Genomic DNA, 60,948 nt, shown 5'->3' with positions numbered 1-60,948 from the left:
GTCTGCTCCATGTTTTCAAAGGGCATAAGGGAAATTAACAAATCATATGCATTAATCACACAGGTGTGTTGTATGCATTAACTTTCGTGTATTAACTTTACACTAATACCAGTAACACCTGACCAAAGTATACCTGCTATGGCACTCATAAAAAAAATAGTGATTAAGATGTTGGCCTGTGTATTGATTTGCCGACTGATGGTGGCGGAGGAACTCTCCCCATACGTTTCCCCCATGAATCACTCAACCGTAGAACGCAGCACTGGGTGGGGTGATGTCCATTTGCCCCCGAGAAAAAAAGTAATCCCTGCTGCGATCAGAAGCGCAGTCACTTTCCTCTTGGATTAGCACGTAGTTCGACTGGAGGTAGTGGTTGAGAGAGTTAGTATGCGAGAACTATTTTAATAAATGGAGTCTTTTAAAAGGAAGTTATATCAGCGCTTGCTGTTTTTTGCGTTTTTTCTTCCAATCTCAGGTAAGAAAGTTAATATTTTGTTTGAGTTTATTTCAAATTGAAATGATAGCGACTGGTTTAGTGGTGGGAAAATGCCGAACTAGACATTGGAAGTGTGTCCGTACTCATAACGTTACTACTAGTATAATAGGGGTTGCTATTTACACTGATAAAGAAGAAGTTCGTTGAAGTGTTCTGTATTAACAAATATTCGACATTGAAGAGTTTAGCCTTAGTTGCGAGTTCTATAGATGAATGGACGCACAGCCACTGGCCGGAGTTTAGGGGGCAATGAAATGGCCACGCTGACCACTGACTGCTTCGAGTATTGCCCGATGTAGGCTATACATTTAGATAAACACAGAACCTATACACGTTTATGCTTGGTTTTTGCTTGTATCTCGAGTTACATGATAACCCGGGTTTCTGCATGAAATTGTGTACGTGCAGCACAACACAACATAACATTCAGATACACGTGGATTGTACAACATCGTCAGCCTTGGTTTGAGATATTGATCAAAGCAAAAAAACATATAGGTTTGCCATGTTATGTTCATTCAGTACATACAAATTAATTATTATATCAATAGAAAAACTGTCTACTGATTTTATTTCCATAAATAATCCACTTTGACGTTTGATGCAGACAATTAACATAGGCAATTAACAATGAATATAATGTGGTGTAAATTAGGACATTAGACGTGTGAAGCCATCACATTTGATTTGGAAAATTTTAAAGGCTTTTGCTTCCTGTCTGGATTGTTACTTGTATACAGCTGGCGGTCTTATCATTGAAAGGGGAGCTACTTATGAATTTCATGCTGGGGAGTGCAGTAAAACATTTGTGACTGAATGGAGCCATGAAATCAGTGACTTCACAGCTTTATGAGACAAGAGTAATAGGATTCAATTGGAGCAGAAAGAAATGAAATAGGAGTAACCTGCTGTTGGATGGGCTCCAAGCCCCTGCCTGTAGGCACTATGATGTTAACATGCTTTCAAGTGTAGATCCTACCAAAGCAATATGCCTGTGGACAAAGTAGAATAGTTGTAGGTCCTGGCCTAGAATTGTCGCTAATTTCATCACACGGAGTCTTCTCCCACTCAAGCCAGGCACTGACTGTTCTCTTCTCTTCCCCACAGGTGTTTTGTGTTTTAGTGAGTTATTTTTTATCAAAGAGCCCCACGATGTTACTGTCATGCGGAAGGATCCCATTATATTGGACTGTCAGGCGCACGGAGAGTCGCCTATTGCCATCAGGTGGCTTAAAAATGGAGTAAAAGTTGTAGAGAACGACCGCGTCTACATTCTCTCCAACGGCTCCCTTTCTATTCCGGAGGTGGAGAGCAGGAGAGGAGACAAATCAGATGAAGGGTTTTACCAGTGCCTCGCTCAGAACAAGTATGGAGCCATCCTGAGCCAGAAAGTCTGTCTTACAATTGCAAGTAAGTATCATACTGGAGTTGTGTATAAGCATCACATGGAATAATGGAGAGGTTATGCAGGACCTCCAACCTTTGGGCCACAGAAGATGTACGTCATTGGTCATGGGAAACTTCATAAACACAGTAGAAAAATAGACAACAGTTTACATTGGATGTACATTGTACACTTACTTCCATAAGATAAGTAACATAAACTGTCCACATTCTCTTTCGAATCTATTAGTTACTGTGTAGTTACTTATAATTACAATTTCATGTAACTGCATGGGATCTGTGTGACTTATTTTAATGTGTCTAAGACTGAAGAGCAACAATCTCTGTGATGATTAAACAGAGTGAGAGATCTTGCTTGTAGTTATCTGCTAAAATGTTTAAAGCTGACATAGTCATTTGGGAGTAGATGGAGACTTTACACTCTTAACAGGCATAAAATAGGCTTTTCCCATTCCCAGGAAAAAGGGGTCTTTCTCTCATCACCAGCAGTGCGCTATAATTTTCTATGTAGTCTGGTGCGTCTAATCTCTCTTCTTTCTTCGCCAGTGTAATGCCCAATGTTGGGCATTCCGGTTATCTAATCCACCTAATAGCTGAGGAAGGGAAGGCATTGGAGGCTTCAGTGGTGGCATTGGGGGGAAGGGGGGTACAGACTTCAAAGTTCGAGGCCTGCAGCCAAAAAGATACTCAGAGTGGAGGATAATATGTCCATTGGTGTGCAAATGAGGGAGCTGCAGGTTTGAAAGGTTAGGAGCTGTCCAGGATGCTGGTTACACCAGTGTTAAAGAGCAGATGACCCCTATTCACTGGACTGGGCTTTCATGTCGTTGCTCCATGATCACTGGGAATTGTTCTTTTGGAATGCTTTTTTTCTCCCAATAGCATGTATGTGAGCCTGCTGCCTATTCTTTTAAAGGGCTAGTGGAGCAGCTTTATCCAGAGCTGCTCTTTAGGGACCCTGTTCCCTGGTGTCACCACCCCCCAGGCCATGTTCCTTGCTGTGCTTCTTTTGCACAAAGGAATTTACTTTTCCCCCCCTCCCTTGCATTCGCTTTCACAGGGAAACCTGAGCTTTTATGTGGCACTTATGACATGCACTCGTCCAAGAATATTGTGATGGTTACTAATTCTAATTGTACATGGAAAAGTTAGGTCCTGATCCATGTAAATTTGGGCAGGATTGTTGTGAAATTATTTAGTTGTGAAATTGTTACAATTATTTACCACTGTGAGGTCATGATTCCTGAAGAGCCCACTGGTTGGAATACTATTCTTTAGGAGCACATCTCCTATCTGATATGATCCTGACAATCCACTGACAAGTAGATGTCGAGAGACAAGAATGTGTCAGTCCTGGTTCAGTTCCCTAAGCTGAATTCTATTGAAGACCTCTAAAACAAACAGACACCATTGATAAAATGTTTGCTTTCCAGATAGGCCTAGATTTATATGTAAAAGAGAAAAGTTACTATTTTTGGGCCTTTACAAGCACTTTTGAAATTACTCACAGGATAATCTCTCTTGGACAGATCTACGTAAACATAAGCGGTACCATAGCATCCGTTGAGAAGGAAGCTCCTCGTTCTGGTTCCGCTCCTCATTCTAGCATCTCTTGATCCCTTCACTTAATATGTATAGACCCAAAACTTAATTGAGCACCTGACCAATTACGTACTACTTTTGTTCTGGGTTAACCGAGATTACTATCATGACAATTGAGTGCAGTACAACCTCAATCTTTTTTTGTTTTGGAAGATGCCACACAGACTTGTAGATGCTATACCAATAAAATACAGAGTTAATGAGCCTTGATTTGCATGAGGTCCATGAAAACAGTGACTGCCTTAAAGCCAGTAAAAAACTACTCTGACCCTCTCACATGCTATACAGCAAGTTTCAGTCCGGTATTACTGTGGCCTGAGTCCTTGCTGTGATTTTTACAGGACGCTGTGTGTTTGTAGTTTTATTAATTGAGAGGGTTTGCTGTTTTATATTATGAACTTAAGAGGTGATAAAGGCTGCCAGCGGAGTTTATAGGCTTGTTTTAAAGGGACACTTAGACCTGCTTGACGGTCTATCTGGAAGCTCATAAAATTTGCACGTACCTGAGAAATGCTCAGTGGTAGAAAACAAAGGTGGCAGTGGGGGTTGTCGAGAATCGCACACACACATACAGTACACACACACACAATTTTGAATTTGCCGTTCCCTCATACCACAGCCTTTCCTTGAGTGTCTAAATGGCCAAACTTTATTGCATGGCCAGCCAGTGAGACAGAGGCTAGTGGTCTCCTCACTATGGTTTTCGGCTCTGCTACTCTGAAGAATTAATGAAAAGCTTTTCACTCTGGCCTTCTTTGTCCAACTTGCCCCCAACTGCCCCCTAACTAAAATTAGTTATTTGGGGGGCATTTGTTTGTCCAGAGATCAATGGTTAGGACAGCTGGGCCTATTCACTTCTGGAAGGGTAATTATGAGAATGGCACTGCAGAGTTTTATTAAACTTTTTAAATTTTGTTTTTGGAAATCTAATATCAAATGTGATTATCCGAACTTCAATTATGCTTTTTCAATAAATTATTTTTAAGCTGATAGTGACTTTTTGTAAATGATATGACTTTCCGACATAACCTATTTGTTTTTTATCCTTAGGTCTTAAGATGCTTTTTATTGATGTTACTGTGCCCTAGGTGGCGTTTATGATGCCCCTGTTTGCATTGAAAAAACACTCCTCATTGAATGCTGTGAAAAGATTTCAGAGTGAGCGTTACTGTGGCTCTGAGCTTTTCATGTGTTGCATCCTTCACCAGGAAGATTGATAGTACAACATGTGGGGACCTTTTGTATCTTATGCCCAGAGGCTCTTCTCACCTCTGGCCTTAATAGATATCCCTCACTATCAGTCTTGCTGCCAAGTCCTTTCTTACTCTGGCCTTTAGAAAGACTGTTGCATTATTTAACAAAAAATAACACAAAATTCGGTTAATTGTTTTATGTTATAAATGTGGGAAGACCATCCCTAACACCATCTTAGGCTAGTTCTCTTTTCAGATCTGGTTTCTACTCTTTCAAAATCCCTTTGTCCTCGGAGCAGATGCGCCCACTTTGAAGCCGGGACTTCCTTTTTTTACCTGGTATTTTTCTGAACAAGTAAATGTTAGTGTCAGAGTCAGAGATAATGATTTAAGCCGACCATTACAGGCAGGAAATGGAGGGTTTGAGAAACGTTAAATGCCAGTTGCCCTGAGGGAAACTATGAGACGGGATTGTGTCTTGATGAACGGCCATGTGACTTGGTAGCTAACCACGTGAGTGCTGTCAATAGGCCTCCTCAGATTGATGGGGTTCTCCGTAGAGACAGTCTCATGTGTATGATCCCTCCAGGCATCCTAAACCATGTTTCCAGAGGTTCACAGGGCATTACGCAATACACAGACATTGTAAAACCATATCCATGCCCTTGCCCATATCCTTATCCATTGGTTCCGATGCAAGGTCTTACTGTGAGTTTGCTGGGATGTTTTTAATTGATTCGAAAATTAGCTCCCAGTTGTGTTTTTTCAAGGTTACAAAACCAGTGTAGAGAATATATCTCGCTCATTGGTGTCATAAGAGAGAATAGATAGGAGGCATAAAATATATTACAAATCACACACATCCCTGATGGAAAAAAACAGCATAGACCAGCATAGGTTGTTTCAGCACAGGTGCTGGTTTTGCTGTGTTTTTGTGGTGACCAGCTTTACCTGTATTTTTGCAGGTGGCCAGCCTTCACTGTGTTTTTGCTGGTGACCTGCATAAGTTGGTCACCAGCAGAACCAGCATCAAGTCACATCATGTTGGCTTGCAAAGTGATGTTTCATTCCTAATAGAATCCAGCCAGAGAGCGGATAGCCAACAATTGGAACGTTTCTTCACCCACAATATGCATTCAGAATAACTGCCAAGGTTAGCAAGAAGAAGAAATTAAACTACCCAAATAATAAACTGGGACAACCATTTCAGTAATGGGTGCAATAAATCCAACTAACAGATTGGATTAATTTGGAAAAATGTATGTTATTTATCTTTGTGTAACATAAGATTAATTAATCAATCAATGTACATGCAAAAAAACACAACAAATAATTCTAAAAATCACCTGCAATAGAGCATGCTGGGAAATGTGATAATGATGGGCGTGGTCAGACCAGCTTGACCAGCTAAAACCAGCTTGGTCACCAATATACTAGCAACACCAACATAAGCTGCTATGTGTCCAAAACACAGTGAAGGCTGGTCACCAGTGTCTAAAATACAGTGAAGGCTGATTACCAGCAAAACCAGCTAGACCATGCTGGACAACCAGCATAACCAGCTAGAACATGCTGGTCAAACCAGCTTGACCAACATCTGACCAGCATGGACCAGCAAATACCAGCATGGACAGGCTTGAAATGTATGCTGGTCTATGCCATATTTTTCAGCAGGGATTTGGGACCAGTTTTGACTCCCCCGATAAATGCAAGCATGTAGTGCAAAGATACTTGGCCTCTGGAGTAAGCATACAGAATACAGGTTTTAAAAAACGGAGTACATTGTTGTAAGGATTCCTAATGCTGAACAGTTTACTAACCTCATATTGTGGGGTCCACAATAAAGCACCCAAATCACTATTCCACAGCAGACTTTGTGACTCCAACAAAATGGTTGTTTGACCCCACCAGCTCTCTCCGTGTGTGACCACAGCCCCAGTGTTTATTTTGGTTGCTAAGGAATGTATAAGACCTGCAAAGGCTTGGCAGCATTAGGACCACAATAAAGGAAAAGCAAACCTAAAGGCACAGTAATGGATTGAAGTGAATGTTTGAAATAATTATTTTAAGAGAAATAAGACTCGGAGCCTGGCTTCGTTTTACCCTCATCAGCATCTGTGGGACAGGAATGGTTTCCATGGTTTCCTTGGACCGAAGTTCTAGAGGTCCAAAGTTTCTTTTGATTGCCCAATAGATGTTAGGTACTGAGAGTACTCACATTTACATCATTACATTTAAGTCATTTAGCAGACGCTCTTATCCAGAGCGACTTACAAATTGGTGAACAATTTAAATCCTCCCTACAATAATGCTAGACATTCCTTCTCATTTATCAATTACTTCAACAGTCCCCTATCAGTGTTGACCCAAACTACAGGTATGTCTACCCAAAAAAATGTGTTATGCTTTCAAGATTTACTCCATTGGCATCATCTCCTATTGGATTTTGAGCACAAAGCCTTATTTTGTGGTGACTTGTTTTCATTTTAGAGAAACAAAGCATGACACTATAATTGATTCAGAGGGGTTGGGTTAAATGCGGAAGACACATTTCAGTTGAATGCATTCAGTTGTACAACTGACTAGGTATCCCCCTTTCCCTTAATTAAGTAGAAGACTGTACTGATTTGAAATTGACTGTTTAAAACCAGCACTCTGATGAAGAGATTAGACACAATGAAAACACTGTCTCTGGTGGGTGAAGGGCTGATGTTGAATGATTGGAGAACTTTGACACCAGATAAGAGATGGGAGGAGGGGGCAAGTGTCCATGTCCTAACCCCACTCCCCCACTAACCAGGGGACTGAGAGGTCACAGTGCTCATGGGATATGTGCTTTGTTTGGCCTGGGCCAATGACCATTGGGCTGTTCTGCAGGCTCTATGGAGCTTCCTCCAGTCGCCTGCTTCTTGGCCCAGCCCAGCTCGCCCGGCCAATGATTGATTTGTGGGGCTTTTCAGCATTGCATTCTTCCTCTCAGTTGCCAGGCTGAGCATTCTTTTTCAGGAACCCTTATTATTTATTAAAGGGGGAAAAGACAAACGTGGTGTGGGGTCATTGCACATTATGAAGGAACTCATCACTCAAGAGTTTCTTGGGTTCTGTTCCATTGGAGGCATTTAATTTGAAACTCATTAAATAGCCTCCTTTAAAGCAACATAAAGCAAAGGATTGAGCTCCTTTTGTTTCCATACTGAACCCTTCACTTCCCAGCTCTGTCCCTCATTTGAATGAATTGCACAAATCAATATCACCATGTCAAACATTTGTCATAGTAATTATCACTGAATTTAATGTTTTTTGTGTGTTTTTTTGTTGTTGAATTTTACCCCTTTTTCTCCCCAATTTCGTGGTATCCAATTGTTTAGTAGCTACTATCTTGTCTCATCGCTACAACTCCCGTACAGGCTCGGAGACGAAGGTTGAAAGAAGTTGAAAGTCATGCGTCTTCTGATACACAACTCCGAAACACAACCCAACCAAGCCGCACTGCTTCTTAACACAGCGCGCATCCAACCCGGAAGCCAGCCGCACCAATGTGTCGGAGGAAACACCGTGGTTAGCGCGCACTGCACCCGGCCGGCCACAGGAGTCGCTGGTGCGCGATGAGACAAGTATATCCCTACCGGCCAAACCCTCCCTAAACCAGACGACGCCAGGCGTCTACCTCGCGGCCAATTACGCGTCTACCTCGCGGCCAATTACGACAGAGTCTGGCCGCGAACCCAGAGTCTCTGGTGGCACAGCTGGCGCTGCAGTACAGCACCCTTAACCACTGCGCCACCCGGTAGGCCCTTGAATTGAATGTTTCTAGAAATTGGTTGAAATGAAAACCAAATGCTTAACAGCTTTAGTTGTGTTATGGCTCTTGATGAGCCCTCTGACAGGTCTGATGATGTTGAATGCTAAAGTGGTTAAATGTTCTATTGGGTTGAGTACAGAACTGTTCAGAACTGTCCGTATTTGGACCTTAAGGTCGAGGCCAAGGAGTTTTGTTGAAGTCATAAATAGCTGTTCGCTTCTTCCTCTCCCTTGCAATGCTATCCAAAAAAAATCATCCTTCAGTCCTACTGTTTAACACTTACAGTAATGCTATTTGTTCTGTCACTTATGACTCATAAGGGTGGGGGGAATTAATACTCCTTTATACTTTCATTGATTATGAGTAGGGCCCAGAGGGTTTCCTGACCACATGACCTGACCAGGACCAACTCCAGTCCCTACCTAGTCATGCGTAGTGAAGCTGCAAGCCTCGCCCAGGTCATCTGCCGGATTAGGGCCAGTGTTTCCACTCAATTGCTCTGCAGATCGCTTTAGACAAAGCTGCCAGAGCAGATCCCCCGACCAGCCACTCTGGATCTGGCCTCAGTGCTCATCCACCTTGTTCCAATCAGGAGCGAGGAGAAGTCACACATGTAGCCAGGGCCTTGAAGTAGATAGAAAGCTCCAGTTCTGTCCCCTGCTTGACCACTTACTGTGTTTGTCTACTGCTAGGAACCGAGAGGCCTGGAGGAAATTAGTGCTGCAGAGCAGAGCTCAGAGCAGAGCTCAGCAGCAGCCATTGACCTGTCGACAGACGCCCTGCCTAAACTCTGAGCTCCTCTGCCCCTCCAAAAAAAAAAAAAAAAAACGTAGGAATGTTTCTGAGTTACAGCTCAGAGAACAACAAAGTGAACCCCTGACCACAGAGTGCACACATATACTGACTCTGCGCACTATAAACATTTGCTTTATGGTTTGCTTTACTGTGAAGATATTCTTAGCTTTTTATTATTAGTGGATTATTCATGCTCATTGGGCACACTCAGTGGCTGTGTTGAACATGTCCATAACAAAACCTCTCCATACAGCACGTATAGAACACATTCTTCTCACCTCATTATGAGCATTTTTTTAACCTACATAGTAGTGAGGTAGAATTTGTGCCTGCAGTGTGATCCTTCAAGCTATAGTAATTAGGAGCGCATATAACTGCTCTGAATATTGGATTCCCATTTGTTAAAGAAGATATCCTCGGGTGGGGTGGGATGGGGAGATTTGGGTTGATAGAGCACCCCTGTACTGTGGAGGAACCAGGGGGAAGGGGGACAGAGCTGGCCCTGAAGTTTCTAAGGGAACCTTTGTCCGGGCTTGACCTGTCCACTGACATGCGGTTTACTGAGCTTCTGGCTTCAGCAGGCCTCTGGAAAACAAAGAGATTGGCCAGCTGGGAGGCAGGGCACGGAATAATTCTATAGTTTAGTTCGGACATTGGTGAAGGTGTTTTCAGTGGTCACTCACTGATTTTTTTTGTTGCTGTCAAACTTGTTTCTGTTTCTTAGAATAAGGGTGCAAAGTCTGCATTCTGAAAAACCTTAGAGGAGGTTTAAATGGTTGTTACCAATAATGGAACACCCATCATTATGTTTTGTGTTAGAGATTTGATTTATTGTGAATCCCCACTTTGTTCATGATCAATAGTAACAGATATTTTTGCTACTCGGCACCAGCATCCACCAACATCTCTCATCTGCACAGTGACTAAATGAAGAAAAGCATTATGCAAAGCGTTGTTCTACTGTGCCAGTATGGGATGGCAGTGGACAGGGTTTAAGAGAAAGAGCATGTTAGCGGGGGCATTTCATATCTGTAGGAAGGCAGAGTACCCTCCCAGTTTTAGGAGGCTCTGAGTGATTGATTGGCAGTTTGCAGAGAGCCAGCAGGGGAGCGTTAGCGTTGCAACAGTGCTGGGGTGGCCTTGCAGGGCTCTGCCTTGATGGGCGGTGTGCTGGACAAGATTTGTAGAGGTTGGAGGTCAGAGGTGGGGTCACTGCAAGGGGCAGATGGCCAGATCCTCTTTTTTGTGCCGCCTGGCACAGGCATTCACCCCATCATTAGAAACATCTGGGCAAAACATCCGGGTAAACAATAAATTATTTTACATTTAAGCTAGGTGGGTTTGGTAGTTATATATTCTCCAGGTGGTTGAATGAAATCATTAAGTAACAGAAACACATTGTGAAAGGTGGAGAATAGTCAAGTCACCTTTTCATTTATGGAGGCCTTGCTCAATAACTGGATACCCAAGGCTCCAGGGGAGAGGTGCATATGATGAGCATTTGTGTGTTTAATGTGTTTCAAAAGTAATCTGGAAGGTGACTGGAAGAAGTAAATGGTAAATGGGCACACAGAGATAATTGAAGGGATAATATAGTCATTGTAGTGTGAGCCTCATCTGCTTTAATATTTCATCCTAAGAGCATTAGGTGCTGCCTCTGGCGACCATCATCACTCAAAGGAGATGGTCAATCGCATATTTTGAGCAGCCATGGCGGTGACCACAGCTCGACAAGCCCTAGCAGAATAGATTTTAGACTGAGGCTTGGTACGCAATCCATAATCAATAAGGATCTCTCTGTTTGTCAATCCAGCATTTTTTGACTGTTCAGAGAGACAGAGTATCTGGGAAGCTCATTGTCTCAAGCCCCCAGGCCCCGGGCTACTGGGATGGATGCCTCCATGTTGCTTTGCTGCTGTTGTACAACACTTAGGAATGAGTTTGATGTTGATTAGAGGTTCCACATTCTGTTCCTCCGTGTTAGTGTGTTGCTGAGGGATGGACCCCTGTATCCGTTCTATGATGTTCCCAATCCAATGCCTGCCTGCACTTCTCTCCACAGCAAATATTCCTCTGCAGAGGGCTGCACTGGGCCTAATGCACAAGAGACCTTACAGCTCAGAACTAATTAAATTAAAAATGCCCAAAGCAAAGTGGCCAGGGGCTCAGTGAAAGGATCAGTCCCCTTTTCTTCAAAATAACTTCACAACAAAGAAATGGGCATCTACAGCAACTTGTGGCACACAACTCATTAGAGAAGTTAGCATTTCATTTGAAAGTCTGCAATCTAATACTAGAAGTAAAGTGTTCTGCAAATAAAAGTTCAAGGCAAAGTGGCGCAGCTCTCTAAAACTGGTCAGGGTAGACAATGTAGGTTATGGATCCTAAATGAATTGGGTTCATTCTGGCTTTGCTCATGAACGGTGCATGCTCTGCTCGTGGCCAGTGGAACAAACGAGGATGTCTTTACCTTGAAATGTCTGAGGGTAAGCTGCGTTTAGGAGGGACAATATTCCCCTTGCCTACTTCCTGAAGACGACACGGAGTAGTTGTCAGAGTGCAGTGTGCTGATCAGGATTCACAGAGAGCCCAGTCTGGCAGTTAGGGCTTTCCCGCTGTTCAGCACCACGACACATGGAAACCCAGGTTACGTCCAGCTATCCATATCGGCTGTTATAGAGGCCAGGACACAATCCAGTGTGTTTATGACGGGGTGGAGTTTACCTTTAGGCAAGGTTTCTCGAGAGCAGTGCTTGAGATTTACATTGCTTTTAAGTAGTTAAGGATACAGTTAGAAGTGTACCACCTGTGCTGTGTGCTGATTGTCAGTGAAATTTGATGAGTGGTAATAGTTCAATTATTCAGACTTAAGGTGCAAGAAGATGTCGATTGGGGTCCTCTCTGAAGTCAGTGGCAACAGCTGTTCAATCAGAAACGATAAACCTTGCACCTATCTTTGCACGGCTCCTCGTATGTTTTCTTCATCTGTTGCCCACCCCACCCCTGGATTTTCTCCCCTGGCAAGCCTGCTGTGTTTGATGTGCGTTCAAGGTTTTTTGTGTGCAGAATGTAGAGAAGAGAGGTAATTTCTGTGATAAAGTTAGTGGGGGAGCCTCCGAAGGTAAACACTGGGGAGAGTATATCATTGTTTCACTGGGCTAGCGAGATAACTGAGCCTGGGGGGGGGGTTGGATAGAGAGAGAACCCAGAACAGGTACTCTGATGCCCCTCTCCCTCCCCTCAGACTGCCTCTTCATCTGTGAGTGCTGATGGCTCCTCGCCCCTGCAGCATAAACAGCATCGGATGTGTGCAGAGGTCAAAGAGCACTGCAGTCTGTTTGTTAATCCATTACTTAAGTGGTGCACATTGCATTCTGAACATGCAGCTGTTTTGAATCTGAAGACACATGTCACGTGTATCTTTGAATTATCTGATTCCTTTTTCTAGTAGTAGTAAAGTAGTAGTAAATGGGTGAAGAGGATTTTGTTTTATGGTACTTGTTTTGGGTATTTCTAGTCCTTCACTGATGTAGCCGTTGGTTGCACTGGGTCCCAGTTGTGCCAGGAGTGGTTTGATTTGTTTATGATAATTAAGTTGATGTTATCCAGACCTGGGGCTTTTTGGTAAAGATTTTATTTATCTCAATCCTTCCAAAAATGTGATTTAAATTGAGGTCTGTATCAAGAGCAGCAGTACCATCATTTATTTTAATAAAGTAACTGTCCAGTGTTTCCAGATTTATATGAAATAAGACGTATTATTAATTACAAAATGAGTGAAATAGTTTTCTTTCCAAAAATTGTAATTACGTGGGTTACAATACAGATTTTTTGTGTTGGAATGGTGTGGGCGTGGGACACACTCTTTTCACGCCACTTTGATACAAAGTGATTTTCATAGCAGGCTTGGAGAGCATTTTCACGAACCCTAACCTTAACCCTTTCCTAACCTTAACCTCAGTCTCCTAATTGGCTATGTTAATTATCCTAATCTGCTGCGTAAATGCTCCTAACCTGCTATGAAAAAGTCACTTCGGTATCAAAGTGGCATGAAAAGAGTGTTTCCAGTGTGGGCGTACCCCAATAACAGAGTAGACTGCTGATTGGCCATCTCATCCTCCTCAGGAGGATGACATCATACTCTGTTTGAGATACAAATTTGATGTGGGTTTTTTAAGTGTTTTTTCTCCATTTATGCTTTGGCCACAAATATGAGTATAGGATTGTGAGTCAACACCATTATTTGGGTATAACTTAACATATTATTAACTTTTAAAAGTAATATTTTCACTGGACAGTAACTTTAACAAACTATTGACCCGAGGCGTCTTTAGTTGAGAAGGGGAATGGGAGTGGATAGCAGTGGATTACCTTAATGGATTTTTTAAAATTGTATTTCTTAGTGACTGAAAGGGGGGGAGGCATAATGTTCTAGCTTATTTTGTATTACTTTTTTGAAACGATGAACAATCTATTCTAGACATTGAACTACTTGCAACATCATTCTTAACAGTGGATAAAGTTTAGGTGAAATCAGTAATGGGACACACGCTGTGTACATGAAGTTTGTCATGGAGTTTAGTTTCCATACAGTTCAGGTGGTGTCTGACAATCAATCAGTTTCAGGGAAACCCAATCCAAGCAGGATGTTGCCGGATCTCTCCACCAATCATCACCGTCCGGCTGCACTCAGCAGGGCAACACTTTTAGATATATCTGTCATCAGCGGTTCTCTTTATCTCAGGAGGATAAAAGTATAAAATCAGGGGCAAATAATATATAGGTAACACTTGACTTAAAGGAAACAGTTATAATGATGTATTAATTACTATAAGCATATGAGACGTACTACCTAGAGGTAGGCCTAATTAGGAATTATATGCTGTGAAGAGGTAGCACTTTTCCCAAAAGGACTGTGTGTCTGTGAGGGTTGGTTACATGTGATGTTGTCCTTTAATGCTGCTGTTAGCATAGAGCAGTCCTTTTAGGTTCCCACTGGCTGGCCATTCATTGGGCCTGTCAAAGACCTCACTTTCAGTATCATCTTTCACTGACTGATCTTCCCAAACTCTGCTGCTCCATGAGCCGTAAAGCAATCAATGATCTCAAAAAATTAGGATCAAGCTTCCCCTCCTCCTCCACACGACCTCATAACCAGCTGTGGGGTTAATGACTCTGTGTTCAAATATAAAGATTTTTACAGCAAGCGTATGAGGAATTTTATTTCAGTTGAATTATTAGCAGTAGTCATTAGGTGGGTCGCTAAAATTTTGTGTGCATGGCACACATTTGACTGATTGACCTCTGCTCATGTGTGTAGATGTGCATAGTAGAGAAGCTAATTAATAAGATGGACCTAGCAGAGATTTCCTCTGCTCTCTGATCTCCTCAGGGTTTAATGTGCTCCAGCCAGGATGAGCTGACAGGTACATGTAACATGCTGGTTTGTTTAGGTTAGTTAGGGCCTCGGGAACCCCGTCTGATATGTGATGTCTGGTGCTTGTATAACACCTAATTTGAGGGAGAACTGGAGCTTATGCATTTTCAAAGAGAAGGTGAGAGACAGGGCAATGTTTTGTAAGGAGAAAAAAACAACAGCTGATTTCAATAGTGGACTAACCAACATCTCAGGGCAAAGGGTCTTCCTGTGACTGTCTTGATTAGACGGCAATGCATCAACACATGAACTCTGTCTAGGCTGTAAGGAGAGGAGGTCAGGGAGAGAATTTGTCTTAGAAGGGTAAGCTTGGATGGATTGTGGGGCTCTTCGGATCTTGCTGTCAACAGCCCTTATGATTATTCTTGGCAAATGTTCAATCTCAGTGCTGATGTACAGCATTTAGGTTGATTTTAATAGGATATAGCTTTCTTGTTGGGACATGGCAGCTCCTTGGCAAGTAGTTTCATGGACAATTATATGAATAAAGGGGATGGCAGTTGGGGTAGTGATCATTTCGGTATAATTGTGCGCATAGATTTTCCTATTTTCACTGAAAATTCTAAGAATGAGGTTCAGCTTCACAGCACTACAGTCTCACTATCAGGCAGATACTGAAGTGGGTTGGGCTTTGCTGGGTATGGCTTTAGTGAGATAGTAACCTGAAAGTGAAGTAATGTATATTTATAAGATATGCCTGGCAGATCAATATATTCCCTTATTTCCATAAATGTCATTGATTTCCATTTTAACTGAACAGTGCCCTTAAGTCCTAAGATACAGAGGCTTAGTTTGATAGAAAGACATGTAACTTTATCCACCAAGATGAGCTGCTGAGCAAGAGAGGATATTGGGCCATGAACATACATTTTTGTGATGATTGGTCTTATAGATCCGAATGGGGGAAAATAAAATACTAGAAAAACATAATTTCACAGTTCTTGCTTTCTAATGGCTGCATTGCTAGTAATCATATCTGTGCAAACATGTATTGTACATTAGAGAATGTGTCTACTGTTGGAGTACACAGTGTCTCACCATTTCTTGTTTTGTTCTGTAGGTATCTCCCCCTTTACAAATCAGCCAACTTCCATTGTGGTGACAGAAGGATCAGTCACCCGTTTCACCTGCAAAGTCACTGCAAGCCCTCCACCCATCATCACCTGGGAGTTCAATCGGGTCACGTTACCGCTGGCAACTAATAGGTATGCATTCTCATTATTTCATTATCATGCCATGTCATTAGCTTTATCTTTAGATGAGGTTTGAGATTATTGGAGAAGTCTATTACGACTTTAAACTGTACATGTCAGAGGGATAGAAATATCAGAGCTGTGTTCTCATCCACTAATATCTATGATGTACTGATTGTCTTTGTGTTCTTGACTCTCCCAGAATCACAGTCCTGCCCAGCGGCGTTTTGCAGATCCATGGGGTGGAAAAAGGGGATGCTGGGAACTATCGTTGTGTGGCGACCAACATCGCCAATCGTCGCCGGAGTACAGAGGCAACCCTCACTGTCACTCCAGGTGGGAGATAGTGGAGAAATAGCACTCTTTTCAGATTAAAACATAATATATTCACAAGCATTGCATCAAACGTTATAAGCCCAATAAAAGCCAAGTTATATTTATGTTGAATAGTGAAGTGGGCACCCTGGTCAAATCCTGTCTCCCCTCCACAGCTCCAAGCCCCAAATTGCCTCAGAGGCCTCGTATCATTGCTGGGCCCCAGAATGCCACTGTGTCCCTGCACCAAAGTGCCATCCTGGAATGCATGGCTACAGGGAACCCCCGACCCCTCATCTCCTGGAGCCGAGCCGACAGCAAGTCCATCGACGTGTTCAACACCAAGGTGCTGGGCAATGGCAACCTCATCATCTCTGACATCAAACCCCAACACGGAGGAGTGTACATGTGCAGAGCCACTACCCCTGGCACACGCAACTATACCATCGCCACAGCCAACATCACTGTGCTAGGTAAACACACTTTAGTTGTCTGTGTAGAGGTCCTATAAGTGTCAGTTGTTATTACAGACATGATTGTTGGTGTTTGTTACATCTATGATGTTTCCCTTATCCAGCGCCTCCATCCTTGGTGGAGTGGCCGGAGAGCCTGACCCGTCCGCGTGCGGGCACGGCCCGCTTTGTGTGCCAGGCTGAGGGGGTTCCCCTGCCCCACATCACTTGGCTGAAGAATGGAGAGAAGGTCCATTCCAACGGACGCATCAAGATGTACAACAGGTCTGAGCTCTAACACCAAATCGACTGTAGCTAATAACTCTCTGCTGCTGTTTGTCTCCCTCTCAATTCTTTATTTATATGATCATCCCATTGTTTTATAAATCCTTGCCTCCTAAACACCAACCATATTGTATGTTCTGCTGTATGTTAATTGAAACAGAATCCCTAATTCCTTTACCCCACAGGTAGGTGTCTTTGTTGATAGTTGCCCTTTCCCACAGAAGAAAGGAAGCTGAATAATTTACAAACGTGCAAATGGCATTTTAGTGGATTTCCCACTAATTTGCTTCCTCTGCTAGTGCCACTGCCTTGGCTTGTTAACGGTTTCTGATTTGAAAGAGAATTATAGAGCTGGTAAGCAACGGGTTTAGTATTGGTGGAGCTGGAGGAGGGACAGAAGTCTAATATGGCCATGTGTGTTTTGTCCCACAGTAAATTGGTGATCAACCAGATCATCCCTGAGGATGATGCCATCTACCAGTGCCAGGTAGAGAATGAGCAGGGCTCTGTGCTGTCCATGGCCCGGCTCATAGTGGTGATGTCAGAGGACCGGCCCAGTGCGCCCAGGAACATCCGGGCTGACACTGTATCCAGCTCCGCCATCTTGCTGGCCTGGGAGAGACCACTGTACAACTCAGACAAAGTGATTGCCTACTCTGTGCACTACATGAAGGCTGAAGGTGAGACATGATGGCCAATTCAGGGGGAGCCTCTTCTATGTCTTGTACCTTTTCAAACAGAAACTATTTTTGATGTTGGCAGGATAAAGTGTCGTATGTATTAGGGAATTACATATTAATGGCCTTGGTAGCCCCAGGAGTTAACAGTTCACACTGTTTAGAGTCCTGAATGCTCCGCTTCCTCCTTGCCCCCAGAACAGAATGTGGAGGATTGACCATCTGTTGTTAATAGTTGGTTGCTGGGCAGAGGTCAAGGAAAACGATGATTACTGCACCGAAGAAAGAACAGCAGCTTACTCTGTACAAACAGGACTGGCCTTCCATAGGCGATCTCAAGCCCTGTGCATTGGTTTTAAATGTGCAGGAACTCCCTACACTAGATGAGATGGTGGATAGACAGGAACCGATCACGAGAATACAAGGGCTGTACTGTAGTCACTAAACCTCAGTCATTGACTGCTGGACCTTTAGCTTTCCTGGGAACCTGTATTGTTGATGAAGAGGCACGAAGAGTCACATTCAAACAATGAAACAGTTCAGCACAAATGTTATCCAGTTCATTCAGGCACTGTTGTTCATCGCCGGCTATGGAATACCATTGTATAGGCCAAATGTACGAATTCCATGCAGCAAAAGAAACACCTGCTAGGCTATGTAAGGATAAGGACTTTAACGGAAGTGAGTTAGAAAATCTGCCCCTTTCTCCTTAAATAACTGGCGTCTGTAAAGGATTTGGTGCACTTGATTAAGATTACGTGAAACATTCTGTCCGGTCTCAGAGAATGGCTGGCTGTTGAGATTGACAGTAGTAGTAGCACCAATGCATTCTGCACCTGAGGTCTCAGACACAGAGCCTTGGCACTAAATGGAGGTTCTAATGAAAGGAGGAACTAATTAGTCTGTGTGTTGGAGTGTGCTAATCCAACAGAGGAGATTCTGTCAAGGCACTGGGACAGTGTGAGCTGGACTGGGAGGGAGGCTTTGTGTGTCTTTTCAGGGAGGTTTCCTGGGCCTTTCAGGCCCCCAGACAAGGCCTTTTCTGTTTACTCTCAAGGATCTTGTTTACCAGGTCAGAAATCAGGCTGGACGATTCAATATGTCCTGGCTACAAGTGAGTCTTTTGCGGGACCTTCCTAATCTGTGCTAATTAAACTGCTATTAGGCTCAGCCAGCAATGTGGGAAAATTGAATGCTGGAATTTGGCCCCAGCAATGTTGATGAAACTGTCTATAAAAGGGGAAGGAACTAGTTTGATTGAGTTGACACTTTTTGTATATTGTCCATACTGAATGGACCAGAAGCCCACCATTAGAGGCAGATGTACATCGTAACTTTGTAAGAATCAGGCGCCTCAGACAAGGAGGTTCCTGAAGCCAAAGTGATTATGTTCTAATTGCTCTGTATACTGAGAGAAATCATTGAATGATGATTATGGAAAGTTATCAAAAGTTGTCTTTGTACTGAGAATGTATGCAAATCTTCATAGACCCTTTTATGATTAGGTCCCCCTTTAGTGCCCTAAAGAGTTTGCATTGAAGGATCAGATCCCCTCTGAACTCCTTGCCTGTACATGCAGCTTACAGCTCTGTGGGTGGTAATTGATTAATTGATTAAATGTGTGCCCTTTTCTTCCCTGAAACCAGGCTTGAACAATGAGGAATATCAGGTTGTCATTGGCAACGACACAACTCGGTACATTATTGATGACCTGGAGTCAGCGCGGAACTACACCTTCTACATCGTGGCCTACATGCCCATGGGAGCCAGCCGCATGTCAGACCATGTGTTCCAGCACACCCTGGAGGATGGTGAGGCCTCGTCGTTTACATACACAAACATACAGTCCACCCTGGCCTTTATCAGGCTGTAACCCAGGGAAACAGAGGTAATGTGCAGCCATAACTGTCACCCCAGATGAATAGTAAAGAGAATGCTTCATATTGATCCTGTAGTCATTGTGTAAGGTCTTCTATCACTCTAATGGAGGACTCAGAGGATGTTTTCCAGTGTGTTTAAACTGTAATTAATAGGCTGTAGAGAGTGGGCAGTACTGTAGGTCCTGTAATGAATCTAGTGGGGCTGACCCCTGGCTGTCTAATTGGGGTCGTCTCTAAGAGGTGCGTCAGAGGAATAGAGGAGTCTAATAAGGAAGGATTAGATGGAGGACCACTCGGCTGGTTAAACATTAGTCAGGCTGATCTTTAGAGATCAGGAATGGCCCTCTCTACTATAATCTAACTCCCCACAAGGGCCCTTCACAGTTCACACCACCCCATTAAATGTTTCTGCACTGTGCAACTGTGACTACCACTTATGATCAAGGAAAATTACATTTCTTACATGTTCCATAGAAAATAACTGGTCTATTGTCCTTGGCTAAGGGAACATCTGTCACATGATTGCATACCAGTCTAAATCAGATCACATCTATTTATTGTGTACACTTGCAGACTTACTGAATTGATTATCCAGTATGACTGAGTGTGACGCACAGTGAGCTGATTTGTATCTCTGGGTTTGTTCATTATAGTCTCAGTAGCTAGCTGTTACTTTAGAAATCACAACTCTTCCTTTGGTCCCCACCAAAACACGATACAAAACAACCATAAATATAGACAGAAACCAGAGGCAGTAACACAGTAATGAACAAGTTGGTGACTGTATAAGCCTCTACATGACCACTCTGTCTCCCTCTCCACAGTGCCCCTGCGTGCCCCAGAGCTCAGCCTCACCAGCCGCAGCCCCACAGACATCCAGGTGTCCTGGCAGCCCCTTGCAGCCAAGCTAAGCAGAGGCCGGGTGTCGGCCTACCGCTTGTCCTATCGTACCAGCGCTGACCAGGCCGTCACCCAGCTGGAGCTTCCTGGGGAGAAGACCCAGTATCTACTGGAGGGCCTGCAGCCCGACACCATCTACCTCCTTCGAATCGCTGCAGCCACTAGTGTGGGCTGGGGGGAACAGTCAGCCTGGACCTCCCACCACACCCCTAAGACATCCAGCGCCAAAGGTACTTACACATGCTCCTCAGTAGTAGTGATGAGTTATTGGCTGCTCCTTGATGGTCCAATGCTAGGTTTCTGCATGCACATATGATGTTTGTACAGATAGGATTACAACTGTATGACTTCTAATCAATCAAAGACAAAAGACATAAGTAAGCCATAACATCTTTGATGAACCGGAATTTCAACCTTAGATTTGTGAAGCTACCAGCCTGCCACATCATATAAATAAACATGTAAGGCCTTACTTTCTGCACTGACTTATCATGCACAGTAAAACCATCATGCCTTGCAGGCGCCCAGTGAGCACACACTTCCCTCTACACATAGTCAATATAGGAGCAAAGAGGCTGGATTATCTCTGAACCTTTCTTCTTCCCAGCCCTCTGCTGAGTGTCTGAGAGAGAGCCATGAGAAGAGCGTCCTCTCTAATAATCTTGTTAAGGCATTGCGTTTGTTACTCCATGACCTTTGGCCCTCTGTCAGTAACATCAGAATGGCTTCAGTCATGGGTCATAAAAGAGAGGGACCCAGGCCTCTGGGTGGGAGGAAGAATAGTTCTGTTAAGAGCTACATCTGAGCCTTAGGGGTGGGGGAGGGGATTGCTGCCCTCTCTCTCTCTCTCTCTCTGTCCCTTTGGAAACAAACAGGATCTTTTCTACAATTCAGCCAGGATCATGACGGCTGAATAGGCATTCTGTCAGTAGAACTGAGGACCTGGCTCATCTCTGCTAGTGTGTTTGTGCCTGGCTGTGTATCTGTGTGTCAGGCAGGGCATGGTAAGTATGTGCCTCTGGTTGGGGGCTACAGGCTGAGAGCCGGTTATTTCCATCAGATAAAGCCAGTGAGCAGCTGGGTGGAGAGCATTCCTGTTTTCAAGGAACAAGACAAGCTACAGAGTCAACTTGCTCACAGCCTGCCACCCTGCATCTCTTGCAATACAATGATTTTTGGTGACTTTGACCCTATTTGTCCAGCAAATTATTTCTGGGAAATCTAAATTAGCATGTTTCTGCCATGTTAAGTGGTTTACTCTTAATAATTTGGGTATCCCAAACAAATGTGTTCCTGAACAGGTCTTTAATTTGTTAAGGACTAGCTAACCTTTCATAATAAATAGTTGTGGACTGTCAATAGTATCAAGGCTCTGAATGGTATCTGAATATGAAGCAAATTGACCTTTATGAACACATTGGTGAGGCCTGGCCATTGGGCTTAAGGTAAAGAAGTCCTGATCGGGAAGCAGGGGTTGGGTGGGTTTCATATTCTCTCTTGACTTGGTACTATTCCAGATGAGCTCGTTAAAATAAAGACATCTGACTAAAAATGAAGAGTCATGCAGGTTGAACTCTGTATATAAATAGTACACATGACCTTTAAAAAGAGAGATTCTGTTTGAACCTTACATCCTCAGAACTGTCCTCAATAAATCAAATTGTATTGGTCACATACACATATTTATCTGATGTTATTGCAGGTGTAGTGAAATGCTTGTGATAAATAACACAAACAAAAACAATACTGCAAAGTTGCTTGGGAGCTAGAAGCAGGGCTGCCAAGTCTGTCGGCACCATCTTCAGAAAATAATTACATTAAATAAATACTCTCTAAAGATCTCTCTCTCTCTTCATGTCTCCTCACAGTGCCTCTAACCACAGATCTCTCTCTCTTCATCTCCCCACAGTGACTAACTACAGATCTCTCTCTCTTCATGTCTCCCCACAGTGACTCTAACCACAGATCTCTCTCTCTTCGTGTCTCCTCACAGTGCCTCTAACCACAGGTCTATCTCTCTTCGTGTCTCCTCACAGTGCCTCTAACCACAGGTCTATCTCTCTTCGTGTCTCCTCACAGTGCCTCTGGCCCCTGAGCTACAGTTGGAGTCTCTGAACTGCACCACCATCATAGTGCGCTGGCAGCTGGCACCAGGAAACTCTGTCAGCATCCAGGGCTACAGGCTGTTCTACCACGAGGAGAGCCAGGCTGAGAGTTCCCCCATTCAGCTTCGTGTCCAGGACAACAGGCACACCATTGGAGGCCTGGGTGAGTAGACTCCACATAGTACACCCGACCTATGATCTCATTGTTGCTGATGACATTTGTCTTGATTTTGGATTTCAATTGCAAGATTAAGAAAATGTTCTAGTCAATGCATGGTTATACAATGAAAGTCCTCCTTAAATTTGATTCAGATCAAAGATGCTCTTAAAAAACATTTTCCATGTCTTCACCAGGCATGTTTAAGGTCTTTTTAGGATCAGAAAATCCCATTAGTTTGGGAAGGACAAAGTCTTTTCATGTGAGTTGTGGGGGCTCATGTCCAGAGGTCCAGATAGAAGCCAACCCCCCATGACCTTACGGCCCTGGCCTGGTTTCCAATGTATGTCCCCCCCAACAGCTTTAGAAATAGCTGCTTGCTGGGACTAAGGAAGGGGTGTTGGGCATATGCTGGTTCTCTGGCCTCTGGGTCAAATTCATTTTGTCACGTTGGAGAGTGTGGAAGGAAAGGGAGTCCCACACCACTGCAGTGGACAACTGACCATCTGTGGCCAGAGGAGGTCGGCCAGGTGGCCAGCAGCTGAATTTTGAATCAGGAAGCTCTGGTACTAGACCAGGATTAGAAAGCATAGGGGGGAATGGGGGGTAAATACAGTATGTGTCCTTTTTTACCTTTTTGTTTTCTTGCTACAGTATGTGTTTTGTCATGGCGGGGGGGGGTCTTACTGTGATAGGGGCGATAACTATGACTGCTGAAACTTCCTCCATTTTGTCTCCAGCTGTTGATTAGAATAACACAAGGCTATATTGTTGAGTAGGTTTTAAAGTGCTGTACTTTATGAAATATATGTTGTTTTGAATGGATAATTATTTTCAAAATAGAGTATTTTTATAAAGCTATTGGAGAGATAAGAGAAAGAACATAGGAAGTCTGGCTTTTTGTGTGCATTCTCCTTTTCCTCATGAACCACATTTTCCTCCTGGAATAATGAACATAGTGGACAAACAAGTTGTAGTAATGTGACATAGATAGATATCACCAAAACACACTTACTATGCCTTGGTTTTTCATTAGTTTCTAATTGAAACAGTTTAATGACCTCAAATGTGCTTGTTTGATAGAATAGCTGGCAGAAGTGTATTCCAGGGCTGTCTTTAGAGGAGAGGGAAGCTGTTATTGTGGAGCAGATTTATGGTGTGTTTTATGACTGCTGTGAGCAGAGCATTTGGAGGAGAATTCACATCAAAGGCTTTCATTGTGTTAGGCTTTAAGGGCCACAAAAGAGACTTAAATGACCAAGAGTCAACCAAATTCAGCCCCTCACCACTTGCAGCTGAGCTTTTCTGTAAATACATACAGTGGGGCAAAAAAGTATTTAGTCAGCCACCAATTGTGCAAGTTCTCCCACTTAAAAAGATGAGGCCTGTAATTGTCATCATAGGTACACTTCAACTATGACAGACAAAGTGAGGAAAAGACATCCAGAAAATCACATTGTAGGATTTTTTATTTTTTATGAATTTATTTGCAATTATGGTGAAAAATAAGTATTTGGTCAATAACAAAAGTTTATCTCAATACTTTGTTATATACCCTTTGTTGGCAATGACAGAGGTCAAACGTTTTCTGTAAGTCTTCACAAGGTTTTCTCACACTGTTACTGTTATTTTGGCCCATTCCTCCATGCAGATCTCCTCTAGAGCAATGATGTTTTGGGGCTGTTGCTGGGCAACACGGACTTTCAACTCCCTCCAAAGATTTTCCATGGGGTTGAGCTCTGGAGACTGGCAAGGCCACTCCAGGACCTTGAAATGCTTCTTACGAAGCCACTCCTTCGTTGCCCGGGCGGTGTGTTTGGGATCATTGTCATGCTGAAAGACCCAGCCACATTTCATCTTCAATGCCCTTGCTGGTGGAAGGAGGTTTTCACTCAAAATCTCACGATACATGGCCCCATTCATTCTTTCCTTTACACGGATCAGTCGTTCTGGTCCCTTAAAAACAGCCCCAAAGCATGATGTTTCCACCCCCATGCTTCACAGTAGGTATGGTGTTCTTTGGATGCAACTCAGCATTCTTTGTCCTCCAAACACGACGAGTTGAGTTTTTACCAAAAAGTTCTAATTTGGTTTCATCTGACCATATGACATTCTCCCAATCTTCTTCTGGATCATCCAAATGGTCTCTAGCAAACCTGGCCTGGACATGTACTTGCTTAAGCAGAGGGACACGTCTGGCACTGCAGGATTTGAGTCCCTGGCGGCGTAGTGTGTTACTGATGGTAGGCTTTGTTACTTTGGTCCCAGCTCTCTGCAGGTCATTCACTAGATCCCCCCGTGTGGTTCTGGGATTTTTGCTCACCGTTCTTGTGATCATTTTGACCCCACGGGGTGAGATCTTGTGTGGAGCCCCAGATCGAGGGTGATTATCAGTGGTCTTGTATGTCTTCCATTTCCTAATAATTGCTCCCACAGTTGATTTCTTCAAACCAAGCTGCTTACCTATTGCAGATTCAGTCTTCCCAGCCTGGTGCAGGTCTACAATTTTGTTTCTGGTGTCCTTTGACAGCTCTTTGGTCTTGGCCATAGTGGAGTTTGGAGTGTGACTGTTTGAGGTTGTGGACAGGTGTCTTTTATACTGATAACAAGTTCAAACAGGTGCCATTAATACAGGTAACGAGTGGAGGACAGAGGAGCCTCTTAAAGAAGAAGTTACAGGTCTGTGAGAGCCAGAAATCTTGCTTGTTTGTAGGTGACCAAATACTTATTTTCCACCATAATTTGCAAATAAATTCATTAAACATCCTACTGTGATTTTCTGGATTTTTTTTCTTCTCATTTTGTCTGTCATAGTTGAAGTGTACCTGTGATGAAAATTACAGGCCTCTCTCATCTTTTTAAGTGGGAGAACTTGCACAATTGGTGGCTGACTAAATACTTTTTTGCCCCACTGTATCCATGGAATGTGACTTGTAGTATGACATGTTGAAAAGAAGTATGCATCTCATTTATCTTCCCTAAGGTTTCCCCACTCAGGGGAGAGACTTCCTGTTGGAGAGGAGACACAGCAGTTTAATTTGTCACATATTACTGTCAGTGTCAGATAGGTTTAGGTACGATTTCAGTTCATGTCCATGGCACCACATTTTTACAACGTTGATTTCAGTAAGTGGCGTGTTAAAAAGACAGACAGCTTCAGATAAAAATACTGACTTGACTCAGCTTTCCCTTCGGATATATGCTTTGGTCAGTTTAGTGTGACATAGATAATAAACCAATATGAGAAGTGTAACATTAAGTATTTTTTTTATTTTCGTGGAGGTGAACCACATCTCCAAACAGGGTATTTGAATTAAAACGGGGTGTTCTCAACAATTTGGGTCTGCTTTAATGTCCATGTTTGCCCTGTCTTGATTTAACCTTCCAAGGACAGAACAGCAGTGAGAAAGGGCATTTCCCTATTGATTTTGTTCACGGTTGTTTGAGTGACAAACCATGACTTATGTTCCTTAATAAACTATCCTGATGAGCAGAGGTGGCTGCTCTGCAACCAAGAAAACAACCAGTCACATAACAAGCATAAACAGTGGTATACATATTGTGCCCGATAGGACATTGTTTTCTAACTGACTTTTAATCAGCCTACTTACTATTGAATTGATTAAGTGTTTTATCCATTAGAAAACACTCTGGATACTTCTCATAATAATATTATTTACCCTCCGTGGCATGTCTGAAGTAGAGAGCAACATGGAGCATCAATTAAAATATTAATTGGATTTTATCTAGGATAAAGGATTACGCTGTAATGTCTCTGATAGTAATGCAATTAACAGAGGATTTAACTTTAACTCTTTACTTCACCCAAGGACACTTGTGACTTATGACAGTCTCACGGGTTTGGAAACCACACACAGACTAGAGAATATGTTCGATCAGTCAGGGATTATGAACAACACCAATCTCACTGAGTGACTTGATGAGTATTTCAGATCCCTGGGTCCTAAATTCACTGAGCTTTGATGTGGTAAAGACAACAAGCCAACCGTTACTGTATTATTGAGTCAATGTTGCTCTAAAGTGCACAAATAACATACCTCTCTAACAGAAAAAAGACGTGGTTGAGTTCTGAATCTGTAGTAGAAACAGACCAGCTCTGCTCTGGCTACTAAATGATCTCTTAAGACCATTCCACATGACTGAAAGGGCTCTCTAAGTTAGGAATGTGAGAGGTTGTAGCTCAGTGTATAAATGACATGGTGTTGAAATACTGAGGCCCTCCCATTCATGTTTATTCTTCCTGTGGCATAGTCATGGTTGACATACCTCCCATACCTGTTGGCACCAGGACTGGGTGTACGGTAGTAGATTTATCTCATAGCTTGGGGCCACCTTGCCCATCGTGGAGTGGTCTTTTCTCTGGGAAAACATTAGTTATTGCATGCCTGGTGTCAGATTAAAGATAGATGGGTATTAGTGAGCCCACTACATCAATAAACTGTGTGTGTGTGTGTGTCTCACTCAATCTCTCAGAGGGAGATATATGCTCCCCCTATGATATATGCTGCTTTGTGGATCAGTGTGGGAGTTGACATTTATGGCCCTGTCTCAGACCCTTCTTGCTGTGGCCTGGGGGGCCATTCTCAGGGCAGAACAAAGCCTTTGGGGCCTGCAGGATCTGCAAAACGGCTGTAAAAAAAAAAATCAGGTGACCACAAACAGCTCAAGAATTTCCCCTCAAATACAAACTGGCATCATAATTTATGGGGAGAGCAAAGCCTTGCAAGATTAACCCAACAGGCTTGACGGGTAAATGAACCAGCTTCACTTTGGTGTATCTTTAAGCAATGGCAGGGTTAGGCAGATTGTGTATTATTCTGAGGAAATTAGTTATGAACTTTTCTCAAGCAAAGTGAGTAAGGCACAACAAGTTTGAGTGATGTTTGTTTTTGTGATATCTGAGAAGAAACATTTGGCCTTGAATCTACAGACAGGGGGATTATTGCCCATTATTATGTGGCAACTGAAGCCTATCTTATCTTTGTGAGGGATTTGGTGTTGTTGAATGAGCCAGGGCTAACACACATTTCCTTTTGACCAGGGTTGGCGGTTAGTGCAAGCATGGTTGACTCCATACAGAGGGGGAGGTTTGTGTGGACACCTCTTATCTTCAACCATGGAGATCCCTGATAACCTTACCCAAACCATGTGTATTACTCACAGATTTTAAAATTAACACGTCAATACATTTCCTTTTGGAAGTTCAATCGCGTTTGCAAGTTCTGAATTTATTCTAGGTCAGAAAACAAAGTATAACCTTAGGTCACTCCTCGGTTACAAAGAGAAGTTAAGCTGAACAATTGAGCTCGCCATATCTAATCATGCTTTCATTATATCGGCTATGAAATTGCCCATTGAAGAGTTCTGCTCTCTCGCTTCACCATTTCTTCCTATTGGCACTATTTATCATCACCTATTAAGTGACTTATTATTTTTGTCTCTTGGTGTTTTTCCCCCTTTTCTACTCAGTTCCCCTGCTTCTCCACCCCCCACCCCCACCCCTTAAGAGCAGTGTCCATAACCCCTCCTTTGGCAGGATTTAGCTTGCCCAGATTCCATGTCAAAGGTCATGGCCCAGATGTCAAAGCCTGCCCCCTCTCGCAGCCCCTCTCCTGCGTAATTACTGCAGGCCCATTGTGCTGTGTGGCTGGGCAGAGGTGGGACTGTGAGACCCTGACTGCTCCTCTTTATAGATGGACACTGGGGCTGAACAAAAGCCTCTGGGACTGTCCAAATCCGGCCAGCCTGACTGTGGACATGGGACAGGAGGGAGCTATGCTAGTGTACACTAATTCATTGTCTTTTACTAGAGAAAGTAAATATATAGGAACCTCACAAATATGTGCAGCTATTTTCATATTGTTGTTTTCAACAAACAAGAACTCATTAGCACAACTAAATGTTTTCTGTAGCAAATGACTACAGTAGCCTAGTCATTGACCCATCTATAATGTAGAAAAATAAAGAGAGAATCTTCATATTTTTATGCAATCATATTATCAGTAATATTTCCTTTGATCCAATTCTAAGCTGTTGTATCTAATCTATAGAGGATACCACATAGATTTTAAGACACTTCTAAGTCGTTTTTCTCCCCTCCTGCAAGTCCCTTCTTTATCTTTCCCCATTAAGGCTTAGGGACCAGAGAAAGGACACGGATTTTGAGAGAGAAAAAAAGAGGCTCAACTCGTATTCCACACCCATGACCTTAGATTCCTTCTGAGTTTTATCTAGGCCTGACCTGCTGGCTCCATTGAAACTCCTCGGGGCTAGCGGTCTTAGTGGCTCAAACCACACCCCTCGGACAATCCTCCTGCCCATCCCCCTGCCTCCCACAGCCCTGACTCCACCCCCTGGACCCTCCCATAGCCTCAAGGCTCTCAGACCGATCCTAGTGTTTTCAGACCGATCCTAGAAAAAACACAGTTGTTTTCACTCTGGAGCATAGTATACATGATGAGATGGTTGTTCAACAAAGTGGTTTGATTTTTCACAATGACTGTAATTGCTTTTTGAAATGTTCAACTCTTTTGAAGATATAGAGCCTGCTCACCATTACAAAATATATTTTCACACACATGCAGTGAATATGATCCTCTAGCAGTTTGTCAGATGAACAACATGGGTTACCCTTGGGTTTAGATCGTCTAATTTAAGGTTTCTTAAACTCGGTCCTGGGGCCCCTCTTGGGTGCATGTTTAGTTTTTTTGCTCTAGTACAACACAGCTGATTCCAACTTATCATCAAGCTTTGATTATTTGAATCAGCTGTGTAGTGGTAGGGCAAAAAACAATACATTTTTTAACTGACTACCTTTTATTTGTCTCTGAGACATGATCACAGAAACTGTAAGTAACGTAGAACTCATAAATGACTGCTTCGGTGACTGGAACTGAGGATAGGCATGACTTCAGTTTGTATCCACACTCCTGTGCTCCTCTCAACGTATGTGTCCTGGAGCACAACCTAGTGGTCATGTTCTTCACTGCATTGCTGTTCCATGGCGAAAGGGAAGGGGGATACCTAGTCAGTTGTAAAACTGAATGCATTGAACTGAAATATGTGTTCTGCATTTAACCCAACCCCTCCGAATCAGAGAGGTGCGGAGGGCTGCCTTAAATCGACATCCACGTCTTCGGAGCCCGGGGAACAGTGGGTAAACTGCCTTGCTCAGGGACAGAACAACCGATTTTTACCTTGTTAGCTCGGTGATTCGAGTCAGCAACCTTTCGGTTACTGGTGCTACACTATTCCACTGATACTAGTTATGTTATTAGTACCTGTACATCTTCTCATGAAGTACTGCAATCTAGCTGTATAATTCTGTAAAGCATAAGTGACGTTTTATACAGCCTACTACACTTACCCCCCGCCCCCCCTCTTCGGTTGGATAATGATGTGTCATCCCACAGCCTCTTTCGTAGGCCTATGATGTGCTGTAAGATCTCATGTACGGCCGTGCAGCAGTTCATTTCCCTCTAGACTAGACTGTATTTCAGTGCTGTTTCGACAGCTGATGACTGAAATGCAAATCAATATGTCCCAGTTTTTTCAAAATAAACGTATTGAATAAGCACTCACAGATTGAAGATAATTTGCTCAGATTCCTCTGCCTACTGTGTGTGTAATGATGGGTGGCATATTGAAGAGCCTTGGAGTTCATAGGAGGCTGTAAGCCATTAGTTTGATAGATCCTCAGCTATTTCAGTAAGGTCCTCTAGGTTGGAGCAGGAGCTTCCTGTAATTACCTGTGTAATTATATTTTAATACACTGCAGCCGGTTCACCCAATACAGCTATACTATTGTTACGCACAAAACAGGGTAATAACACATTAATATGATGAAGTATTACCTTTCCAACCCTATCCTCCTTATCTGAATATGTCATGCACAGTAATCTGGTTATTCCAGGATGACAAGAGATCGTAGTCTAGGAGACAAATTAACCAATCAATGCAGATATGAAGTGAAACATTTGGATAGTGTTTGGCCTGAACTTTTTATCAGTGACCTGTTGGGTACAGAGAGAACATTTAACTTAGCAGCGTTTGTTCTACCTGGGGTTTGTAAGGCCACTGACTCTGGCCATGTGATTGACCGCTCTGTCTTTCCTAGGGGGGGCATTCTCTTGTGGTTTAACCCCCCTGTCCTGGAACTGAATAGGACTGACCACTGGCCAGCAGCCCTGGGTGGGGGAAGGGTTCTCCTATTCTCCCTGAAAAGGCAGAGTGATGGATAGAGGAGCTCCTCTATTGTGTGCCTCATTGCCCTGAGAAGGGCAGGAACTGACCTAGGGACTGGGCTCCCAGCACTCAGCATCTGTCGCAGAGCTCCACGGCCAAACCTCAATGACCTCTCAGCCATGCTCTTTCTGATCCAGCACTCTCACAGCCTACTGGTTGGAGAAATGACACAGCCTCTGGTTCAGTGTAATGCCCCCCAGTGGACAGACACTCACTTCCACTGTAGGTCACATTGGTCAATTTGAGGTGAATGTCTATGATATAATGTATACTATACCCATAGGTTTACAGTGAAAGATATGTAAATGTTGTTATTTTTAGACCCAAGGAAGAAGTACCATGTGAAGCTCCTGGCATTCAGTTTCATAGGAGATGGCTACCAGGCAGACCAGACTATCAGCACCCCTGGATGTGTCTGTAAGTTCTTCACTTAATGCAAGCAACCATTGTCTATAATGATAGATGATAGTTATGATAAGTTACCAATCTTTCGACGCATGAGTACCTCTAGCATTATTTTTTTTCTGTGTGTATCAGCGGTCCGTGATCGTATGGTGCCCCCTCCGCCACCCCCTCACCACGTGTATGCCAAGGCCAACAGCTCGTCTGCCGTGTTCCTCCACTGGGGGCGTCCAGCCTTCACCTCCAGCCAGATCGTCAACTACACCATCCGCTGTAACCCTGTGGGCCTTCAGAACGCCTCCCTGGTACTCTACCTGCAGACGTGAGTGTCCTATATAATACCTTCCTCTTCATACTCCATGCACATAGTCATTTAACTGCATAGAGGGTGCTTAGTATGGTCATAGAACTCAGGATGGCACTTAGTACAGATTTAAGAATTTGCAGGTCAATTGCCAAAGTATTGGATCTGATTAATAATCTCCATATACAGTATACAGTTGAAGTCGGAAGTTTACATACACTTAGGTTGGAGTCATTAAAACTTGCTTTTCAACCACTCCACAAATTTGTTAACAAACTATAGTTTTGGCAAGTTGGTTAGGACATCTACTTTGTGCATGACACAAGTAATTTTTCCAACAATTGTTTGCAGACAGATTATTTCACTTAATCACAATTCCAGTGGGTCAGAAGTTTACATACACTAAGTTGACTGTGCCTCTAAACAGCTTGGAAAATTCCAGAAAATGATGTCAAGGCTTTAGAAGCTTCTGATAGGCTAATTGACATCATTTGAGTCAATTGGAGGTGTACCTGTGGTTGTATTTCAAGGCCTACCTTCAAACTCAGGGCCTCTTTGCTTGACATCATGGGAAAATCAAAAGAAATCAGCCAAGACCTCAGACAAAATATTGTAGACCTCCACAAGTCTGGTTCATCCTTGGGATAAATTTCCAAATGCCTGAAGGTACCACATTCATCTGTACAAACAATAGTATGCAAGTATAAACATCATGGGACCATGCAGCCTTCATACCGCCCAGGAAGGAGACGCGTTCTGTCTCCTAGAGATGAACGTACTTTGGTGCGAAAAGTGCAAATCAATCCCAGAACAACAACAAAGGACCTTGTGAAGATGCTGGAGGAAACCGGTACAAAAGTATCTATATCCACAGTAAAACGAGTCCTATATCGACATAACCTGAAAGGCCATAAAGCCAGACTGCGGTTTGCAACTGCACATGGGGACAAAGATAGTACTTTTTGGAGAAATGTCCTCTGGTCTGATGAAACAAAACAGCCTCATGTTGTGGGGGGGCTTTGCTGCAGGAGGAACTGGTGCACTTTACAAAATAGATGGCATCATGAGGTAGGAAAATTCTGTGGCTATATTGAAGTAATATCTCAAGACATCAGTCAGGAAGTTTAAAGCTTGGTCACAAATGGGTCTATTAAATGGACAATGACCCCAAGTATACTTCCAAAGTTGTGGCAAAATGGCTTAAGGACAAGAAAGTCAAGGTATTGGAGTGGCCATCACAAAGCCCTGACCTCAATCCTATAGAAAATTTGTGGGCAGAACCGCAAAAGCGTGTGCGAGCAAGGAGGCCTCAGTTACACCAACTCTGTCAGGAGGAATGGGCCTAAATACACCCAACTTATTGTGGAAGGCTACCTGAAACGTTTGACCCAGGTTAAACAATTTAAAGGCAATACTACCAAATACTAATTGAGTGTATGTAAACTTCTGACCCACTGGGAATGTGATGAAAGAAATAAAAGCTGAAATAAATCACTCTCCTATTATTCTGACATTTCACATTCTTAAAATAAATAGGATCACCAAAGACAGGAAATGTTTACTAGGATTAAATGTCCGGCATTAAATTTAAATGTATTTGGCTATGTAAATGTTCAACTTCAACTGTAAATCCATTTTTATCACTGTGGTTCTCCTCTACAGTGCTGAGAAGAACATTCTGGTCCCGGACTTAGAGCCCAACACCAGATATGAGTTTGCAGTCCGCCTGCACCTTGACCAACTGTCCAGCCCCTGGAGCCCTGTGGTCTACCAGAGCACTCTGCCTGAAGGTGAGCACCAACAAAAGGGATCATAAGCAAGGGCCATAGCTTGTGAGATATAGTTGTCCTTTTGAGTGACATCAAAGAACCTACTCTGATTAAAATGTCGCTATGGTGTAGGCCCTGGTTCAAACTTACATTTTCAGTATTCCTCAACTCATTACCAGTTACGAAGATCCATTTTTAAAATTTTGTTTATGACAGTTGTACATCTTCATCAGCGATTTAGCCTCAGGGGTAAAACTGGCATTTTTTCCTCCTCAGCACCTACTCTGCCACCGTCAGGTGTGAAAGTGACTCTGATCGAGGGTGACACAGCGCTGGTGTCATGGAAACTTCCAGATGAGCCCAACTTGGCGGTGACACGTTATACCATCCTCTACGCTTCCAGGAAGGCCTGGGTAGCTGGAGAGTGGAAGGTGCTGCAGAGAGAAGGTGAGCCAAAGAGGGAGTAAGAGAGAGATGAGCTGCAGCCTAAACTGGGCTGCAGAGACAAAGAGCCCTGCCCCAGCTCCACACCATACAGGCCATTGGAAATCAACTCATTTCTTCCTCCCTTCCATTTCTGTATTAGTTACTAGTCCTTGAGATCTCTGGTTGTTCTTAGATAACCCCCTCCTGTTGTCTTACCAATCGAAGGATGGGATTATATACTTAGTTGTTTTTTTAGCATTGGGTAGCATCTGTCTTTGTGGCTTTAGGTCCAATATTCTCATTCTCCTCAAGATTATAATCATTCAACCTGAAACACACTGGTCAAGAGTGCTGTAGTCACTATGGACTACTACCATATAGTTAATGTGGCCATAGCAGCACACACATATGCTTTGTGTACCCAAAGGCCTGACGTGTGGCAGTAAGTAATACTGGCCAGCTGTGAGAGAGTGTCCAGCTCCTGGGTAAAGAACACAGATTCTGGGTAGCATAGGCGTAATTGGGAGCAGATGACTCCAGGAAATGTGAGGCATCTGATCTTTCCTTCTAAGCCACAGGTGAGGGGGTCAAAAGTGAGGCTGTTCACAAAGCCATCCTGCTTTGCCCCAGCCCCCCACCACTGTAAATCAACCCTGTCACCCCAACCGTTACTGCTGAGACCTCAGTGGAGCTGGGTGGTGGTGGGGGGTTATAGCCCTCTGATCCCTGACCCTCTGTCCTTTGCCTGAGAATCTGGTCACAAATATCCCCCCATATGCCTCAGGTTATGTTTTTTTCCACTGAATTGTAAATCCCTGTTCTTCATGAGTCAGTTGAAAACAGGAGAGAGGAGCAGAAGAAAAAAATCAGGCCTGACATATTTCCTCCAGTTCATGAATTTGAACAGCTATATTTATTACCACGTGGCAAATGGCAACACCGCAGCATGTTGAAACAATATTCACATGTCCATTTCCTTTTATTGCTGAGGCTCAAATGGGTTGACATAGGTCACTAATCACTTATTTCTCGGTGATAGGGGGCATCACCATGGCTCTACTGGAGAACCTACAGCCGGGGAACATCTACCTGGTCAAGGTGTCTGCGTCCAACGATATGGGAGACGGGCCGTTTTCACACACCGTAGAACTGGCCGTGCAGAGCGATGGCTCCACCTCCGGTCACAACCCCAGGAGCTCCCATGGCTCAGCTACAGGTTAGTGACTAATGTGGTGCATACTTGGTCTTTCTTTCATTGACTTTCATGACAGGATTTCTCTTGTTGTCGTCACTTGACCTACTAGATGTAATTCAAATTCAATAGCTAGGCCTGCAGCCTTGGTCTCCTGCTAAATTATTTACACTGTATTACATCTCTGTGAATGTCAGGGGAGGTGATTGCCAGCTGTATTGATTTTGATACACAGTGTGGAGATGTAGTACCCACACAGAGCCTAGATAAGAGTGTATGTCTCCAGTGGCTGTCTCATCACTTGTGACAACTGTCTTGCAGTGTTCTCTGGTGGCTTCTACCACCTGGACCAGAAGTCAATGACAGGGATCATCGTGGGGGTTTGCATTGCACTGATCTGCATCATCATCTGTGCCTTCATCCTTGTCTGCAGAGGCAAAAACAGGTAACCATTTTAACAGATTCAGTGTGATTTGTTGTTATTTGATATGACATTACTTTTCTGACTGCCCCAGTGGTTTGGATAGAACCTCTGCTGTTATTTCTATATTAATATTGTAGGATTGTTTTGACAGGAAATCGTCAGCTACTAAAGCCATCAGGCAGGAGGCTGGTCAGGTCCCCTCTGCTTTGGTCCACCTGGGCTCTGAGGGCCAGGCTGAGAATCCTGATGTCATGGTGCCAATGATGAGAGCAGACCACTTCATTGATGCCAAGGTAAGGGGATATGGCTCTATTACGCCCTTCCTTTCCTCTAACATTTCCTCTTGCATTATGTCTCCAAAGTACATGGAAAATAACCAATGTAGACAGATTCAGATATTTGCAAATTTAATTTAATTTCCAGGGTGGAACAGATTTGATCATCAATAGCCTTGGACCAGTTTATCCAATCACTGAGAAGAAAAATAAATGGTTTCCCTTCAGAAATCAGAAAAAAATGAATGCTAAGAAAAGCCAGGTAAGAAAGATATAACAAAAGTGTTCAAGTAACATAACATTACTTAAATAGAACACAATAGGTGACCAGCAGCTATTCCTCCTTTTATCAATATGAATTCCCTTTGTTCACCCTTTCTTACTGACTCAGATCCAGAGGAAAAGCCATGGAATCTGCTCGTACCAGCCAGGAGCAACAGTGCTGTGCTACGAGGATGAGTCTCTGTCGTCACCCAACCAGCCCACCTCCCTGCAGGTCCTGTTTGGCCCACCTGGTGACACCGAGGGCTCCTCCAACAGCGACGGCAGCCACGAGACCGGCGACTCGGGCCGTTACTCTCACGACGACATAGAGATGACCAACCGCACTGCGTCTCTGAAAGAGGAGGAGAGTGGGGGGTCATGCTGCAGTCCTGCCCGTGAGGGTGAGCTGGGGGAGCAGTCTCACCTCGACCTGGAGATTGGAAATTCCATGGAGAAACCGTGCAACCATCATCACGATCAGGCCCCAGACAATTCCCAGCCTGCACTTTCTCTCTAGCAGTCTGTGTGACCTCCAATCAATCTCTCAACCCTAAAAACTCACTCCACTGTTCTAAAAGACAATGAGCAGTTATCCAAAAATCCAGGTCTTTGGAAGAACTGGGCTCTGGTTTGGGTTCTGGTGATTTTTATCAAAGAATCTTCTTCTAGTGAATGTGTACTCATTTTATTTTTATTCTAAATGTTTGTATGTATTTGAAAGAAATCTCACCCACCATGAATGTTTCAAGAGATTGTCAAAAATGTGAAATGTGACTGTTACATTTCTGACATTATTTAAGAGTTTATCACTGGAGCAAAGTGTAGAGTGAGCCCTTCTTTTGCTGATTATCTACCTCAGTTTACCTCTCGGTAAACTCCAACTATATATTTAATGATAATGACTTATACCTGCGTTATGGAAGGGGTCTCTTCCTTTATGGAACAACTAATGCGTCCTGATGGCAATTTGTTTTTACTAGGTCAGACTAGTCCCGTATTCATTTTCCTCCTTGTTTGTAATGAAGTACGGGATTGTAAGGGTACTGCAGATCTCACTTAAAGCTTTGTCGTTTTATTTTTATCACAGGTTACTTGGACTTTCTCAGGTTACTTGGCTATGGTAGATTAAGGGCCAGTACAATTTACTACATAAATTGCTGACATTCAGTAATATGCCAGTATGACACTTTTCAGGTTATCCATAGTAATAATGGTTAAGATTTTTTTGTTGTCAATGTGCAGTTTTCCTTGCAATTCCTGTTTTATACTACCTCTTTTTAAGCATTATTTTGTTGTGTTATTATCCTCCTGAACTCAGGGAACTAGGTTTAGTACATTTGAAAAGCCATGTGTAATGTTCCATGGTTGACTGACAGGGTATCTTCTTAGTGCTGAGCTGTTCGTTGTAGAGGGTAGTTGCCATAGATCTGTTATGAATGTATCTCTAGAACATTGTCCGTTACGGTTCAGAGCCTTGTGATGCCCCACTCACAGGTGGAAAAACCTGTTTTGAATTCAGTTGGAATTATGTGTCTGGGGTATGGCAGGCTATCTTTTTGGTTATTTTGGGAAAGAACATACCAAAAAATGCTTGTGTCGACGCATTTCAATACAGCAGACCTTAAAAGCTTTATAAATGGCCTTAATGGGGAAAGAGAGCCTCAGATGTCGGAGACAAACAGAAATGCTCCTATACCAAAGTCCGATCCATCTGAGGTCCAACTCTTTTACACATGGGGATGGGAGAAGTGTGAAGAACGATTGTTGAAAACCAAAAGCGTTAAATCAGTGCGATGGAAGTGAATGAACACCAAGAAAACATTTCTCTAAAGATATCTATATTTTTGTCTACGTTTATGTACTACTGAGTATAGATTTTAGTTACTTTTTTGTTCTTTAAGTAGTATACTTTACCATAGAGTAGAAAAATAAGTTTAGCACTTGTCAGATTAGTTTGATTTGTTGATCACAGCCCATGTGCAGCGGTGACTGATGCTATCATACAAAGTAATTGTTTGCTCCCTCTGTTTGTTTTTGATCTCTCAGTGGGCCCCTGGGAAAATTACATTTAGTTTTTTCTCATGTATTAGACCAAAAATCGAACGCCTTGCACATGTGTGCCCCCGTTCTGTGACCAACTGAGTTGAGATGCGGGTTCTCTCAGAAAGTGCCCCCAGGATTTTGGGCCCTTGATAATGGTTAAAATGACAATAATCAATGTCATGCACACTAACCAAATCACCCTATTATTGGTTTTCTTTAGAGCTTTACTGTTGCAACTAGATGTGTACATTGTAGGGGGAAATTATATGCAGAGCTAAATACAGTATATTATATTGATTCTCATCCTACATTGCAACAGTATTTTCAATCAATGGATTTCTAACTAATAGGATGACGGTTTACATGAAGTGTGACACAATCAGTTTTACTTTATTTTGAATGGCAAACAATGTATACCAAAGAATTCAGTTCACTGTTGCACATTGGCAAAAGATCAATTTAGACTCATATCTTTGCATGATATTTTCTCATTTTATATGGTTCCAAAAGCTTTATCTCCATTTAGGTTTTGATTACTACTTAATAAATGGGTGTCTATTAGATCACAAATCAAGATGAAAGTTGTACACCGTTAGTGCTTTTAAACATGCATTGTTATTTGTCATTGAAGCAAAAGACATTTCTCTACATTCTTTTTAACGTTTTCCTCACTGGAGGAGAAATATATATTATTGTTATTTCTATGGTGTTTCGTATACCCCAGTTTTGAGAAAGTACCAACTGAATTTAGTTTTTTCCTAGATGCCTAAAATGTATTAATCTTTGATACGAATGTGAATACCCCTTTAAACTGTTGTAGATGAGCATTAGTCTGAAAAGCTGTGTTAAAATGTCAAGTTCATATTGTATATGGAATATTTGTTTTTGCTTTTTATTTACATGTGTAATCCTCTGCATTGTTATAATGCCAGTGACCACAATCCAGCTCTCTGATAACTAAAAACTGGAATAGACAAGTTATTATTGAGCAGTAACAGTATTGTTCATCTTTTCAATTGGTTGTGAATGTCCGATAAGTGATATATCGTCTTCTACCTCAGGTTCCTCTTCCAGCTTTTGAAGAGCTTTTTGATGTGATGGATGCTATAGTCAGAGGGGGTCAGTGTTATGCAAGAGATGGAAGAATGAGTGATGCAGATCCAGTCCTGTGTCTCTTTAATTTCAAGTTGTGTTCTTTATTTTTCTTTTTTTACATGTGAATATAAAGGGATGAAGTGGAGGACTTGGTGTGAATCATAATTATCTGGTGCTCTGAGTCCTCTTTCCTTCTGCAGTCATGTTTTTCTGTAAAGGCTGTGCTGATGGCTTTAGCTGCAATGGTGGAGCCCTGTGGGTCATTTTCAGTTAAACTCAGGGGAACCCACAGCTGCTTCACAGTTGTAGTGAGAGTAGCTTTTGGACACAACATTGGGAGTCTGTGTAACCAATACACAGACTTGCATTGGTGTGTTTCAAAGTTATAGTAAGAGCATGCACAGGCCTTGAAATTGAATGTACCTTTTGTCATTATTTTGTGTTAATGTTTTGTTTTCCTTTTTTCTGTTTGCTCTTTGATCACGCACCAACAGCTTTTCTTCAAGACATTCAGGCAAGCCTTGGTCCTTACTACAACTTTCTTTATGACAAAAATGTTAGCCTACTTGTCCAATTAAAGTTACAAATAAGTTAAACAAATTATTCTCAGAATGACTGATTCTGAGTTTAAATAAAAATAAACAATGTGAACTTTCTTGCACGTATTGGTATGTCTGTCCTCATTGTTACTCTAATACAGTTTAATAGTTTTATAATGATACTCTAATATTTGTTTGTATCAGTAGTTTTTATAATAACCTTTTTATAATAACCTTCTTTGTAACTCACATTTGCCATAGTTGATCACACAATGCATATTGCCATGAATTTTTGTTTGCTATTAATTCTTGAAGGTGAACTTGGTGGTCTCCATTGTATCAGCGTGTGGGGCATGGAAGGGACACATGAGGCTTACCTGGAGGGTCCATGTATGTTTCGTGATTTTCGTTATTGTAGCCAATACAGTAAGTTAAAATAAGCCTTTTTATTGATATGGTTTATAGCTCATCAACATCCTTTCCTGCTGACTGAAAGGCAGACGGATGCTATTCTCTTCAATTGTGAACACGGCTTTTGCTACGACAATTGGCCTACATCTATAAATGTATACAGGTGTAGGATCTTAATTTGATCATCCTGTTGTTGCAGGAATTGTCCTGCACAGCAGAAAATACAAACTTGCAATGTATTCGAGGTTTAAAAAAGGCTTCTAAAGTTTGTAATTTCTATATTAAAATGCCAGACTTGATTTGCCCTAACAAAAAAGGCATCAAACCTTACAACACTGTCAGTTAATTATAATCCACACAATAATTTACATTGTGAGAAAATAAGTTGATGTTCTGTTTTTCACTCTCCATTTTCACTCGGAAATCAAAATAACAAAACGTACACAGACCCTGGAGGGCACTTGTAAGGTCATGTCCTTTGGTCCATTTTGTGACAATGGTTGTCTTCCTCACCGGACATTTGGGGCCAAAGATTGAAGGCTTCCTCTTGTAGTCAGTTAAAGGCCCCTCTTGCATTATCTTCAGTTATATTCAGTTAATACAGTCCATCCAATCATTGGTCTTCCCTTATCTGAAAAAGCAGCAATTAATTACTGTTAATGGATGAGAAAGGTCAATACATGGATTGTTTAACCCCATGTGTATGACAGTAGAGCCTCTGTTTGGAGAGATCTGTAACCTACCAAAAAATGTTGTCCATATATGGCTGTGAAAAAGAAACAAAAAAAATCTATCATGTAGCCTAAACAACAACTTTATTATTCTAATTTAGTAAAACATTTTGCTTTTTGTAAATACTGTAGCCAATTCCTAGAGTAAAAACAACTTTTGAAGTATGTAGAGAAGTTAGGCCTATTAGGCTGCAATTCATCATAACTAAGGAGATAACACTTCAGAAAATGAATAGCGCAAAACTCATCCAAAGAGAGTGGTAAGTATGTAATAAACTTCAAATAAACAGTTATTAGACAGACCGATATTGCCACTAAATATCAGACTGGGCTTATTAGCTTCCGCCCCAGTCGAATCATTACATCAGCAGTTCATCACAATACACCGACACTTCTGACGGAGCGGCAGTGCAGACACATTCAACATGCCAATGTGGAGGGGTCTCTGTGCTGTCACACAAAGGTTCCGTTTGTCAAAATCTAATATTAACCGTGCTTTACAAGTTCCAGTCATGTGCCACGTGGAGAAATATGTGACAATGATACAATGTTAACAATAATTTCCCAGCATGACACAGGATATCATGAAGTTGAATTTGTCTGCTCCTCCCAAACTTTGCAAGCGATTGCAGCTATCCTCGTCACACTGATAGTTGTGATTGCTCCTGGGGGGAGAGAGCGGTCGGGTACTGTTACCTTTTCAGCACAATTGTGCACGTTTGAGTCATGTAAGAAGCTCTGTAATGTCAAAAGAACAGGATAAAGATACCTTCTCGCTCAAAAGAACCCGAGGTAATGCGCGTTTTCGATATTTTTCCCTTCCTGCGCGTGGTATGTTGCTGTCTGTGGGGCACGACACGCTGCACACAAGTCTCGACCATAATTACGACGTTGAAGGAGCTTATCGGCCTACCTCAAGGCCTTTGAAGTATTGAATGAAACTCCAAATAAATAAACAGCGCTGGCATTTTCAGTTGAAAAAAAATATCGTAAACTATCCAAATCTAATTTACCTTGCTGACGTGGAAAGTTCAACAAAACTTTCACTATCGGAATGTGTTCGCAAATTTGGAACTGCCACGAAGTTTTTGTTTTATGTTGCCAGCTGAGGTTTTCTATTGCCGTGAACGATACATGAAGTGCATTTAGTTAACCGACTGTCTGTTTTACCTCTGTGGGACAAATTATGTTGCATAAACTGTAGGCCCTATTTATTTATAACAACAAGATATAGGCTACAGAAATTGAAAACATTGATGATCATTCATCACATGCGCCAGTAGTCTACTGTAGGCTATCATACAAGAGCTAGCCTACTGTTTTGCAATTTATTTATTTTTTATAACTATTACACAAACTAGCCCACCAAAGGAGAAGATTTTGGTGGTTTTAATAGCATTGAAAAACTGTTACATATTTGACATATTTACAGAGCTGTGTGTATAGGCTAATAGATAAGAGCCCAGTATGACCCAGTAGATAACAGATACCAGGCCAGTATGACCCCCCCCCCCCCAACCCAGTAGATAATAGATACCAGCCATTGTAGCGGCATAACAATCCAACACGTCTTTGTGATTGAGCCTTTAATGTACCTTTGCATCCTTGAGGAGCCTTTAGGAGGATGTTGGTTATCGACCGTGTATGAAGACTGGGAGGCTGTCAAGAACTCTATAGACCAGGGTTAGGCCCCAAATGGCATCATATTGCCTATTTAGTACACTACTTTAAAGGGGTGAGTTACAGAGTTCTACTGTATTGATCTATCGTGGTAATATACCCTGGAGAGGAGGAGATGCTACTGCTGACTACTGGTAATTTGGTTCTGGTTACCAAGTATACTGACTATACCATACTTAGGTTACATGAGTTTACAGCTTGCCGCATGGGGCGGCAGGGTAGCCTAGTGGTTAGAGCGTTGGACTAACCGAAAGGTCACAAGTTCATATCCCCGAGCTGACAAGGTACAAATCTGTCGTTCTGCCCCTGAACAGGCAGTTAACCCACCGTTCCTAGGTCGTCATTGAAAATAATAATTTGTTCTTAACTGACTTGCCCAGTTAAATGAAGGTAAAATAAAAAAATATCATAGGGGCAACTTGGACAATGTGATAGGGGCAGCAAGCTGCCAAACATTTTAGATTCTTCTCAATGGAGAAGATTGGACCATTGAAATCTGGTTAAACTACATGAAAACAGTGTGCAGCCAGCCTTTCTTATAATTTAATCCTGACACTGCTTTCACATGGACTTCACGAAGGTGTAGGCAATAAGCCATTCATGAGAAAATTAAACAAGTTCTGTGTTGTTCAACATATTGGCATGCCACAAGTAAGTTTTCTATACAATGTCTGTCAGAGTGAAAAGTGTGCCTTGTAGTTTAATGGGAAACCTGCATTTTATATGGCTGTATAACATTTTGTGTGGTTTTCCTTCTCAGGTGGAGATGGTGGGCTTGATGATCTAGGAGGGCCGGGTGCTCTGCTGGATAGCCCAGACAAGAAAAAGTGCAAGTCGAACGCACAGGTAAAATACAAGAGTCAATAGTCTAACTTTCTGAGATTCCCTTTCTTTGTATAGGTCAAAAATCTTGTGGTTTCCAATATTGACCAAACTCATTCAGTCAAACAATGTTATTTCAAGACAAAACTAATATGCTGCTCAATTATTCATCAAACTTTTGAGAAGTTCTCTATGCTGCTTACATAGTTCTGTAATAACTACCTTTATCATTGCCTTTTCATGTGTGTCCCCAGGCTCCTTTCTTCGCTCCCCTATCTGAGTATGCTCCATCACCAAACCGAAGTGCCGACCACCTAGTGGCTGCCAATCCTTTTGATGACAACTACAACGCACCATCTTTCAAGCCTCTGTCCTCTGGGAACCCATATTTTGGCAACCCGCACTACCCTGGCTGCAGTGGCTATGGCCTGCCCAGGATGGACCACCTCATGCCCAATAGGATGCCCTCTTCTTACAGGGGTCCCTACCAGATACGAAACCAGCTCCACCCTTTTGCCCAGACTCAAATGGGCATGGGGTTCAATCGACCCCCCGGCTTTAACTATGGTTACCATGAAAATCCCAATTATGGTAACCATCCACCTTTAAACAACAACAGTATCATGCCACTTCCACCCAATCAATCTTTCAGACCAGGTCCCCGTGGCAACTTAAATCAGGTGCATCTGCATAATGTGACCCAGAGCACTTCTCCTGACATGGGCCCGAGCTTTAGATCAGCGGTCATCCCAATTGGGAATCCACCTCCCGGACCCGGCATGGACTCTAGTCCCGGTTTTATTTGGCAGCAACAAAACAACAGCTTTGCCCAGTCCAATACACCCACACCTAAACAGGACATGAGTGAGGTGGTGTCAAGCAAAAGTACATCCCAGAATACATCTCCACGGAAACGAAGCCATGGCTCAGAGGAGATCATGGGTCAGAAAAACTCTGTCGACCTGAAATCAAAGAATAGAGACGCCCTGGTCTGTCAGGGTGCAAGTCAGCCTAACACCACAGAGAAAATCAACGGCATCATCCATCCCAATAATGATTCTCTGAAGAAGTCCCCACAGTCAGGCAGGCACATGGAGGCAGCCCCCCTGGAGCGGAGTAGAAGCAATGGAGGTGGTGGTGTGGTCATCAATAAGACACTGATGCATCCCAACAGGCCTAGCCACTCCTCCACAGATCCTGTGTTTCCATGTGGAATATGCCTGAATGAAGTGAATGATGACCAGGAAGCTATCCTGTGTGAGGCCTCATGTCAAAAATGGTTCCACAGGGTTTGTACTGGAATGACTGAGACAGCTTATAACCTGTTGACAGCAGAGGTGTCGGCAGTGTGGGGCTGTGACATCTGCATGGAGGAGAAAGGGGCACAGCTCCATAGAACAAAGGAGATAACAGGGAAGCCAGCAGGGCAGCAGCCAACAGTTAACAGCGAGTGATATGGTCATGAATATGGGCCATCAGTAACATTATTAATATACTGGTTATACTATTTCCTTTGCTATACTTCCTTTGTTGGTGATTTTTCCTTACATTTTTATGTAGGGTTTACGAAGGGTTACATTTTTACCATTTTGTTGTTTTATTTGAGATTTGGTATAATTTGGATAGCAGTGTCTGTCCCCTGCTTAGACCGATGCAAGAGCTAGACTGAAGTTCTCTTTAATGTCATATGTATTCCCTATTTTTGGGCAGGTACCATTGGCCATGTTGACCACAATAATGTCATTCTCTTAACAAGGTCCTTACTGTTTCACTCAACTTTCCTGGCCTATGGTTTATATAAGTTATTATAACATCAGTATGAGTAAGCTATCCGGAAAGGTTAACTGATTGACGGATGCAAACGTATTCAACGTTTTAATCATATATTTTTTTTCAATTTCTGTTATTGTTTGACAGATTTTGAGCAGTATGATTGTTTCCCAAAACGTTGATAGTCACACCTGGAGTGGTGTTCCAAAGCCATACACCTGTACTGTATGCTATACAACTAGAATTGGATCTGATACATTTTGAATAAATGATTCGATACATGTGGGTTGTTCCACCAATTCGATGCCTTTTGAGGTGTATAACTTGGTGAGAAGAAAAAAAAATGTTTGAAAGTAACAGGGTTGAAGATGTCATCTTAAATCAGACATAAATCCCCTCGTGACAGGGGAAATGGAAGTTGTGTGTGCAACAGGGAGGGGCAATTGAATGCAAGCTTAAGAAAAAAGTATAAATGTTCCCCAAAACAATTGCCTGTTTAATCTATCTATGGGTAACAGGGTTAACGTGTTATGCTCCCACAGAACACCAGAAAATGGCCAAAAAGAGTAGAACCAGCTTACCTGATTTTACAATAGGATTTGACTATTAGATGTTCAATGTTTCTTTTCCTTTTTTTTAAAGGAATCGTTTTGCATAACAGGGTTGACCTTAAAATGAATGCCAGGTTGTTGTGTTTTTACCTTAAAATTATTCACCAATCACATTAAATAATCTTCATAAAATGACTTTGTCAAAGCAAATAAAATAACTAGGGCTTTACAATTATGGTTTAAACTTGGATAAATCTTAGGGTTTTGTAGGTTAAATTCTTCCTGGAAGTCAGAGTGCACGGAGGAACATGTCAAAATGCAGAATTTTGGCACTTTAGCAAGTCTTCATTCATAAAAAAAATCTGAAAAAAATCCATGTGGTCTATATTAAAGGGCACACCTTTGAATATAACAGGCTTTTGAAATTCAATATTGATGCACAATTTCTATGTAAAATACCAAAGGGACGCAAAAGGCACTCATTTTGTGGAACGATCCATGTATGTTTTTTTAAACTGTTGATATTGAATGTATTTAGAGCCTTAATGAAGTTACTTTGTAAAACAGTATACAGATTAATCTCATTTAAATTAACCTATTATATAAAAGACATGTATAATGCTCTAAAAATGTTTTTAGTATGTGTGTACTTTGCTTTAATTGTATTATTTTTGCGCAAACATAATGCATTTAAAATCAACATTTCTTTATATTTTGTTTTCATTTTGGAAAGGTAAAATAATATGATAATTAGTACTAAGAGACATGCTTACTGCATAAAGGGAAAATAACCTTGGTTCAAAATAAACTTCTTTGTCAAAATATAGTTTCAAGCATGGCTTCCATTTTTGCAAATAGGGAAGGCAGTTTTAGAAGTAGCTTAAAGTAAACTAAATACACTGTTCAAAAAAATAAACACTTAAACAACACAATGTAACTCCAAGTCAATCACACTTCTATGAAATCAAACTGTCCACTTAGGAAGCAACACTGATTGACAATAAATGTCACATGCTGTTGTGCAAATGGAATAGACAACAGGTGGAAGTTCTAGGCAATTAGAAAGACACCCCCAATAAAGGAGTGGTTCTGCAGGTGGTGACTTCAGACCACTTCTCAGTTGCTATGCTTCCTGGCTGATGTTTTGGTCACTTTTGAATGCTGGCGGTGCTTTCACTCTACTGGTAGCAGGAGACGGAGTCTACAACCCACACAAGTGGCTCAGGTAGTGCAGCTCATCCAGGATGGCACATCAATGCGAGCAGTGGCAAGAAGGTTTGCTGTGTCTGTCAGCGTAGTGTCCAGAGCATGGAGGCGCTACCAGGAGACAGGCCAGTACATCAGGAGACGTGGAGGAGGCCGTAGGAGGGCAACAACCCAGCAGCAGGGACCGCTACCTCCGCCTTTGTGCAAGGAGGAGCAGGAGGAGCACTGCCAGAGCCCTGCAAAATGACCTCCAGCATGTGTCTGCTCAAACGGTCAGAAACAGACTCCATGAGGGTGGTATGAGGGTCCGACGTCCCCAGGTGGGGGTTGAGCTTACAGCCCAACACCGTGCAGGATGTTTGGCATTTGCCAGAGAACACAAAGATTAGCAAATTCGCCACTGGCGCCCTGTGCTCTTCACAGACGAAAGAAGGTTGACACTGAGCACATGTGACAGATATGACAGAGTCTGGAGACGCCGTGGAGAACATTCTGCGTTCTGCATTAGGGTTCCTCCTAATGCAAGACAATGCTAGACCTCATGTGGCCGGAGTGTGTCAGCAGTTCCTGCAAGAGGAAGGCATTGATGCTATGGACTGGCCCGCCCGTTCCCCAGACCTGAATCCAATTGACCACATCTGGGACATCATGTCTCGCTCCATCCACCAACGCCACGTTGCACCACAGACTGTCCAGGAGTTGGCAGATGCTTTAGTCCAGGTCTGGGAGGAGATATCTCAGGAGACTATTCGCCACCTCATCAGGTGTTGTACAGAGGTCATACAGGCATGTGGAGGCCACGCACACTACTGAGCCTCATTTTGATTTGTTTTAAGGACATTACATCAAAGTTGGATCAGCCTGTAGTGTGGTTTTCCACTTTCATTTTGAGTGCGACTCCAAATCCAGACCTCCATGGGTTCAACTATGTAAAGAAAAAAATATTTAATAAAAATATTTCATTCATTCTGATCTAGGATGTGTTATTTTAGTGTTCCCTTTATTTTTTTGAGCAGTGTATGTTTTCAAATTGTTTGCAGCTTACAGAGGGTAGGCAATTAAGGTCACAGTTATGAAAACTTAGGACACTAAAGAGGACTTTCTACTGACTCTGAAAAACACCAAAAGAAAGATGGCCAGGGTCCCTGCTCATTTGTGTGAACGTGCCTTAGGCATGCTGCAAAGAGGCATGAGGACTGCAGATTTGGCCAGGGCAATAAATTGCAATGTCCGTACTGTGACAGCACTACAGGGAGACAGGACGTCAGCTGATCGTCCTCGCAGTAGCAGACCACGTGTAACAACACCTGCTCAGGATCGGTACATCTGAACATCACACCTGCGGGACAGGTACAGGATGGCAACAACAACTGCCAATACACCAGGAACGCACAATCCCTCCATCAGTGCTCAGACTGTCCGTAATAGCCTGAGAGAGTCTGGACAGAGCTTATAGGCCTGTTGTAAGGCAGGTCCTCACCAGACATCACCGGCAACAACGTCTCCTATGGGCACAGTCCCACCGTCGCTGGACCAGACAGGACGGTTTTGTCTCACCAGGGGTGATGGTCGGATTCGCGTTTATCGTCGAAGGAATGAGTGTTACACCGAGGCCTGTACTCTTGAGAGGGATCGAGTTGGAGGTGGAAGGTCCGTCATGGTCTCGGGCGGTGTGTCACAGCATCATCGGACTGAGCTTGTTGTCATTGCAGGCAATCTCAACGCTGTGTGTTACAGGGAAGACATCCTCCTTCCTCATGTGGTACCCTTTCTGCAGGCTCATCCTGACATGACCCTCCAGCATGACAATGCCACCAGTCATACTGCCTGTTCTGTGCGTGATTTCCTGCAAGCCAGGAATGTCAGTGTTCTGCCATGGCCAGCGAAGAGCCCGGATCTCAATCCCATTGAGCACATCTGGGACCTATTGGATCGGAGGGTGAGGGCTAGGGCCATTCCACCCAGAAATGTCCGGGAACTTGCAGTTGCCTTGGTGGAAGAGTGGGGTAACATCTCACAGCCAGAACTGGCAAATCTGGTGCAGTCCATGATGAGATGCACTGCAGTACTTAAAGCAGCTGGTGGCCACAACAGATACTGACTGTTACTTTTGATTTTTACCCCCCCCCCCCTCCCTTTGTTCAGGGACACATTATTCCATTTCTGTTAGTCACATGTCTGTGGAACTTGTTCAAAAAATGTACACATGTTAACATCTACACATGTTAAAGTTTGCTGAAAATAAACACAGTTGACAGTGAGGGGATGTTTGAGTTTATAATAAATATATCCCGCCTACTTTCTATGGGAGTACATTGCTCAAGTTAGGCTTCGGCCCATCAGACATAAATGTTGGTAGTTGATATTGTTCAGAGATTCGTTTTCATATGGTCAGTCATTTAAAAACAAAAATCTAAATCTTCTATAAACCAAATCAAAACTACTGATCAAAACTACTCAACAACTTTTTAAACTACTCAATGTGGCATTGTGAATAGTACTGTGCTCAATTTTGTATAATGTAATTGTATCAATGTTTGCTTACTTTTTGATCTGCTACGAACAAGCAGTTAATATTTACTGTTGATTCAGTGCTAACATCAGGATCAACAGCCTTACAATTGTTTTAATACATCATCACTTTTAGATATTTTGCTTAAATACATCAAGTGAAAAAACTGCATTTGTATGGTGTTGACTGTTAATTTATTAGCCGTTTGTGACAAGGCTGAATATTGTGTGATCAAAATATTGATCATGTTTATAGGAATAATATATTATGACCCCATTCCTAATGAATTGAGAATGGTTCAATTTAACACAAAAATGGTCATGTACCAAAATGTTATTTCATAAGTACGTTCCTTACAGAATAACAACTCCACTTACATATCTCGTTGTTTGCAAAGTGCAGTTAGCTTGATTTTCAAGCTCATTTTTTCACACAAGATACCTTATTTTCTTGACATTTTCAAATGTTGTTTATTAGTATGTAATGTATGAATAACCTGTATGTTCATTGTACATGCACATTAAGTATTTGTATTTTCCCACATCGATTGGCCACAAAAAAGGATATAATTTTCAAATGAGCACCTGATTATATTACCTTTAGGATATTGAATGTACCGGTACATGATCTCAAATGTTAATTTCACTCATAGTTACAACAATTTGATTGTGGTTTTATGATAATTGTGCAGAGGTATAAAAAAAATGGCAAACAGGGCTCAATTGCGAGGTCTGGTAATAGATTAGATATGAGCCTCTGTAACATGAACAATATGGTTTCATTTCTCCAATGACCTAAAGCTTCATTTGTTAATTTGTTTTGTATTCTGTTCTTTATAATGAATGTATGCACTAATATTACAAATGCCACAAACTCTTTTTCTAAATTAACAAAGATTTTATTGCAAAACTTATTTTAAGAAATACAACTTTGAAATCGTGTCTTCGCTTTCATGTGTGAAAATGTTGGGCTCTCAGATTTACACCTTCAAAACAGACCTTTAAAAAAAATCGCCCATTAGAGCACTAGGAACGACATCAGAACATTTAGAACTGTCAGATATTCTTTGCTTCAACCTTTCAAGTCCAGCTGGGCTCTAGGATCTGAAAGCAGGTTGGCCTGGCAGTGGCCCTTTAACAGGAGATAAACTTTGAAACAGGAAGTACACCAATCGTTCGCGGAAACAACTTTACTTCTTCCTTGGCAACTGCCAAAGTTGTAGCTACCACCACACACTCATAGCAATTTAGCAAATCAAAGTTAACTATACATTTGTTTGAAATGCCTTTGATTGTCAAAGATTACACATGGACACAGACAGAAACGATTGTTTACATAAATGTACCATTAAAAGGAGTAAAGGTTGGGAAAGTAGATATCGTTTCCACAGACGAATATCTGAAGGTAAAGGTTTTTTGGAAACACCCTAAAGCTAGCTCGCTAAAGTTAACTAGTACCTACCTAAATGTTAACAACAGTAGTAGATGGGCAATTGCTTTGGTAATCAGTTTGCCTCCTTCATTTAGGTACATTTCCCCCCGTTTTTATTTGAAGCATTCCTGTCTGAGCCGATAGATGATGACAAAAGCACAGCAAAAATTGGAAATGGAGTTGCAGTTTTCACATTGCAGAAAAAGGAGGAGAGACTGTGGGAGCACCTTGTGATTAATAACAGTAAGTCATTAGCTAACAGCAATGTACATATTAGTCTAATTAGCTATGTAAGTGATTCTCGACGAGGGGCTATGTATTTGAAAATAACGCGCTAGCAGAGTGAAATAAACCTTCCATGGAGTTGCTTTATTTTCCAGTGAACGCATTGAGAGCCCCGAGTTGATATCCCTTTTATACCATGGCTACACTTTTGCTGGAAATGTGTTCAACATCCACTGAAGTAGCGAGCAAGTTTACTAGATAGGCTAGCTACAGTAGTTGCCTTGGTAACTAAACAAACAGACTTGCTAGTTTAGCTAACCAAACCATCAGTCCTCGCATGCTATTATTGAAATCGAATTCAGCAATGCCAATAATGATTTCAATTCTACTTTTACTCTCAAAAGCAGCTCAAAACATAGAACTTGTAAGAACTAAAGCCATTGAATTCTACCCTGCTGATATACCGTGTGCCTTATAGGGAAATAATGCACGCTCTAGAATGCCCTTAAAGCCAAACAGAAACAACTATTCAACAACGCCATGGACATGGGTGCATAAAGTAGCTGCAATACATTATGCAAAGTAGTCACAGTATTTTACAACTTAATTGTATGTATTACATTTGATCCTGATTGGTATTATTACGCAAAGAAGATATAAGGCTCTTGTTAGTGTGTGTTTATCTGTTTTAGATGACAAAGACAAATCGAGAGAGATCAGGGAAAGAGCACTCTTGAAAGCCCAGGCAAAGCTTGCTGCCGAGTCAAAAGCCAAAGCCACGAAAACACAAGAAGAAAGAAAATATGCACTGGAGACCATGATGAAGGTGATACACTTGTAAAATATATTCTCTGAAATTTGTGCTAAGAATACATCTTAATTTTCAGTTATTTAATATTTTCAGCTTGAAGAAGAGGGGAGAGCCAAGATCCAGAAAATTAAGGATGATGAATGTGAGAAAGCAACAGCACAGTTGGAGGCATGGAAACTGAAGCAGAGGCAAATAGCAGAGGAGGAGGCCCAACGAAAGCTACAAAGTCAGAGAACCAAGGTTGACAAACAAAGCAAATCAGAAAAGATGCATGTACCCAGAACATCAGACCAATGCAAGGTCATGCATGGTAAATAAAACTCTGGTACAATCGAATTGTACACTCTGCAATCATAAGTTTGTTGATTGGTTGAGTATTCTGTAATGAATATCTGCTTGTTTCTTACATAGATCAGAAAAACATTGTTCAATCAATCAGCAAGAAAAAACAGGTGGATTTGCCAGCTCCAAGATCCACAGGCAACATTCAAATCAAGTTCACACCACGAGTGTTTCCCACAGCTCTACGAGAATCAAGAGTACCAGAGGAGGAAGAGGTGTAAACTCATTTTTCCCTTTCCACTTTCAAGTATTAACCAGTTTTTTTCATCAGTGAATCTTTGGAACTGTGGTTTATTAAAGAGCAATTCCACAACTTTTTGACCTCATATCCATTATCTGCAGAACCATACCAGTGTCTACATACTGTATGCTAAAACAGAACGTTTATATGATCTGTGGTTAAAAATATAACTGTCCTAAAAATGCTTCTCTGTGACATCACAGGGTAGGATTAAAAGCCAGAAAACTGGATTTTCAAAACCTGCATTGAGTTTCTTGCCAGAGGGAAGGTATATTCTTTCTCCCCACGTCACTGGGAGTGTTTGAAAAACACTTTTTAAAATGTTTTCACTTTTGATTATGACGTTGGGTAGAATGTTTTTACTTAAACGCACCATTTTCACATATGTAAATGCTGGTATTCTGCCGGAGACAATGAAAAGTGGTGGAATTTCCCTTGAAGTATGGGTATTGATTGCTTTGTCTTTACTTTAAGCTATGGGCACGGGATGCGTTTGTCCATTCTCGGTTCCATATTGGGAGGTAGCATCATGTGGTTTCATTTAAAAAAAAAACATTTTATCAAGCCAACCCAATCATATGAATGTGTTCTTTTGAAACAGTGGCTTCAGAAGCAGGCCGAGGCCAGAAGGGCAATAAATGTAAACCTGGCAGAGCTGAAGGACCTGACAGAAGAAGAGAGGAACCCTGACTGGTTAAAGGAGAAAGGAGAGTAAGTAGGCTAATCAGCTAATCAGTGATCATAAGAACAATGAAGCATAGCGTTAATATTAAATGTCTTCCCTCCATGTTTTTCAGCAAATTGTTTGCAACAGGTAACTACTTGGCTGCGATCAATGCTTACAGCCTTGCCATAAAGCTTAACAGAAAGATTCCTGCCATGTATTCAAACCGTGCTGCTTGTCACTTGAAACTAAGGAATCTTCATAAAGCTATTGAGGATTCCTCTTGGGTCAGTATTCATCTTCCTTGTGTAAATGTTTCATTTTACTCAACAGCATTGGTAAGAGAGATTGTTGTATAGAACATGACATTACAATGTTTCTTCATACACACAATCTTTCATTGCAGGCACTTGATCTGTTGACGCCACCTGTGGCTGGCAATGCAGGTGCCAGAACAAGAGCTCATGTAAGACGAGGCACAGCTTTTTGTGAACTGGAGCTCTATACTGAAGGTCTGTGCAACATCAACTTTTGCACGTTCTATTTTAGACCTCATTGTTATTCATACTTGGACAAGTGAAATGCAAAAAAGAGAATACTTTGCACAATACACTGCATCTCAGTGCTAGAGGTGTCACTACAGACACCCTGGTTCGAATCCAGGCTGTATCACAACCGGCCAGGATTGGGAGTCCCATAGGGCAGTGCACAATTGGACCAGCGTTGTCCGGGTTTGGCCGGTGTAGGCTGTAATTGTAAATAGAATTTGTTCTTAACTGACTTGCCTCGTTAAATAAAAAAACAATGTAAAGATTATTTATGTACTGTAGCCCCAGAGATGGGTGTTTTGTACTTTACCCTCTAACACTGACCTCTGCTGGCTAAAAAGTAGATTTGTTTGTTCTGCCCCGAATGACAAGCCGTCTGGCCTTGTGACTGAAATAATGCAGCTGTGGATATCCTAGGCTTGGAAGTAGGGATAGCTGGTTTAGCAGCCTATGCCTACCATGGCCGGTGCAGTCAGCTAAACTTTTTTTCTCTTGGAAATATTTTCATAGGTCTTCAAGATTACCAGGCTGCTTTGACGATTGATCCTCAAAATGAAACTCTACAAGCTGACACACACAAAATCAGACAAATCATCCAAGGGAGTGCACCCTGTCCTGAATGATATTTTTTAATACATTCATATATATTTTTGCAATGAGGAACACTACAATGAATGCTGATAGCCCACCTGTTCAGTGTAGCCTAATGTGTTTATAGTGATACAATAAAAAAGTCAAACATTGTAACTTGCTTTACGTCACCAGCTATTAGTGTGTTTCTGTATGTCACAAATAACATGAGTGCAAGTAAAACTATGCTTTACTTTGTGTGTAAGTAGAATGATACAACATGCATATTGTAGAACTTAAATGTACAGCACAAATGCATTTTCAGGACACCAATCATTGTCAATGGAGTGAAGGTCCACCAGCTAGTTTAATCAACACCAAGACAATGTTATACCATATCAATCAAATCAGATAGTGTTTTGCAAATTAGGGCAGTCATATACCCTGCTTCGATCAAGACTTGTATTGAAGGAGTTGTCACGTAACATCCCACAGTTCCCAAGGTCTTCTGTGAATCTTTGTGAAAGTGGGTGGTAGGTACAGGGTGATGATTCAAATGTTGGAGATCTAATTCCATAGTCACTTGAGGTGGTCTTGTAGAAGGGGCTTTGAGGCTTTGCCCATGGCACAGGAGAATTGTTTTTAACCACTGGGGTCATCATACATGAGAAAACAGGATTCCCAGGGTTTGCACACAGGGCTCTGTTTTGTTCCTGCTGTTGAGGAGCCGACATTGTTGCCAAGGCCTACCAGTCTACCTAGAATGTCAGGTGATAACAAAAAAAATATCAAATAGTTCAGGGTTTCCCAAACTCGATTTTCGCAAAATGGGGGGGGGGCGATGGTTGATACATCTCATTATTTTAACACTTAAAAAAAATAGTAATGAGGGTTGTTGACGTCAACCGACTGTATTCAATTGAGAGATGTTCTGCCAATGTAGCAAATAAGACATACATTTTTTGTTGTTGACAAAACTCGACACTCATTATACAAAATATCCTTGCCTGGTGGGCGACAGACTTTTAGCCGAGTTGGGCCTAGCTATCTCTTTGCGTCTTCCTCTCTGAATATCAACATGCCTTATGACTGTTTCCTAAACTCGGTTCTGGGCCCTTCACCCTGGATGCACGTTATTGTTCTAGCACAAAGCTGATTCAAATAATCAAAACTTGATGAGGAGTTGGTTGTTTGAATCAGCTGTGTAGTGCTAGGGCAAAAACCAAAAGACCCAGGGGGCCCCAGAACAGAGTTTGGGAAACCTTGTTATATGAAACGCTACAAGGTTCAGACAAACTTTGTAAACTCCTAAAGTAAGACTTACCTTGATAGTTGGTTGGTGAGGACAGACCTCTGTCGTGGATTCAGGATGTTGGTTACCGTAGCTACCCTCCTTTGCGACGGTTTTGACGCGACAGTTGATGTAGATGTACTAGATCGGAAGGATCATCCTCCTTGCTTCATATCTCTTCATTCTAAGCCTTGTGTGTATTATTATACAAACCTTACATAAAGTTGGGCGTATTGAATAAAGACAACCCACTGACATATAATCATTGCAGTAGACTAAAACCATGAGTTTAGTATGTTGGTTTACATCTATCCATGTATTTCTCAGTTGATCAATCACGTGATCCAGAGACCATAGTATACTGGGAGCTGTAGTTTCCAACTTTGGCAAACGACGTGCTCACTACACGCAAACTCATAATTAAAACTAAACTTACCCCTCATTACGTTACACGTTCTTCAGCTTCGCAAAGGTCTGTTGTTATTAGCGTCATGACAGCAACATTCGCGTCCCGGTGGCAGCATTAAGACTTCCAGTTTTCAAGTTATTCCTTCAAAACAAAAGTCTGAGGTAAACGCTATCTGTATGATTTTTTTTCCCAGCTTTGCATAGCTATAGTGTATCATGTCAAAATTGTTATCATAACTACATCAGGGAAAATCTGAACTAAAGAGAACTACTACTCTATATAAAATGTAAAAAATATGTTTTAATATGTAAATTGTATAGGACTGGTTCTATGCTTTTTCTTGGTTCTTACAGATCCTATCACGGTTTCAATTTATTTCCAGTTTGTTTAAATTGTATTCCTGGACGATTATATGGCCTTGTGGCTTATAGCCTCATGTGTCTTGTCTTAGTAGCACCCTTTAGTGGCTTAAAGCCTCGTGGCTTATCCTGAACTCAGCAAAAAAAAGTTTCCCCTTTTCAGGACCCTGTCTTTCAAAGTTAATAAAAATCCCCAAATAACTTCACAGATCTTCATTGTAAAGGGTTTAAACACTGTTTCCCATGCTTGTTCAATGAACCATAAACATTTTAAGAACATGCACCTGTGGAATGGTCATTAAGACACTAACAGCTTACAGGCGGTAGGCAATTAAGGTCACAGTTTTGAAAATGTAGGACACTAAAGAGGCCTTTCTACTGACTCTGGAAAACACCAAAAGAAAGATGCCCAGAGTCCCTGCTCATCTGCTTGAACGTGCTGCAAGGAGGCATGAGGACTGCAGATGTAGCTAGGACAATAAATTGCAACGTCCGTACTGCGAGACGCCTAAGACAGCGCTACAGGGAGACAGGACGGACAGCTGATCGTCCTCGCAGTGGCAGACCACGTGTAACAACTCCTGCACAGGATCAGCACATCCGAACATCCCACCTGCGGGACAGGTACAGGATTGAAACAACAACTGCCCAAGTTACACCAGGAACGCACAATCCCTCCATCAGTGCTCAGACTGTCCGCAATAGGCTGAGAGAGGCTGGACTGAGGGCTTGTAGGCCTGTTGTAAGGCAGGTCCTCACCAGACATCACCGGCAACAACGTCGCCTATGGGCACAAACCCACTGTCGCTGGACCAGACAGGACTGTCAAAAAGTGCTCTTTACTGACGAGTCGCGGTTTTGTCTCACCAGGGGGGGATAGTCAGATACACGTTTATTGTCCAAGGAATGAGCGTTACACTGAGGCCTGTACTCTGGAGCAGGATCAATTTGGAGGTGAAGGGTCCGACATGATCTGGGGCGCTGTGTTACAGCATTATCGGACTGAGCTTGTTGTCATTGCAGGCAATCTCCGTGCTGTGCGTTACAAGGAAGACATCCTCCTCCCTCATGTGGTACCCTTCCTGCAGGCTCATCCTGACATGACCCTCCAGCATGACAATGCCACCAGCCATACTGCTCATTCTGTGCGTAATTTCCTGCAAGACAGGAATGTCAGTGTTCTGCCATGGCCAACGAAGAGCCCGGATCTCAATCCCATTGAGCACATCTGAGACCTGTTGGATCAGAGGGTGAGGGCTAGGGCCATTCCCCCCAGAAATGTCCGGGAACTTGCATTTGCCTTGGTGGAAGAGTGGGGTAACATCTCACAGCAAGACCTGGCAAATCTGGTGCAGTCCATGTGGAGGAGATGCACTGCAGTACTTAAAGCAGCTGGTGGCCACACCAGATACTGACTGTTACTTTTAATTTTGACCCCCCCCCTTTGTTCAGGGACACATTATTCTATTTCTGTTAGTCACATGTCTGTAAAACTTGTTCAGTTTATGTCTCAGTTGTTGAATCTTGTAATGTTCATACAAATATTTACACATGTTAAGTTTGCTGAAAATGAATGCAGTTGACAGTGAGAGGACGTTTCTTTTTTTGCTTAGTTTAGTTCTGTGAAACCATAACGCTATGTGTTGTACCCAGCAGTTGTCTTATCTTTTGCTAATAAATACAAATGATTTGGTAATTCAATTGGACTATTTACCCATGCAACAGAACATCGCCAGCAATGCAGTTATCTGTATATGGAATACATATTGGACTGTACCACTGTAGAGGAAAACATTTACTGTCTCAGCTAAGGTGAGGTGCAAAAGACTCAGTAGGTTCTCTACTAACCAAATACCGTACCTACCATTCCTCTCCAAATGGACCCTCTTCCATTCATCACGAGTCAATGGAAACACACCATTATTTAGAGTGGTATGCCAAAACCATCCAAAGTTTCTCATCTGACAAAACACATTTCAGTGTATCCCTGCTTATTTATACATCAACCTACCTCTCCAGTTACATGCTTCTCATCTGTATCAGTTGTCATAGAGCTTATGATTTCCTCATCTAATAAACCTGTATGACAACTTGTACCACAACTTTCTGAGATTTGATTGAGCAGCACCACTGACACTTCGTCATGTGAATTATTGGCTACATCAGGATGAAACTCAGAAGCAGGTTCTTTATCCTCAAAAGTGTGTACATTTTGCATATCAAGTTGGCAGTCTGAGGGTCTTCTCTGAGCAGTTGACATTCCATCATTTAAACTCTCCACAGGCAATTGGTTTTGAACCTGAGCCTAATTTACATTCTCTGTTTGTACCATTTTGTTTAATTTCACCTTGTTGTCACTAGCAATATAATGTATAAATGTGTCACAGTCCACTTTAAGACTACATCCATTTTGCAATGGCTGTACATGAACTCGACATGATTCTGAGTTGTATAGAAAAGTAGGAAATTCTACATCCTTTTGACGATCAAATTGATACCAATTCCACAGATATCACATGCTAGCATTGCTCATTTACTGTTATTTGGGTATTTACAGCAACAAGTGTTTTGGCTTTCTTTTAATGTGTGTCCCATTCCTCACCATATTTATGTTTCACTGCATTTCTTCTCCCCACTCTTGTGTTTGTTTGGTGTTTTTTTTTAATCAATTAGTGTACTGTCTGACTGTGTTGCACTGACTTAAGTTTGTGCCGTCACGCTTATCTCATATGTCATTACATATGGGTGACAGGCTCAAAGGGTTGGTCAACTCAACCTCTTCCTCAATCTCATTAACAAGACTTTGAATTGTACTTCTATTCTTGTTTCACATATTTCTAAGAATTTGATACTACAATTAATGACAATGGTTGTTCCAGATGGCCATTGTAAAGTTTTGTCAACTTCATCCCAAAATTAGAACTCAAAAGTGTCATTATGCTGCATGACGGCATGTACTGCCATTGAACTAGCATGATAATCTAAACATTTATTTTTTATTTTTTTCCCCTTTCTGTGGCAGGTCTAAACTTTCTGGTGCTCCCCAACATCACGACGACCCGATACAATTTATGTGTCAAATTTGGGGGTTTAACAGCATTTATAATCCGTAGTGTCAAATTATTCTGATCTATGCTTTTATCAGTACGGTCAACTCCATAGTTAACTTTATCACTACAGAGAACAGCGTCACTATCAGTACATTCAACTCCTACTATAGCACTAGGTCCACCCTTTACTACTCCTTCCTGTGACTCAATTCATTCAAGCACCTGATTAACACCAGTGTCCACCACTTTTCTATCCCTGCCTATACCTTCCTTTTGCTGCATAACACAAGCACATAAGCCTATATCAAAATTCTCATCCTTCAATTTAAGCAGCCCGACACTAATCCTTTGTGTTTTTTGTAGCAGTTGGCCATTGCAGATTTTTGGCAACTTCCTTCAAAAATGCATTATCACTCTTTTCATTGTGCTGCATAACATAATTAATTGAAATAGCAGAATAATCCAGAGGTCTTTGTGTCCTCTCTGAGTGTCTGAGCATGCCCTGCTGCCTGTCCCCTGACCTTACCCTGCTGCTTGCCCCGTTCTCCACCTGACCATACCCTGCTGCTTGCCCCCTTCTCCCCCTGACCTTACCCTGCTGCTTGCCCCCTTCTCCCCCTGACCTTACCCTGCTGCTTGCCCCCTTCTCCCCCTGACCTTACCCTGCTGCTTGCCCCCTCCCCCTTCTCCCCCTGACCTTACCCTGCTGCTTGCCCCCTTCTCCCCCTTCTCCCCCTGACCTTACCCTGCTGCCTGCCCCCTTCTCTCCTCCTTGACCTTACCCTGCAGCCCGCCCCCTTCTCTCCTCCTTGACCTTACCCTGCTGCCCGCCCCCTTCTCTCCACCTTGACCTTACCCTGCTGCCTGCCCCCTTCATTGTTAATTTTTAAAGAGTTATTTTTCATGTAACATGAATAAATACAGGTTATTGACACGTTTCTACAATTACATGGGATACTTTTATTTAGAAATTCTGTGATCCGGAAGTACTATTTTTAGTGTTGCTGACGAGACGCTGATTGTGTTGTTGTTGAATTGAAATCGATGAAGCTGTGAGAGCGCAATTGTGACTGCAATATCAAGAATCGTTTGCAGAAATACGTACTTTCTACGTTGGAAACTTACTGGGTAATGATATTACTGTCTGTTGTTTTGTCAGGTTAGAGTGGTTTGTAAGTCATACTACTTGTCGTTACAGAGTAGGATAAGTTAGAAACTAACGCGTACTAGTAGCTAACTGTGCGAGTGGCTAGCTATTACTGTTAGGTAGCTAGCAAGAAGCTGTTTAAATTTCAGTCTATCTAGCAGCTGTTTGCAGAGAACACCCCTCAGTTCGCATTTTCACCTGATTGTGTCATTTCTTATGATAATTGTAAGGATTGTGCATATAATAACGTTACATAGCTACACATGTAACGTTATATATTTATTTATATATTTATATTTCAGACATCCATTTGTTGAATAATCGATTGCGGATTGGACTCGTGTGCTAACTGTAGTTGGCTAGCTAGCTGGCGGCATCGCAATCCTGCACAGTGCAGCTACGAAGGCCCCCCATGCATTGAACCGTGTACACCAAAATCGGTTTGTTGAAATAATATCAACAATACTCACTTGGCTTCGTTTTCCT

The 60,948-nt window shown here is 42.3% G+C and overlaps 4 protein-coding genes across 8 annotated transcripts in view; all 4 read left to right on the top strand.

The window, feature by feature from the left end:
• Positions 1-408: 408 nt before the first annotated feature.
• Positions 409-36,733, top strand: LOC135554033 (protogenin A-like). Its single transcript, XM_064986035.1, has 19 exons — positions 409-475; positions 1,604-1,906; positions 15,790-15,934; positions 16,125-16,258; positions 16,414-16,710; positions 16,815-16,974; positions 17,407-17,654; positions 19,298-19,462; positions 20,356-20,661; positions 22,511-22,699; positions 31,280-31,375; positions 31,496-31,682; positions 33,327-33,454; positions 33,710-33,880; positions 34,899-35,075; positions 35,373-35,496; positions 35,627-35,768; positions 35,899-36,012; positions 36,142-36,733. Exons 1-19 carry the CDS (start codon positions 409-411, stop codon positions 36,529-36,531), a joined length of 3,543 nt encoding a protein of 1,180 aa, XP_064842107.1. The 3' UTR covers positions 36,532-36,733.
• A 4,740-nt stretch (positions 36,734-41,473) lies between these two features.
• On the top strand, positions 41,474-46,482 carry LOC135558888 (pygopus homolog 1-like). Its single transcript, XM_064993092.1, has 3 exons — positions 41,474-41,625; positions 43,274-43,359; positions 43,590-46,482. Exons 1-3 carry the CDS (start codon positions 41,577-41,579, stop codon positions 44,787-44,789), a joined length of 1,335 nt encoding a protein of 444 aa, XP_064849164.1. The 5' UTR covers positions 41,474-41,576; the 3' UTR covers positions 44,790-46,482.
• Positions 46,483-50,567: 4,085 nt separating this feature from the next.
• On the top strand, positions 50,568-54,383 carry dnaaf4 (dynein axonemal assembly factor 4). 2 transcript variants are annotated; one of them, XM_064993081.1, is made up of 9 exons: positions 50,568-50,778; positions 50,929-51,048; positions 51,723-51,856; positions 51,935-52,151; positions 52,253-52,398; positions 53,026-53,135; positions 53,222-53,375; positions 53,495-53,600; positions 54,147-54,383. In XM_064993081.1, the coding sequence occupies exons 1-9, from the start codon at positions 50,682-50,684 to the stop codon at positions 54,257-54,259; spliced, it is 1,197 nt and encodes a 398-aa protein (XP_064849153.1). In that variant the 5' UTR covers positions 50,568-50,681; the 3' UTR covers positions 54,260-54,383. The 2 variants fall into 2 exon arrangements, with proteins under 2 accessions (XP_064849153.1, XP_064849144.1); XM_064993072.1 differs by having other exon boundaries at positions 50,901-51,048.
• Positions 54,384-60,313: 5,930 nt separating this feature from the next.
• LOC135558855 (cell cycle progression protein 1-like) overlaps positions 60,314-60,948 on the top strand; it is a 16,615-nt gene continuing 15,980 nt past the window's right edge. For 2 of the 4 annotated variants that reach the window (XM_064993042.1, XM_064993058.1), the window contains exon 1: positions 60,314-60,443. The gene's annotated coding sequence lies outside the window, so the exon portion shown is untranslated. The remainder of the gene's footprint in view (positions 60,444-60,948) is intronic. The other 2 variants (XM_064993033.1, XM_064993051.1) reach the window with 2 other exon arrangements.

This window comes from Oncorhynchus masou, chromosome 2, assembly GCF_036934945.1.
Source record: "Oncorhynchus masou masou isolate Uvic2021 chromosome 2, UVic_Omas_1.1, whole genome shotgun sequence".
In the NCBI taxonomy this organism is placed as follows: domain Eukaryota; kingdom Metazoa; phylum Chordata; class Actinopteri; order Salmoniformes; family Salmonidae; genus Oncorhynchus; species Oncorhynchus masou.
Note: the sequence above shows the minus strand (reverse complement) of the source record. Positions and strands in the feature narration are given on the sequence as shown.

Coding starts and splice junctions, on each gene's coding strand:
- LOC135554033 (XM_064986035.1), top strand. CDS start 409: ATGGAGTCTTTTAAAAGGAAGTTATATCAGCGCTTGCTGTTTTTTGCG. Junction 16,711..16,814: donor AGCCAACATCACTGTGCTAG/GTAAACACACTT, acceptor TCCCTTATCCAG/CGCCTCCATCCTTGGTGGAG. Junction 31,683..33,326: donor CTGGTACTCTACCTGCAGAC/GTGAGTGTCCTA, acceptor TCTCCTCTACAG/TGCTGAGAAGAACATTCTGG.
- LOC135558888 (XM_064993092.1), top strand. CDS start 41,577: ATGTCAAAAGAACAGGATAAAGATACCTTCTCGCTCAAAAGAACCCGA. Junction 41,626..43,273: donor CTCGCTCAAAAGAACCCGAG/GTAATGCGCGTT, acceptor TTTCCTTCTCAG/GTGGAGATGGTGGGCTTGAT. Junction 43,360..43,589: donor AGTGCAAGTCGAACGCACAG/GTAAAATACAAG, acceptor GTGTGTCCCCAG/GCTCCTTTCTTCGCTCCCCT.
- dnaaf4 (XM_064993072.1), top strand. CDS start 50,656: ATGCCTTTGATTGTCAAAGATTACACATGGACACAGACAGAAACGATT. Junction 53,136..53,221: donor TGGTTAAAGGAGAAAGGAGA/GTAAGTAGGCTA, acceptor CATGTTTTTCAG/CAAATTGTTTGCAACAGGTA. Junction 53,376..53,494: donor CTATTGAGGATTCCTCTTGG/GTCAGTATTCAT, acceptor CTTTCATTGCAG/GCACTTGATCTGTTGACGCC.